The 72,089-nt window shown below is 38.0% G+C and overlaps 5 protein-coding genes across 5 annotated transcripts in view; 2 read left to right on the forward strand and 3 right to left on the reverse strand.

Annotated features, from left to right (window-relative positions):
- Positions 1 to 5,357, forward strand: part of LOC126715252 (aldehyde dehydrogenase family 2 member C4-like) — an 8,675-nt gene extending 3,318 nt beyond the window's left edge. The window contains exons 3-9 of the mRNA XM_050415764.1: positions 2,098 to 2,481; positions 2,746 to 2,835; positions 2,975 to 3,148; positions 3,941 to 4,078; positions 4,288 to 4,425; positions 4,548 to 4,609; positions 4,888 to 5,357. Coding sequence (XP_050271721.1) covers positions 2,098 to 2,481; positions 2,746 to 2,835; positions 2,975 to 3,148; positions 3,941 to 4,078; positions 4,288 to 4,425; positions 4,548 to 4,609; positions 4,888 to 5,161 — 1,260 coding nt within the window. The 3' untranslated portion in view covers positions 5,162 to 5,357. The remainder of the gene's footprint in view (positions 1 to 2,097; positions 2,482 to 2,745; positions 2,836 to 2,974; positions 3,149 to 3,940; positions 4,079 to 4,287; positions 4,426 to 4,547; positions 4,610 to 4,887) is intronic.
- Positions 5,358 to 33,467: 28,110 nt separating this feature from the next.
- Positions 33,468 to 35,034, reverse strand: LOC126704006 (uncharacterized). Its single transcript, XM_050403051.1, has 2 exons — positions 34,155 to 35,034; positions 33,468 to 33,976 (listed from the first exon to the last, which is right to left on the reverse strand). The coding sequence occupies exons 1-2, from the start codon at positions 35,032 to 35,034 to the stop codon at positions 33,468 to 33,470; spliced, it is 1,389 nt and encodes a 462-aa protein (XP_050259008.1).
- A 1,449-nt stretch (positions 35,035 to 36,483) lies between these two features.
- Positions 36,484 to 38,508, reverse strand: LOC126704014 (uncharacterized). Its single transcript, XM_050403060.1, has 2 exons — positions 37,984 to 38,508; positions 36,484 to 36,954 (listed from the first exon to the last, which is right to left on the reverse strand). Exons 1-2 carry the CDS (start codon positions 38,506 to 38,508, stop codon positions 36,484 to 36,486), a joined length of 996 nt encoding a protein of 331 aa, XP_050259017.1.
- A 10,940-nt stretch (positions 38,509 to 49,448) lies between these two features.
- On the forward strand, positions 49,449 to 57,559 carry LOC126715254 (aldehyde dehydrogenase family 2 member C4-like). The gene is made up of 9 exons (XM_050415765.1): positions 49,449 to 49,646; positions 51,369 to 51,511; positions 54,804 to 55,187; positions 55,658 to 55,747; positions 55,881 to 56,054; positions 56,152 to 56,289; positions 56,515 to 56,658; positions 56,763 to 56,824; positions 57,030 to 57,559. Exons 1-9 carry the CDS (start codon positions 49,544 to 49,546, stop codon positions 57,301 to 57,303), a joined length of 1,512 nt encoding a protein of 503 aa, XP_050271722.1. The 5' UTR covers positions 49,449 to 49,543; the 3' UTR covers positions 57,304 to 57,559.
- A 14,017-nt stretch (positions 57,560 to 71,576) lies between these two features.
- The window catches only part of LOC126715256 (multiprotein-bridging factor 1c), an 805-nt gene continuing 292 nt past the window's right edge, over positions 71,577 to 72,089 (reverse strand). Inside the window, exon 1 of the mRNA XM_050415766.1 lies at positions 71,577 to 72,089. This exon is cut by the window's right edge and continues 292 nt beyond it. Coding sequence (XP_050271723.1) covers positions 71,800 to 72,089 — 290 coding nt within the window. The 3' untranslated portion in view covers positions 71,577 to 71,799.

Genomic DNA, 72,089 nt, shown 5'->3' on the forward strand with positions numbered 1-72,089 from the left:
TAAAAACTATAGTCTCTTCAAATGTCTAGAATCTCTAGATGTCTTTGTTGCGTATCATTTTTTCTTGGATGAACTCTTTGGTTGAGTATCATGAAGGTTAATGGTGGACAAAAAGCTATAAATATTTTGGATTTAAGATAGAAATTTATCATAATCTAATTTAGGTATATGTGTGAAGTTGTTTCTCGGAATCCATAATATTCATAACTATCTAACCCATAGTAGAATTGTAAATTTTAAATAAATAAAAAAAATGAAAATTCCCAATTTTTATCAACTACTTGGAACCAATTTTTTCTTCCATTTCTATCATTTTTCAGAGAAAATAATTAAGAAAATTTTTTTTATTAAAAAAAAAAGTGACCATCAAATTTTAGATCCACGATGATGTGATGGCTTGAAGATCACCGCCAAAGCCCCCATTGACTTTTGTGCCCTTAATAACAAAATGGTGGCTTGAAGATCATCATTGACGCCATTTTTGTCGTCTATGGGTGGATTGTGGTCCAAATAAAATGGCAACACTTTTTTACAAAATGACAAGGAGAGAACATTGGAGTTCCGAAAACGAGATAAGTCATTGGGTGTGACATGGTGATGAGAGGCACATCCTTGACTGTGCTGCTCATCTAATGGTCCTATAAAATTTCTCACATGCCCCAAATGTGTTGAAAAAAAAGTTAAATATGACAGAACTTAACGGTTTAATTTTAGTCTAAACTTTAGGGGTCTAAATGTAGAAACTAAAAATTTTTAGACTAAATTATGAAACCACAAGAGGTAAATTGTAATTTACCTTAAACATTAACTATTAGTGTAACGCTTTTTTTTTTTTTTTTGACTGAACTACTAGTGTAACGCTAAACTTGTAAACCTAGCAATATTCATTCTAATTTATTAGATAAAGAATTGTATCGAAAATGTCTATTAAATTTACAGAAAAAATATTTTTGGATAATAGAAGATGTACTGATCAAAGTGTATTTGAATAACCCCCCACAAGATTACCTAAGTGATAGGTTTATTGGTCTAGGGCATAACGTAAACTCAGAAATCTTAAGTTTAATCTACTATACTATCAATTCATGGAGTTTCAAGGGTATTTATGGGTAGAGAGTGGAATAGCCTGATCAAAGACTGAGACATTGCTTCCTTATATTAAAGATTTATTTTTTTTGAACAACTCACTCTATTTATTCTAACCACCACACATGTATGAACTTGGATAAAATATTAGTTATTCCTTTTTCTTTTTCCTTTTCTGGAGGAGAGTTATTTGATTTGTTTAATAATAATGGGTAAGGTATTTAGAAAGGAAAAAACTTTTAAGTGCTGAAAAAATGAGTTTGAATCGGAAACTTGTAGCTTTACTTATTAAACCTGAATCATACATTAACCTGGTTTAAGAGTCGGGTCACTAGTTCAACCAATGGATCGATCGTTGGTTGAATCACAATCTGTAAGGTCAAATAAAAAGACAAATATAAATAAAATTTTGATCAATAAAATTATTTTTTATACATAATTTTATACTACAAAAATTTGAAATTTAAACATTTAATTGATGACATATCTATTGATCTTTGGTTTTCTTGAAATTTTGCAAGCATGAGAGATATAATAAGAACATGCAATCTAATTGTTAGATTTTAAAAATTCATATCCAATAAAGAGATATAAAAAGAGTTTGAAGGGTTTTTCTCCAAACTAGTTTTACGAGAAACATTTTTCAATTAATAATTAGAATTAAGTTTTAAAAAACTAGTTAGCTATTATAATATAAAATTAAGGTTTCGCAAGTAACAACATGAAACATAAAATAAAAGGATGTCATAAAATTGCAGCAAATCTTCGCTAAATAAAACCCTGTTACATGTCTTAAAAACATACCTATATATTTAATTTCTAAATTGACAAATGAACAAATTAATATCTTAGATTGCAGGGTGCAAAATTGTACTGACAAAAATAGGGGCAAAAACGCATAAAACAATAGGATAGGTAAATAAGAACATGACATTGCAATGCAATTTACTTTCTTTTCTTAGTTTATGTGAATTAATGTTAATTTTTTGGACCTTATTAATTTGTTGTCAGGAGAGAGCAAAGAGAATGATGAAATTTGCGGACTTGATTGACCAAAATGTAGAAGAATTAGCTGCCTTGGATACCATTGATGCCGGCAAATTGTTCAGTATGGGCAAGACCGTGGACATTCCACATGCAGCAAGTGTTATCCGCTACTATGCAGGTGCAGCAGATAAAATTCATGGAGAGGTACTGAAAATGTCAAATGCATTTCATGCCTACACTTTGCGCGAGCCAATTGGTGTGGCAGGACTCATTATTCCCTGGAACTTTCCCACCACCTTGTTCTTCTTGAAGGTTGGTCCGGCTTTAGCTGCTGGGTGCACTATGATCGTTAAGCCCGCTGAGCAAACTCCTCTCTCGGCACTCTATTATGCTCATCTTGCTAAGCTGGTAAGTTGAAATTGAATTTGATGATTTATTTGCAGATGGTTAAAGATTAGTTATTTGGTACTGATAATTCTAGGAAATTGTGAATTTAATCTATTAAACTCATGATCTTCTGCTCTAATGCCATGATAAATAACTACTTGTTTTAAAAGATTAATATGATAGGAAATAGTGAATTTAATCTTACATTATTCATAATATGGCTCATATATGGTGGCCTCTTTTGGATTTTATGAGGTCCAACTGATATTGTTTTTCTTGTTAAAGGCTGGTATCCCTGATGGGGTGCTCAATATTATAACTGGATTTGGGGCAACGGCTGGTGCTGCCATTAGCTCTCATATGGACATTGATGCGGTAATTAATTTCCTGATTGTACTTCAATGTTTGTATTATTGGTTTGAATCTTTTAAGAAAATCCCGTGTCCACTTTGTTGCTTACTTTGCAAGATCTATATTGAATTCACTAGCTATATGTTTGCAATTATTTTTTCAGGTGAATTTCACTGGCTCCACAGAAGTAGGCCGCATAGTTATGAAGGCCGCAGCAGAAAGCAATTTGAAAGTGGTTTCACTTGAATTAGGAGGCAAGTCACCCCTCATAATTTTTGATGATGCTGATGTAGATATGGCTGCTCAGCTTGCTCTCATTGGGATCTTACATAATAAGGTGAAGTGTTTTCATTTATTTTGTTACTCAGTCCTACAATGAATGTTCTATGGGGCTAACTCGATATAATTTGAAGTGTAAGATGACAGATTTAAGTGTATTCTTTTATATTTTTAATATTAATTAGATTAGTTTATTTCATACTAATCAAACCAAGGTTAATTTGATGAATTAATAGAAACCAAACCAGGTTTATTTCATATAAAAAATCAAATATAAAAGTTCAAGCATAAATTGTTACAAAGATAAAATAAATTTTATATCTTTCTTAAAAGGAGGTATGATGCAATTTTCAATTTTATATTTTGTTGTTAAGAGAGTGAAATTGTTTAGTGTTTACATATGTGTGAGATTAATTAGGTGACTAATGTTGACAATCTACTTAGTAGTATATTGGTTTATAAAAATTAAAGTCTCAAGCTGTTTAGGAAAATTAATCATCATTGATAATTTAGCACAATTTTTATTTTCAAAATAGTTTAGAGTTTCAATTGGGTTGAGTTTCTGTTGGTTTAAAATTTTGGAGGCTTGTTAGAGATGAGAAAAATAGTAACCAATTTTTTAGTTTTGTTTTGTTTTTACTTTAAAAAAAAAGTATAATTATCTTAAAATTTGAAACCTTTTTATAATAAAGGGAGTGTGGCCTTTGTATAGTGGAGGGCGTCGGCCTTGGGCCTGGTAACTACACTACATCATAAGTCCGGTTTTTAACATCAAGATTGGGACAAATAATTTTTATTAAAAAATGTAGTTTTGATGACATTTTGTTTCCCCTAATTTTATTTTTTGCAGGGAGAAATATGTGTGGCAAGTTCTCGTCTTTATGTTCAAGAAGGAATATATGAGAAACTTGTGGAGAAATTAGTAGAAAAGGCGAAAGCTTGGGTAGTTGGGGATCCTTTTGATCCCAAAGTTCAACACGGACCCCAGGTATGAAATGAGAGAAAAAAAAAAAAATGATTTGTCTTTTTGGTCTTGTGTTACAACTTACAAAAGGGTTTTGGGGGCCAACAGCAATCAACAGAGATTATTTTATTCTAAAGGTGTGAATCCGAATAGATTTGTAAATGGACCAAAAAATAAATAGCAATAGTCTTCTTAGTGGGTTTCCAATGAAAATGCTCATTTTTGACATGCAGGTCGATAAGCAGCAGTTTGAAAAAATTCTTACTTACATTGAGCATGGCAAGAAAGAAGGAGCCACCCTATTAACTGGGGGCAAGCCCTTGGGTGAGAAGGGATACTATATTGAACCTACAATTTTTGCTGAAGTCAAGGTATATATTTCACTTAATTTACAACATGCAACTGGGTATATATCTTGCTTTTTAGTGTAATTAAAAAAATTTAAGTGTTTTTTTCCCCTCCCATCATCTATTGTTATTGATGACTTGAACAGGAAGATATGCTTATAGCAAAGGATGAAATATTTGGACCTGTTCTGGCACTTGCGAAGTTTAAGTGAGTACTAACTATCTTCAATCTCCTTTTCTTCTTTCTCTACCCAAAACTTTACAAGAAAATGCCTTCATTTAGCAATTTATAATTTTTCAAAAGTAATGGATAAAGTAAATGTATTACGGTATAATTGAACAAAATAGTGTTTTAATGGAACGTTACCCATTCAATTGGAAGAGCAAAGTTCTTTTTATTGAAGTTTGATTTCACATATTCCCTTGTAAACTAGTGTTGGTGATAGCAAGCACTTGACTTATTAATGATTCCATGATCAATTACAGAACAATTGATGAGGCAATTAAGAGGGCCAACAGTACTAGATATGGTCTAGCAGCAGGTATCGTGACCAAGGACTTAAATGTGGCTAACACGGTGTCAAGATCAATACGTGCTGGCACCATTTGGATCAATTGCTATTTTGCTTTCGATAATGACTGCCCAATTGGTGGCTATAAAATGAGTGGTTTTGGAAGAGATTTTGGACTTGAAGCACTTCACAAGTATCTTCAAGTTAAGTCGGTTGTTACTCCCCTGTATAATTCTCCTTGGCTTTGAATATGATATCCTTTCTTTGGAATGGCAAATGCGTGTAATGATGTGTGCAATAAATTTCGAAGTCGCTGTGCAGTGCTGTACCATGTGTGGCATCATGGACTGCAAGTTTATGTTCCATAAGATTATTGAGGATATTAACGCTCTGTTTGTTTTGATGTAAAATATTTTCAAGAAAATATTTTCATATTTTACTGTATTTGTTTTAAGGTAAAACATTTGGTCAACAGTAAAATATTTTCAGTCAACTAAAATAACTAAGGCAAAAATTTGTAAAATATTTTACACTTGAAATGTTGGTAAAATATTTTACATTTGCACTCTCTCAGTCCACCCAACACGTCTGCCTCTCTCTCCCTCTCATGCTATCTCAGTTTTGTACCCATAACCCAGTCCACCATTGATCCTTCTCTCCCACTGGCTCCACCCTCTTCAACACCACCTATAATCGGCTCTACCTTTCGCCGGCGCTACCCAACATCGGCTCAACCCTTTGCCAGTGCCACCCATCACCGGCTTCACCTGAGTTCTTGTTATTCTTAAACGTTCATCGGCTCCACCGATTCTTGGCCACCTCCACGGTCGTTTACTCATCCATAGGTTTTATTTTTTATTTTTTTTTGCCGTGTGGTTTGGAGATCTGGGTTTGGATGGTTTATCGGTCATGGGTGGCTGGGTTTCAGGGTGGCGGTAGATGGTTGGGATGGAGACGTGGGTCGACTTTGATGGTAGATGGCAGTTCCGTTTCGTCTTTGCAGGTTGTTTCTACAGTGATTGGTGGCCGAGCCCTCCGATTTGAGTTTTTGGCTAGGTGGGTTTTTGGGTTTTCAATATGGGTTTGTGAATTTATTTTGACTTTCTTTTGGGTGGTTATGGAGTGGTTTGGTCAGATTTGTGGTTTAATGCTCATATGTTGTGGATTGTTGGTGGTTTGTGCTCAGATTTGTGGTTTAACAGTCGGATTTTTAGGTGGTGGCTGTCTTTTTTCTCTTCCAGATTTGGTTTTTGGGGTGGTTGGTGGTGGTTTCATGGTTTATGTTCATTTGGGGGTGGTTGTTGGTGGTTTTTGCTTATAAGGGGTGGCTGGTGGTGGCTTGCATTTTCAAATATTTTCTCATTCCAAACATTTGAAAATATTTTACGATAAAATATTTTACAGTAAAATTTTTACCTGTAAAATATTTTACATTTGAAAATATTTTACATCAAAACAAACAAAGCGTAATACATTTGAGGAAAAAAGAAAAGCAAAAGAAAGATGATATTAATAAAGTAATATCTTTTGCGTGACATCTGGGAAATGGGAATTGTCTCAGCTCAGCTTCTTAAATGGACAATTAATCTTTTTGTGATTTTGTGTACGGCAATTTTGGCTTATATCTCTTCTTTTTCTATCTTTCTCCATTCATGATGTCTAATTTTTTGTTTTGTCTAATTTTTTTTATTGTTAGGACAAGATATCAATTAGCTAGTTTTTTATATGAAAAAGAAAATGATATTTCAACAAAAAAAAAAAAAAATGATATTAATAAAATTAGTCTCATTCTTGCATCTATTGTGTACCATTTATAAACATGCTTACTTGCATCATCTCCGTATTGATTTCTCATTCTAAGAGCATCCAGACCAATCAATGCAAAAAAGCTGTATTTTTTTTTTTTAATCAATTTTCATCTCTCTCTCTCTCTCTCATACCCAACACTAAACCTCCATCATTGTGGTGATGGTTTTTCGGAGTCTTTTTGGCTAAATATTGCTCAAATTAGAGAAAGCAAAGTTTTTTATTTCCCTGTGTTAGGTCCTCCATTCTAAAAGCGATAGAACCCACTATGCTTTAGAGAAGAAGTGTTGGTATAACAACCAACCACTAGACTACAACTCAACTTATGGCTAGTATTGTAAGATAAAATCATATATTCTTAAAAACTTTAAATACTTTTTAAAAAATTATAATTTTTTTAAAAGGAAAGTTTTGCGACAAGAATGTTGGATTTGAACTTTGAACATCTTTGTTGTAAAAAGTTTTAGTTAACATATATATCAATAAAATAAATAAATAAATTAGTTTTTTTAATTTATTTTTAGTCTAGTTAATAAATTTCTAGATTTTTATTGTAATTAGTATTCTCTCAAAATAAATTTTTTTTTTTTGGAAAATTGAAATTATTTGTTTGTTTATGCAATTACTCCATGTACTTAAAGGATTAAATATATTATCTTTTTATAATAAAAAAAACCTCATGTAATATGGTTGAAATTATATAAATAAAGGTTTTAAAAATTTATTTCATTTTTTTGTTTTTAATTAATATTAAATCTTGATTTGAGCTCAAAACCTTAAACATATTTCTTTCACATTTCTTAAAACAACTATTTTTTAATCATTTCTCACAATTAGCATTTACAACAAATAAAGTTATCAATGAATCATATAGAATGAATACAAAACTAACCCAACTTTTCTTTTCTCCCTTAAACTTCAAAAACCAAAATCACCTACCCATACAGGAATTCCAATAAAAATTATAAGATGTGAAAAAAATAAAAGAAATAAAGAGAATGAACTACATAAAAAATTAGGGATTTCTCTCAAGAAAGAGAATGAACTATATAAAAAATCAGAGATTTCTCTCAAGAAAGAGAATGAACTACATGTATTTTAATTTTCTGTATTTTTTTTAATAATTTATGATTTTTATGTAGTTCGTTCTCTTCTCTCTTTCTTTCACTTCTTTTAATTTTTATTGGAATTCTTGTATAGGTATGTAATTTTTGTCTTTGAAATAAAGACAAAAAAAAAAAGTTGGCCATTGATAACTTTATTTTATTTAAATGCTAATTACGAGAAAGGATTAGAAAATAGCTTATCTAAAGAACTGTAAAATAGATATGTTCAAGGTTTTGAAGTGAAATGAAGATTTAATATTAAATAAATACAAAAAATGAAATAAATTTGTAAAACCTTATTTAAAAAGTACCCTCTAAAATTTAAATAATTTTCAAACATAAGTTTTTTTTTTTTTTTTAAGATAATATAGTTAATCCTTTATATACATAGCATAATTGCATAAACAAACAAATAATTTCAAATTTTGAAATATATATATATATAATTTTTTTTTTGAGCGAAGACTAATTACAATAAAAATCTAAAAAATTAATTAGAATAAAAATTAAAATGAAAATTTATTTATTTTATTTATAAATGTTGTAAGGGCACGTTTTGCTCCACAGCCCAAAGATGGATGGACAATGGCTCAATGAGCCCAAAACAATGAATTTGTTAGAGAGTGGGCTTGAGACTGAATGTTCAATGAGTTAGGAATATATTGATCACAATAGGTTAGCTATTAGTGTAATAAACAAACAATTTGAACAAAAAAAACTCTCCTCGGTCAAGTCCGAGGAAGATATGTTCTTATATATTTTTCTTTAACTTATACAAAAATTACAGTTCTTGGCTACACAATGATGTTTCTCTGGTTTTTCTTATGATCCCCTCTATAAGGGAGTTCATCCCTTTTATATTTCTTTCCTTTTTTTCATCTTAGCCCTCCACGTGTAGATCAGACTATCAATCTTCTTGATACTTATCCCATCAGCACCTTCCTAAAATCTTTGGGGGTAGCTGTAAGGTAAAAGTTACTGTTCAGGTATCACTTCCACATTAATGTGGCCAGGGGTTAAATGCAGAGCATTCAATGCGGTGGTAGCAGCTTTTTTCTCAGATATTTCTCAATTCTCTTTTGTCTTATATCTTTCTGACGCTTATCCGTCCAAGCACGATTGCTTGCTACCCAGTACTTGAAGGGTAGTCAGACTTTAGGTCTCTGCATTGTTGGCTGACGTGGTATTGCTCCTCAGACAACATGACCTCTCACCATGACCTGATCTCTTCCTCGGCCCAATATCTATCTGTCTTCATTTGTACTGGTCTGTCCTCGGGCTATTTGATGTTCTCGGGCGTAGCTCACAACTCAATATTCTCATCTAGGCCCTTCATCCCCACAATAGCCCCACAAAACCCTGCTCTTTCTCTCCTCGGGGAAAAGTGTGATTTCAATTTTAGGCAGCCATACTTCCCACACACATATGTTATTTCCTAAAGTGTAGGTGTCTTTTCACCTATAAAGGAGCATGCTCCTTACGCTTCGACATCTAGGACACCTCAACATTTACTCCACATGGCGCCTTGTCCCCCATGTTTTACGGTGTAATGAAGATCCTGCAATAGAGAAATTTTGTGGGGATTTAAGCGGGAACTTTCCTGCTTACTTTTCCCACTCCTATATAAAGTGCTCGAAGACTCTGGATATTCCACTTTTTGAATCTTCAACTCTCAAGAATCAGTCCGAGGAGCCCTTCTATCTTTTCGTAAGTTACCTTTAGCCTTCCTTCTCATTTCCAGTACCCTTTTCTTCCTCAACCCCCTAATTTATACTCTATTCTCCTAACACCCTCCACCCGCGTCACAAATGGGTAGATTCGCTAGCTTAGTAGACACCCCAGAAGGTATAGAGAGTTTTAAAGCCAGTTATAACATACCAGATAGGATTTCGATCAGGCACTGTCTTCAAGGGGAATGGCATGCCATGAGATCGGCAAGGGAGGTAGTAATCCCCATGATCGCCTTTATAGAGGGAGGGATGAGGACCCCTATGGGTAGAGTGACTAAGGACTTTTTGATTGCTCATAGACTCTGCTCAACCTAGTGTGCCCCAAAAATGTTTAGGGTATTAGGTAGCGTAGACGCTCTTAATTAAAAGATGGGTGTAAATCTCACCCATCATGACGTTAATTAGGTGTATAATTGTTAGCACCTTAAAAAACAAGGATACTACCTCAAAACTAGGGTCCCTGAAGTCAGGCTCATATCATGTCTTCCCGACACTAACAAAGGTATGAACCAAGATTTCTTGATTGTCTCAGGGGAATGGCATGATGGACTTCATTGCCCAACATGAGATGGGATACCAGGTGGGGTACTTAGGTTTAGGTTCACTATTCTAACATTGTCCATTTGTCACTAACCAGTTCTTATTCCTTTCTCTGTAGCTTGCAAGTTTATTTTTCTTTATTCAATGATTTATCACTCTAATGATGCTTTTGTTTTTGAAATTTAGTAGAGAAGCACTTTAACACCCCCAATCTCAATCTCGTCAACGAGCCTGACCTAACAAGAATACTCCAGTCCAAGATTTTCATATATACCGACGGGCAATTACGAGCAGCTCATCTCATCCTCGGATACAAGCCCATTTCCACCAATTTCGAAGCCCTTAAGTACATGATAAAGGCTAAGGATCCTCGGCTACACCAGATCAACATCATCGTTCCAGGGTTCCTGACTGGCCCCCCCATCTGAAGGTACCCACCAGGTTTAACTTCCTTCCCAGCGTAATGCCGAGGAAGAAGCTACCTCCTCACGCTTGGCTCACGAAGAGGCAGTTAGAGTAGTTGAAGTTTCAGATTCTGATGAGGATTTTGAAGCTTCTGACCAGCCTCAATCCCCAGAGCCTTCGGGTGCTACTTTCAGCTACCTTCCCCCTGCACAAGTCAGCAGTGTCCAAGAAACCTCTAACATGCCTAACGCAATGGTGCTACAAAGGAAGCCTAAGACTAGCCTGTTCGAGCTCCTTGAGTCCCACGCAGGAGGGGTCCAGACCCGACCTCCCACTCCTCTTCCCATCCACACCTCCTAACCTGAAGACAAGAAAAGAAAGCTGGACAGGAAGGGCAAGGACGTGGTTGAGGAGGGAGAGGTCATCCCCTCCAAGGAGCTCGAGCCCCAAAAATGGGCCAAAATAGCTAAGGGGGCACAGAAGAAGTCCTCAAGCGAAGGGGCAATTGTGGAGAGGGGAGTTGATCGTCGCCCTAGGGTCCAGATCTGGGACCCCCTTTAATGTTGGATGAAGCTCCTCTTCCCCTAGACTCCTCCATTCGGGACTTCCAGAAGGGAAAGGTAGGCTATGTGGCCAATGCCTTGGAGTAGCCACTACTGCTACCTCAAGACATGGTTGACTTGAGGACGCTAAAGAAACATGAAGTGTTTCTAACCCTGAAAAGGGACTTGGCGATGGTAAGCTTCTTTTCTTTTCTTTTCTTTTCTTTTCTTTTCTTTTCTTTTTTTTTCATTTATTTTACTAAGTATTCACATTATTTTATCTTAATTTCTCTCCTTTTTTTTTTAAGGCGATCCAAACAACGCATATCGTCGAGGAGTGGGTAGATAATGCCCACAAGCAGATGAAGGAGGAGGAGGGACGACGTATAGCTGCTGTCGAGGCGTTCACTCTAGCCAAGCAGAGGATCAATGACCTCAACGTTAAGCTGGCTGAGGCAAACAGAGACAAAAAGAGTGCTGAGGTAGCTTAGGAAGATGCTGAGAGGCAGGTAGAGAACCAGCGCCAACAGTTATGTAGAACTGAGGACCAACTTACCACAACCAAAAAGCAAATAGGGCCGAGCAAGAGGGGTATGATTTCGGGGTGAATGAGACCGAGGAGAACCTTAGGGCCCAGGTCAATGGGGTCTATAGAGGCTATTGCCTCTAAGTGTGAAATGAAGCACTAAACCAAGTTGGGGTGGATGCTTCTTCCACACTAAGGAGGGCAGAAAATGCCTTCTATCCCCCAGCCTTCCGAGTAGCAGGTCCCTCGAGCTCTCGAGCTGAGGCTATTCCTAAAGCTCCTGAGCCCAGCAAGGATGCTTCAGCCAGTTGCTCTTCCAGCCTTAACTATCCCTTCCAAAGAGGCTAACTGAGCTGGTGCGGTGGAAAAGGATAAGGAGCCTGCAAAGAGACAGCCCCTAAGCCAACTAAGCTTCCACTTGTGCCCAAGGATTCCTCCAAAAAGAAGAAAGCCTCCAAGGGCCAGTTACTGGTACTAGCCACACTCCCCTTCACTAACAAGGAGGACCCTAAGGGCAAGGGTACAACTCAAGCAACAGTGCCCGAGGTGCCTGCCAAGACTGCAACGAAAGCCAACCCTCCTTCTTCTAAGACCACTTAGGACTCTATTTATACTATGCTGTTTTCCTTTTTCTTTTTTTTAGTGTTCCTTTTATATGTATTTATCATTTTTAAAAAAAATATGTACTTTCTTTGCCTTTTCAAGGCTTTATCTAATGAAAAGTGTTAAGTTCCTTTAGATTTCAGCGTGTTTATATGAAACAAAATGTTATTTCATTCTTGAACATTGTTTAATTGATGTAAGCATAACTTATAACCTCTTCTGATTAAAATATAGCATTTCCCTTAACCTTGACAGATGTCTATACAACTTATAATCTAACCATTACATCTCATGCAATTGGTGACGTAATAAATTAACTTCCACACAACTGACAATTGATAATTTGTAATTTAACTTAGAAACACACTTTGTGTACCTAAGATGTGTGGCTCAAAAGATTATGTGTGATTCAAGACTCCATTCTTAACTCCAAATATATGTGAAGCATTTATCTATCCAAGGCATGCGGTCTGAGGAGACTAACACGTCCAGGGCTTCACTTAACACTTTAAGGAATATGAAATGTTAATTTACCCAATGTATGTGATCCGAGGAGCCAAGCACGACCAAGATTCTATTTAACACTTAAAAGAATAGGAAATGTTAATTTACCCAAGGTATATGGTCCAAGGAGCCAGGCATGACCGATGTTCTGTTTAACACTTAGAGAAATAGACAATGTTAATTTACCCGAGGTATATGATCCAAGGAACCAGACATGACCAAGGTTCTGTTTAACACTTGGAGGAATAGGCAATGTTAATTTACCCGAGGTATGTGGTCTGAGGAACTAGGTATGACCAAGGTTCTATTTAACACTTAGATGAATAGGAAATGTTAATTTACCCAACGTATGTGGTCCGAGAAACTAGGCATGACCATGGTTTTGTTCAACACTTAGATGAATAAGAAGTATTAATTTACCCAAGGTATGTGGTCCAAGAAGCTAGGCATGACCAAAATTCTATTAAATACTTAAATGAATAGAATGCACAACATATAATATTATAAACAAAATGTGGCTCCTTTCATTAATAGTAATACCTTCGTATGTTATTTACATTCCACGGGCGTGGTACAACATTTTCATCTAAGTCTTCTAAAAAGTAAGCACCTATGCCAGCCACTAAGGTGATACGGTATGACCGCTCCCAATTGGGCCCCAATTTTCCCCATGATGGGTTCTTTGCAATACCCACAAATTTTCTCAATACCAAATCACCTAGTGCCAATGGCCTCGCCCTCACACCTGTATCATACCCCTGCTTAAGCTTCTGCTGATAATATGCCAGTTGAACTATGACAGCTTCTCTTCGTTCATCAACCAAATCTAGGCTTTTCTTCAATAACCTATTATTGTTGTCTAGGGTGAATAAGCTCATCCCTAGTGTTGGAAATCCAGTCTCTAGAAGGATCACAGCCTCGAACCCATAAGTCATTGAAAATGGTGTTTTCCTAATTGACTATCGAGGGGTAGTCCAATATGTCTAAAGAACATGTGGTAGCTCTTCCACCCATCTACCCTTTGCCTCGTCCAACCTCTTCTTATGCCCATTTATTATAACTTTGTTGACTGCCTCAGCCTGCCCATTTCCCTGTGGATAAGCCGGAGATAAATATCTATTCCTAATGCCCAATTCACAGTAGTATCTCCTGAAAGCTTTACTATCAAACTGGAGCCCATTATTCGAGATGAAGGTGTGAGGAATCCCAAACCGTGTAATAATGTTTTTCCACACAAACTTTTTTGCATCCAGATCCCTAATATTGGACAATGGCTCAGCCTCCACTTGCTTCGTGAAGTAATCAGTTCTAACTAGAAGCCATCTTCGATTTCCCACAGCCTTAGGAAATGGTCCTACAATGTTCAAGCCCCACTGAGCGAATGGCCATGGACTAGACAGAGGATTGAGTACGCCCCATGGCTGATAAATGTTCGGAGCAAATCTCTGGCACTGATCACACATTTTTACATATTCTTGTGCCTTTTTTTGCATACTTGGCCACCAATACCCTTGAGTAAGGGCTCTATGTGATAACGACCTGCCCCTTGTATTACTTTCATATATTCCCTCATACAACTCTTCCAAAAGTGGCTCCACTGCTTCAGGATGGACACAAAGCAAGTATGGTCTGGAGAAGGAACGTTTGTACAACTTTTGCTCCTCGGAAAACCAGAAGCGAGGAGCTTTCCTCCGTATTTTATCTGTCTCTCCCTTCTCATCAGGCAGAGTACCTTCTTTGAGAAATAGGACCAAAGGATCCATCCATAGGTCCGACCATGATTTGGTGAACTTGGACCTTCTCCTTCTTCTCCTTGGTGGGCTTATGTAGACCCTCAACGAGTATAACCTGAGGTAGGTCTTGTCTAGAAAAAGTTGCCAAAGTTGCCAAAGAATCAGCATGTGTATTTCTACTTCTTAGAATTTGTTGTATGGTGAAAAACTCAAAACTTGACTGCAAACGCCGAGCTTGATTCAAATACCCTTGCATTCTCAAATCTCTAATTCCAACTCTCCCCTTACTTGGCCTACACCAACCTTGAGTCCAAGAACACTTCCACAGTTTTTCCTCCCATCTTTTGAACCATGGCAATCCCTACTAGCAAAGCCTCATACTTGGTTTCATTGTTTGTGGCCAAGAAACCTAACCTTAAAGATTTCTCAATGGTGATCTTGTCTAGTAACACTATGTGAGAGTGCTTTTTTCTTTAGCACACAGGCCCAAGGATCCTGGGCCAAATAGTTGTGTTTTAGTGGACTGGGCTTGGTTCACCACAGCTAAATGGGGGCTGATTACGAACCAAGTTGTGCGCAAGTCACATAAATCTCCTCAAGGCAAAAATGCGATTCCTCCCCGGGCGTATTGTTGTGGGATCCCGGGACGTACTGTCGTGGGATCCCGGGGCGTATTAGGCCTGTAAGAACCCAGAATCTCTGGTTCTGTGCACTATACAATCTTTCTCCATGCTTGTTATGCAATGGAGTTTTGTCCTTTCCTTTTACCTCTATAGGTCCTACACAAGAACAACTATACAATGCACATATCTTCAAATAATTGTTAGTTTCTTAGATTAGGATATATATATATATATATATATATATATATATATATATTAATACATATACATATATGTAAATGAATTTCATAAGGATGATTCAGCCACGAGGATCCTGGCCCCAATTCTCACAGACTTATGCTTTTGCACAAGACTTGTGGGATTTGGAATTTAAGTCTGAGTGGCTTTGCTTGGGCAGGGACTCAGCTTTACAAGCAAGAATATATATGTATTGAGCAGCAAGAAGCAGTAAAGAAATATGCAAAGTAAATTTCATTATTTTTCTTGATTGTGGATTACAAATGTGCTCACTAAGACGTGATACAAGGTTCAAATAAGCTCAAAAATTACAGACTTTGATGGCTATTCAAGCCTCTAAGACTTGCAAAGTTTGAATCCTTTTGAATCCAAGTATGTGCTATAGTGGCTGTTTCTGGGATACCGGGAGACATTCCTCTGTTTTTCTTAAATTTTACAGAGTTCTAATGACTCTGTTATGATATTCTTCCTACTGAAAATCCTCCCCCTTCAACATGGGTTTTCTCTTCCTTTTATAGCGTGTTTTCTAGGGTTCTGAGGTACTAGTGATTTCTCTCTTTTGCCCCTCAGAGCTCGTGCTGTGTCATTTTCTTAGGAGCTGATCTCTTCCCTTTTTTCTCATGGTTTTCATCTTTTAATACTGTTTCTCTAAAAGTCACTTGCTGACTTTCCATTCCGGGGCGTCCTAGCCTTCAATCTCTCTTCCTTCAAGATTTCTCACTTTTCAAACTTAGTTGTCGGTGTTATTTCCTTGTTGTCATTATTCCCAAATAATTGGAATCTTTTACTGTTGGGTTGAAAGTTCTCTTCTAGTTGCTTCTACGTATGATTTTCTCATTCTTGGTTCCTTGTGGTACAGCTCCTTTGTTCATGAATGTTTGCTTTATACTTTATGATTCTTTGCTGCACCAGTGGGTACTTGAGAAGGACATCTCTGTTCTTCATTTCTTGTATTTCGTGGTACCTTTCTTGAGTTGTCTCAATCCTACAGTAGCTGTCCTGCATTACCTGAGAATCCCGGGCGTCTGGCAGCCTCTGGGTATCCCGGCCCTCTGGCAGCCTCTGGGTATCCCGGCCCTCTGGCAGCCTCTAGGCATCCCGGCCCAGTTCTTTCACTGAATTTTGCTGGACTTTTTAATGACCTTTTTGCTGGAAATCTGAACATAAATAGGGCCTTAATATTGATTCTTCTTGCTGCTTGAATTGGGCCTTCTTTACTTTTCATGGAATGTGAAATTTTAGCCTTCAACACACTACAACTAGCCCCACTCCAAATCCTCTTTGATTTGTTGCACCATTAACATATAACTTCCAAGATGAAGACCCTTGTATAGAAATTGCCTTAACTTGCTTTCCTCTTAAGTTATGCTCCTCATCCTTTGTCTCTACTGGAGACTTAGTAAATTCTGCCACCAAATCTGCAAGAACTTGCCCTTTAATGGAGGTCTGAGGCATATATTTGATGTCAAATGCCCCCAAAATCGTTCCTCACTTGGCAATTCTCCCTCTATAATCAGTCTTTCAAAGCAACAACTGCAAAGGGAGTTGAGTGAAAACCACAACTGTATGAGCTTGAAAATAATAGGGGAGTTTCCGTGTAGCATGCACCACGACCAAAATAGCTTTCTTTAAGGGTAAATAACGAACTTCTACTTCATGTAGTGACTTGCACACATAATAGACTGACTGTTGTACTTCATTCTCTACCCTTACTAATACCAGACTAACTGCATAAGGAGCCACACCAATATAGGCAAAAAGGACATCTTCCTCCTTGGGTCTAAACATAATGGGTGGCCAAGAAAGGTAATCCTTTAATTGCTGAAAAGCTAGGACACACTCTTCAGTCCATTTAAACCCATTCCACTTGTGCAACAATTAGAAGAAAGGCCTACATCTATCTGCGGACCAAGAGATAAATCGATTTAAGGCTGCAGTCATTCTTGTCAACTTTTGGACTTCTTTGGGATTCCGAGAAGGTTGTAAATTATTGATTGCCTTAACTTGATCAGGGCTAACTTCAATTCCCCGATGAGTGACCATGTAACCCAAAAATTTGCCCGAACTGACGCCAAAGGAACATTTAGATGCATTAAGGCGTAACTTGTGCTCTCTCAACACCTCAAAAATACTTCCGAGGTCACTCACATGCTCGGACACATGCTCGGACTCTACCTTACTTTTCACCACCATGTCATCTATGTTGACTTCAATATTCTTGCCAAGTTGAGGTTCAAACATTTTAGTCATCATCCTCTGATAAGTTGATCCTGCATTCTTCAATCCAAATGACATCACCTTGTAGTGGTAGTTCCCAGTGAGCGTTACAAAAGCAGTCTTCTCTTGGTCAGCCAGAGCTAATGGTATCTGATGGTACCCCTAAAAGGCATCCAAAAAGTTCATCCAAAGATGACCAACTACTGCATCCACCAATTAGTCTATCCGAGGTATCGGGAAGGGATCCTTGGGGCAAGTTTTGTTTAGATCCGTAAAGTCCACACATACTCGCAATTTCCCATTCTTCTTCTTTACCACTACCGTATTTGTTGAAACTAAAAAGATGTGTCATAAAAAGTGTTATAGGTACATACACCTACATAGCAACACAAATAGAAGTGACACTAATGTTGTGGACTAAATAATAGGATGAGACCAAAAAGTATTTAATATATATATATATGTATAAAAATAAAATAAAAAAGGAGTCCACATGAGGCTAAAAAGCCACCTAACCTGCCATTACCTATAAGAAAGGATTGAGAAGAGAAAATTAAGGAGCTAAAGGAAAACTAGTCTGCCATTATCCCAATAAAGAAGGAGGATAAAAAAGTCCAAATCTTCTATACCACTTTTCCTGCTCCATTATATACTCCACAAATAAAAACATGTCACATGTCCATCTAATTTATTAAATGCTAAATTTATGCCTTCTATTATTTCAATTTCCTAAAATAAATAAATAAATAACCCATCATATTTAGGTAATTGGAATAGAAGAAGACATAAATTTAGTATTTAATAAATTAGATAGACATGTGGCATATTTTTATTTGTGGAGTATATAATGGAGTAGAAAGAGTGTGACAGAAGATTTGGACTTAAGATAAAAAGCTGAAAAGGTGGCCATGGTAGTAAAAAAAAATTAAAAAAAAAAATTGAAAAGTTGAAAAGTGGGTCACGGTTGAACATGAAATTAGGAGTTGTGGAGGAAAAACTGACGAAAACTGCTCATGAATTGATCAGTTAAGAGAAAAATAAGGGAATAGTTTCTTTGGAATCTCTTTATAAATAGAGAGAGGCACGCACAAAAAAAAGAAGGAAAAGGAAGGCGGAAACACAAAACGAGAGCAAGTACACACACACAGCAAAGACATAGAGAGAAGAAAAAAAAAAAAAAAAGGCACGGACAGAGAGAGTAACATCAAGCAGAGGAGGAATACGCATCATAGGTTTGTTATGGGATTTCATCAGTCCTTTTCTTCTCAAAATATCTCTCTCCCTCATTCTCAAATCTAAATTTTTCTTGGTAATGCAAATAGGATCGGGTTTCATGGGGAGTTCCTAACTCCATGCATGAAGCTTTAAATACGAGTCCTTGACTCGTAACTCCTATTTGTATATTACCAAATAAAAATTCTCTCAAGTTGTGGTGTAATGTTCTTTTTAATTGGAATCCTTGATTCTACTAAATTAATGGAGTCCTTGATTCTACCCCATCAATAGAGTCCTTGACTCTACCAAATTAATTGGAGTCCTTAACTCTACCACATCAATGGAGTCCTTGACTCTACCCCATCAATGGAGTCCTTAACTCTACTAAATTTATAGAGTCCTTGACTCCACCATTTTAATGGAGTCTTTGACTCTACCATATTAATGGAGTCCTCGACTCTCTTGAATAAAATGAGAATTCTAATTCCTTCAAATTCCAATATGACTAATTCTTTGGAATTCATAATCTTTTAATCAAGATTGGAATTAATAATTCTCAAAATAAAATGACCATAAAAATTGATTTAAGGAAATTTTCTAATTCCTAATGTTCATAAAAAATAAAATTGCTTCAAAGGAGTTTTCTTTCCCTTAATTAAATTTGGAAACCTAAATCAAAATATCATTAAAATTCCTACAAAGAAGCAAATGAAAGAAAGGGAAAATTGCTGGGAACTTTAACTTCTCAAAAAGAGAATCCTTGATTCAATTTCCATAAAAACATGGTCCTTGACTTATCCTTGAAATTAAAACCAATTATCTCACCCAAAAGCAAAATTAAGTCAATGCTTAATTAAATACAAAGTATTTGACTTAAATGTCCATCATTTGAATTGGGCAAAATCAATTTGAGGATTTTCAATCTAAAACCTCAAATTAAGAACTACGAATTGGCTTGATCCCCGCCAAGGGTACGTAGGCAACCTAAATAAATTATTAGGTGCAACCTCAAATAAATAAAAACACAAATCCCTTTAAACATGAAAATAAATAAACTCATGTACAAAGATGACATGGTTGGAATCAAAGGGTCTTCCCTTGAAACAAGGGGTTGTAATTAAGAGATACATTATCTTAAATGGGCACTACTCACATCAATAAAACTCATATGCCAAAAGGCCTATGGATGAAATTATGTTTGATGAATTAGACATAATTTAACAATTCTTGTTAAACATAATTTGAAAATGTTTGTTAAACATAATTTGACAGTGTTTGTTAAACATAATTTGACAACGTTTATTAAACATAATTTGACAATGTTTGTTAAACATAATCTAACAATTATTGTTAAACATTGGTTAACAATTTTCGTCAACAGTGTTGGCCAACCACTATGGGTAAAACACTTCTTTTATTACCCCTACACACTTGAGCTTCACCACCTCTTCTTTGACAACATCGAAATGTTCCTTAGAAGAGCGTCGAGGTGGTTGTTTCCTAGGGGTGACAGATGGATTAACATTCAGATGATGACAGATGAAATTCGGATCCACCCTGAGAGCTTCATAAGGACTCCATGCAAACACATCAACATTCTTTTTGATAAAAGCATCCAGCTCTTCCTTCTCCCGAGGAGGCAGTTGAACTCCCACTTGAAAATACCTTTCATCATCATTATTAATAGTGATTTTTTCTAACTCTTCGCACTTTGCCCCTTCTGCCACATCATCCGAAGACATGACTGCTTTCTTTGGTTGCTATAAATCCCTTTCTGTAAAGGCCGATGATTCACCCTCAGACTGATGTCTAATTTCTACCACTAAACACTGTGTGGCCATAGCCTAATTTCCAATCAGCTCCTCAACCTGGCCCCCTGAGGGATATTTCACTTTCAATTGCAAAGTGGAAGAAACAACCCCCATGGAATGAAGCCAAGATCTTGCCATGATAGCAGTGTAAGGGGAATATGCGTCCACCACAATAAAATCCACTTCCACAACCTCTGACCCTACCTGAACAGGCAGTCTGATTTGGCCCCTTGGGATAACTGTCTTCTCAGCAAACCCCACTAGAAGGGAATCATAGTTGACCAAATCCTTGGGTTTCAGCTTAAGCCCCCTATATAGGCCAGGGTACATGATCTCTGCACCGCTGCCTGGATTCACCAAAACTCTCTTTACATTATACCTCCCTATCTGGAGGGTCACCACCAAGGCATCATCATGTGGCTGAAAAGTTCCCACTTTGTCCTCCTCAAAGAAGCTTAGAGCTGGTTGGACTTCCATTCTCCCCCTCTTAGAATCAGGGCTCAAATCCTCATCCTGTGGCATTGCTATGGACATAACCCTTGATGGATATGAACCAGTCCGACCTGGGGTAGCAAGAATAACACTAATCGTCCCCAAGGGTGGTCTTGAGGAAGCATCCCTCTGATGTGTCGATTCGGCCTGGCTCCCTTGCCCAATGGACTGATACAGTAATTACTTCAGCTTCCTAATTTTGATCAGCTATTCCAGGTGATCACGTAAAGTCCTACACTCTTTTGTAGTGTGTCCTCGGTCCTGATGATACTAGCAAAGAAGACTTTGATTACACTTCATGGGATCTCCCCCCATCTTATTTGGCCACTTAAAGTATAGCTCGTTCTTTATCTTCTCCAGGATTTGGTGTACAGGCTCCCTAAACACCATGTTGACTACCTGGGCAGTAGTAGACCCAGTATGTCCAGCAAAATCTCTCCTAGGTTGATTGTTGTTATACCTTTCTAGTCTAAAATCTCTTTAGTCCTAAGGAATTACCTTCGCCTTCCCCTTTCCTTGCTTCTGATCCTTTTCTACCCGTTTATACTCATCAATTCGGTCCATTAGCTGACGCACACTTCGAGCAGGCTTTATAGTCAAGGACTTCCTCAAATCATGCTCAGCAGGCAAGCCAACCTTAAACGTCCTTATTGCTACATCATCAAAATTTCCATTTATCTCGTTAAACATCTCCCTATACCTATCTGAGTATGTCTTCAAGGTCTCTCCCTCTCATATAGCCATAGACAATAAAGAATCCAAGGGACGAGGAACCTTGCTACAAGTGACAGATCGGGCCCTAAAGGCCCTAGTAAGCTCTTGACTCTTGAAAGGACCTAATTAATCCCCAACCCATCAAACCATCTCATCGCCACTAGTCCTAAACTAGATGGGAATACCTTGCACATTAAGGCCTCATTCTTCAAGTAGACAACCATCCTTTGGTTAAAATGGTTAACGTGCTCCATTGGATCCGTCCTACCATTATACATGGTAAATGTTGGCTAGGTAAACTATCGAGGAAGTTTTCCCCCTTCAATTCTCCGTGTGAATGGTGATTTTGATATTTGGCGCAAGGCTCTGCTCATAGCATCATTTCCCAAGCCCATATGGGCCGGGCTTCTACTTTTTTGTCTATGATAGCGATCTTCATCATAAGAGAAAGACTTACTGGGGGGAGTCCTTAACCTGAGTCTATAATTGTCATCCTCATCAAACTAAGACTCCGAGCTTGAAGGAGTCCCCCTCCTTTGCTTACGGCGTAGCTTTCTCTGTAAATGATTTATCTCCACTTGCATGTTTTTGGTGTCTTTTCCATGAGACATATGACTGCTACCTCTAGAATGACTCCTACTGGTATGAGTGGTGTGTACACTAATTTCACGATCTCTCCTTCGTTCAAGATTAAGGAAATGATCTTGACATTGGGATCCTACAGATTCTTCATGGTTTGGCCCTGAACCCACCATGATTGAACAAGCTCAAGAATGTTCAATTTCTCACAAACGGCATCAATTGTAAGGGCACGTTTTGCTCCACAGCCCAAAGATGGATGGACAATGGCCCAATGAGGTCAAAACAATGAATTTGTTAGAAAGTAGGCTTGAGACTGAATGTTCAATGAGTTAGGAATATATTGATCACAATAGGTTAGCTATTAATGTAATGAACAAACAATTTGAACAAGAAAAACTCTCCTCGGTCAAGTCTGAGGAAGATATGTTCTTATATATTTCTCTGACTTATACAGAAATTACAGTTTTTGGTTATACAGTGATATTTCTCTAGTTTTTCTCATGATTCCCTCTGTAAGGGAGTTCATCCCTTTTATATTTCCTTCCTTTATTTCATCTTTGTTAGGACATATTTGATTCACTTGTTAAGAACATATATCACTATTTTTTGTAATTGGCTAATCTTTTGACAAAACGCACTTTACTTGTATTTGGGTAGATCTAGGATGTGTTTAATACTTCAAGAAACCTTGTTTCAAGTTCAAGTGTTAAAGCCATGCAAGTCTGTCCAAGAATCAAGCGAGAAAGTGCTGAATTTTAAAGCTCGATAGTTGCTTGACACTTCTCGACACCTGGCTTATCTGTCGAGCTCTTCAATTGCTTCTTATCACAATCTCAACACCTCTTGATAGCTAGTTCGATCAATTGAGAAAATTTCTGTCCCCTCGACACCTGCTTGACACCTCCTCGATTGATCGAGAATTACGAAATTCAAATTTCCAGATCTGATTTTCGGCCCATGCTGACATGTATGTGTAGGGTTTCTTTTCTCACAACCCTAGACATATATAAGGCTTATTTCAGAGGCCGTCACATTAGAGAATACAAGGAGAACAAATGCAAAAGGTGACTGAAGCCTTATTCTCTCTGAAAGAAGCTACTGCGTCTTTTGCGCCTTAGGGTTTTGTAACCAAGTGCTTCTTGATCTTCATTGTTGATGAAGTGAAGAACTTTGCAGCCAACATTCTTCTTCCTCAAGTTGGTGAGTGAGTCACGTACTGGGATTCGTGCATCATTGGTTAGTCACGTATTGGGATCCGTGCATCAAAAAGGGCGGCGTTCATATATTAAAGAGTTCAGAGGTTCTGAAGCGGTAGAAGGTTTCTACTGTGAGTTCATCTACGGGGATTGTAAAGTCTAGAGACAAAGGTTTTGTACTAGATCTGAAACTTTTCTTTACTATAGTGGATTGCTTTTCGGGAAGGTTTCCCCCCAAGTTTTTTATTGTGAAACTAGTTTGTTTTATTGGTTTTCCTAGGTCATCATATCTTGTCTTATTTATTTTTCTGTTGCATGATTTTGACATGATATTGATGTTTGTTTGTTTTAACAAGTTTTATTCATAATAAATCTAATTAACAACTTAGGTTTAAAACTTGTTAATTCTATCAACTGGGGTCTAAAATTCCCAACAATCTTAGCCCTCCATGTGTAAATCAGACTATTAATCTTCTCGATACTTGTCCTATCAACACCTTCCTAAAGTCTTTGGGGGTAGTTGTAAGGCTGAAAGTTACTATTCAGGCATCACTTCTACATTAATGCGGCAAGGGGGTTAGATGCAGAGAATTCAATGCGGTGGTAACATCTTTCTTCTCAGATATTTCTCAATTCTCTTTTGTCTTATATCTTTCTGACGCTTATTCGTCCAAGCATGATTGCCTGCTGCCTAGTACTTGATGGGTAGTCAGACTTTAGGCCTCCGCACTATTGGCCGAGGTGGTATTGCTCCTTGGACAACATCACCTACTCACCATGACCTGATCTCTTCCTTGGCCCAATATCTATTTGTCTTCATTTGTACTGGTCTGTCCTCGAGCTATTTGATGTCCTTGGGCACGGCCACGGCCCAATATTCTCATCTGGGCCCTTCATCCCCATAAATGTTAATTGGAACTTTTTAATGTTTTCAATAGAAATAACTAAAGTTCAAATCCAATATCTCTACTGTCTTAACTTTCCTTTAAAAAAAAAAAAATTTAAATATCTAAAGTTTTTAAGAATAAACAATTATATCTTACAATAATAAGGTGAGTGGTAGTCTAGTGGTTGGTTGCCATACTCGTCAAAGCAAGGTGTTTTGATCCCTTTTGGCCGTACCTTATGCTCTGTTTATTTCGACACTAACATTTTTTGGAAAATAAATCAATTTCCAAAAAGTATTTTCTAGAAAACTATCTTATTTTCTTATATTTGGTAGCAACATTAAAATGGGTTAGAAAATAATCTCTTAACTTCCCTTATTTAGTATCGTGTGAGATATAGTTATTTTCTTTATTTAACTTCACGTGAGACAGAGTTGTTTTCCAGATTTTTTTAGTGGATAACAACTTTATCTCATGCCAAGTTAAATAAGGGAAGTTAAGAGATAGTTTTCATCTGATCCATTTTTTATGATACTATCAAACACATAAAAATATAAAATAAAATAAAACAGCAAATTCTGCACAAGTAGGGCATCATGGGTTTAGTATAAGATTTGTTGAAAATTTTGTTCAGTTTTAGGTTTTGAAATTTTAGAAGCTGGGTTTTTTGTAAGATTTTTTGGAAATTTTTGTGTAATATTTGATTTTTGAGAATATGGTTTTGGGTTTGCTGGAAATTTTGGTTGAGGGGGTGGTGCGTGTAATCTTTTAATGAAATGTAGTATAAAATAAATAATCTGATGTGGGATATTTTGAAAAGCGGTTGTGTAAAATAAATAAATAAATAAGTTTTTTTTTACTAAAATAGACCAAAAAAAAGTTTGCATGAGTTAATTCCAATGCTCTAAGTTTCTAACAACCCAAAATTGAAAATTAAAGATAGTTTCAGATCTACTATTCATAGTTCATGCTTGCACAACAAAAAAAAAATAAAAATAAAAATAAAAAGTAGAATTACATGCGTTAAAAAGAGAAAACATAGAACCAAACATTTCTTTATTGTTGGCCTAGCTATGATGTGGGGGTGGTGATGACAAGTCGTGATGGTTCTTCCATTAGCCTATAACAAATACACAAGTGGTGAACTCTTCTAAGAGAGTTTCAACCAATGGCGCCAAAAAATGCAGTTTCAATTTAGCCGGTGGCATGAAATATTTCAGTATTAGATGATACTTGTATACCGTTTTGGGATTACCATAATGTGTGTGTGTGTGTGTTTATATTTATTTATTTAAGTATGAATTTATGAATTTTTATGTTTATCCGCATAAAATTTAAAATATACATATATTATAGGCCTAAATATTAGCCTAAGTATATTAATCAATATGTTAACTCTAAATAACAAGTTTAAAAAAAAATCAAAATTTTAATATTTTTTATTGTTCCTACCAAAACACCCTAAAATATGCTTGATACAAGCTAGTACAACCCAATATTTTTTTTTTGGGTATATTTTAGAGGAGTACAAGTACAAGTTTAATGGCCAGTATGGAATATTTCTCTAGTACAGCTAGTAGGCCCAATATAGATACAATATTAACTTCCTTGAATAAAGTTCTATTGTTTATTTACCCATAAAAAAATAAGTTCTATCGTTTAGCTCAAAAAAAGGAAAAGAAAAGAGAAATCAACAAATCATTGAAATTCATCTCTAATTGGCATATTTCCACATCTTTCAACAAACTAATTTCTTCATCCTCGTCAAAGTTTTGTAGCTTAACTAATGCCTTATGGAGTTTTCAATAAAAACATCCAAAGTTCAAATCCATTGTATCCATCACAAACTAAAAGTACTAAAAAGTCTAAAATAACACAGACATTCTTTTTAGTTTCTAAATGTCGTATGATTGTTAAAATTTACAGCCAATTGAATGGTGGAGTGTAAATTGTTAACTTTGTTCAAATTGGGTGTTAATTGCACGTCTTTATAATTTGAAGTATAAAATGCAGGCAACCCTGTGATTTAGGATGGATTTGTGAAATTTACCCCTATTTCTTAGATAGAATGATATCATTTGCTTAAACTGGCCATGCATTTATAAATTTATTAAATTGAAAAATAAAGAACGTATCATTTTCGGGTAGGAGTGGGATGCTAAAATATCATTTGATTTGCGTTGTTATAGATGGAATGACTATTTTGCATATCCACTAAATAAATGACAATTCATCATGTGGCTAGTTGTACTCCTAGGATATTTTATAAGAAAATTAGTCTCATAAGTATGAGGTGTCAACCAGTTAAGATAAAAGACTTTTTGCTATTGAAATGATATCATTTGCTTAAACTGGTCATGCATTTTTAAATCCATTTAATTGAGCATTATTTGTAAATCTATTTAATTGAAAAATAAAGAACCTATTATATATTTTCGAGTGGGAGTGAGATGTTAAAATATCATTTGATTTACATTGTTCTAGATAGAATGACTATCTTGCATATTAATCAATAAATGACAATTCATCACGTGGTTAGTTGTACTCATAGCATTTTTTATATGAAAATTAGTCTTATAGTTAAAAGGTGTCAATTAGTTAAGGTAGAAGACTTTTGGCTATTGAAATCACTTCAATAAAATAAAAAATAAAAATTTGAATTATTTTTTGTGATTCAGCATCAAATCACAAGAATTGTATAATAAAATTTACAGGGAAATGCTAACGGATGCCCTTAAGGCAATGGTTAATAATCCATTTAAAGAAAATTTTTATGGGAAAAGAAAAAAAAAACAATTAATATTTTGACAATTTTTTCAATTTCCCATAAAAGTGGTGTCAAAACTTTTCTAAAATGAGTTTGGCTTACTTCCAATATTTTGTTAACTAGACATTTCCTTTTGTTTTAAGGGTCATGCTAACGAGTGCCCTTAGGGTACTCACTCATTAACAATCCATTCTAAGAAAATTTTGATATCACTTTTATGAGAAATGAAAAAAACTGTCAAAATATTAAATTTTTTTTTTCCCATAAAAATTTTCTTTAACTGGATTCTTAATAAGTGCCCTAAGGGCACTCATTAGCATTTCCCTTGTTTTGAAAATACAATGGCAAATGGTAGTAAGTTTTAATCTCCATATTTTATTTAATTAGTGGATGATGTAACAATTTCTCATTAAAATAAAAGTAGATTCCAGTTAAAAAAGTACTAGAAGTAAGCCAAACCTCCTAAAATAGATTGTTAACCATTGTCCTAAGGGCACTTGTTAGCATGACCAGTAGTGGTTCTAGGAATTTTGTTCAGAGAAGCCATTAAGATATTTAAACCAAAAAAAATTTAATAAAAAAAAGAATTTGAATATATTGAGTTATAAGAAAAAGGCAAATATATGAAGTTTTATAATTTTTTTCAGAGTTTTCATATTTTAAAATCATTACAAGATAATTTATTATCAATTGTTATTATTTATTGTCAATGTTAGTAAGTGTAACCATTTTATTTTATTAAGTTTGTATAACATTTTTAATTTTTATGAATTTGTCATTATCTATTTGTCATTTTTTTATAAAAAATATTTTAAATTAAATGACAAAACTCAACCCATTGTCACTCTATTAAATTGGCCCACATAGTCATACTCATCCATACATAAATAATACACTAATAAGTATCTATATAACTAATAAAATGCTTAAACAATTACTAATTTTACTAATTTTGGTTCTTGAATCACTAACTTTATAACAAAAAATTATTATAACATGATAATTATAGGGTCACAATTTGGAGCCCAGGCCTAACAGGTATGGGGTTCTGGTCCAAGGAGCTTAGAAACAATGAATTTGTAGAAAGTGGGCTATAAAACTAGACCTTAATGAAGTATATTCTAGCTAAAGATAAAAAATTCCCTTTACGTCAATAGATTCTGGTCCGAGAAGACGTATGGAATGAACACAGGTCACTGTTCACAGACTATGGCTCTTACACCGTTCTTCTGTTCTCACTTTCTTTTTTCTCCGTCCCCCTCTTCATGGGGACTCCCTTTTCTTATATAATCTTCTTGAAGTCATCAGGGCCTTACACTTGTTGATCATCTGGACCCTCACTTGAGTGCCTATCCCATCGGACATCCCCCCCCATCTTTCTGTGAGTTGTGGTAGTCAAGGCAGTACTGTTCACAGGTCATCTCCACATTAATACGGCCAGAAAAGTAGCTGCAATGCATTTAATGTGGCAGCTGCAGCCTCTCCTTGGACACCCAATGTTTCCTTCCTTCACACGGGCCCGTGGGACTCATCCTTGTTACTAATGCCCGTTGGGGAGGTCCTTCTAGCAGGCAGAGTGCATGTCTATGCCATATTTGTTATCCGATGAGACATTTCTCCTCGAACCACCTTCTAAACATCTTTAGGCCCACAGGAACTGGGCTGGGAACTCTTTTGGCACCTACGTCTTCTCCTCGGACGTGGTCGAATTTCCCATACGGGGCCCAAGGCCCATTGTATGATCTTGGGCCTTTGTCCCTACAATAGCCCTTCAAAATTCCGGTTTTTCCTTCTTATCAGAGGAGAAAATGTGGGATTTTGATACTTATGGAATAACTTATTATAATTTCTTGACTCACACGTGTGGAAGTACAGCCTCACATGCCTCATTATTGCTATTGGCGTTTCGTAGCCCACGAGGCGTTATTAATTGCGCCAGGCGGCTTGATGTCCCCCGCATCCAACGGTGGAGCGCTTAATCAACGGTTGGTATTTCCCCAATTCTTTGGGCGGGAGTAATCCCATTCAGTTTCTCCTTGCTATATAAGGCTTCTGAGGGGAATTACTTTCTCGTTTTAGAAAAAGCACTCAAATGTTCCAGAGCACTTCAATATTTCCTCTTGCAAAACACCCAAGAGTCCATAGCCACTTCCTTAAGGATTTCCGGCGAGTTCTTTGAAAGCTCGAGAGGTTTAGGATCTGCGCTCCCGTAAGTGTTCATTTCCCCATATTCCTTAGCTTTTTCCTCTCTGTTGCTCTTCTCGGCTTCCTTCCATTAGTAAACCTTCTTCGCACCACCTAGGGTTAGTAGGATAGGGAAATTTCAGAAATTGGTAGATTCTTCGGCCAGTATGGAAGGTTTCAGGGCCAAATACCGTATCCTGCCTAGGTCTAGAATACTACTCCTTGGACCAGATCTTAACCAAGAGAGAGACGGGACAGGTCGTCATTCCAATGATAGTTTTCATAGAAGAAGGAATGACGATTCCCATAGGGAGGATAACTAGGGATTATTTGTGTGGTCATAGGCTGGCCCTCCACCAGTGCGCCGCTAACATGTTCTGGATCCTAGGGTGCATAGACGCTCTAAACGAACAGATGAACCTCGACCTCTCATGGTATGATGTAGTTCACTTGTACGAGTGTCATTGCCTCAATGAGTCATATTACCTGAAATCCAGGTCCGACGAGGTGAGGCTGGTATCCTACCTTCCCAAGTCCAATAAAGGCTTGAAGTACGACCATTTGATTGTCTCCGGAGCATGGCACGACGGTTTTCACTGCCCAGTAAGGGTGGGAACACCAGGTGGGGCACTATAGGGTCAGATCCCCTGTTGGGGATCTTAGTTCTGAGCTTTCCTTTCACTTATTTCGGTTTTGGTTTTAATTATTTGCCTTCTCGGACTGACATAACCCTCCCTTTGGGTATTTTGCAGACAAAGAACAAACAACTCCAAGGATAAGTTTGGTCAACGTCCAAGCCCTCAACTATCTTCTAAGGTCCAAGATCTTTGTGAGTGAGGACGGGCAACTGCGTGCCGCTCCCCTTATCTTGGACTACGAGCACCTTTCCCGCGCTTTTATGGACGTGGGTCAAGCTATAAGGGCTGGAAGTCCCCGATTAGCCCGTATTGATGTCTCCAAACCAGGCTTCCTTGCTCGGAGAGACCTACCACCAGGCCAACTGCCCCTTCAGTGCGTTCTCCAAGAGGTAGTCACCCTAGGAGAAGGAGTTGACTCCTCGCATTCATCTCTCGAGGCTGAAATCGACCAATTCCGCTTCACCGAGGAGGGCGAGGTGCCAACAAGGCCCGTAGAGCTCTCGGATTCCGGCTCAGATATTGATCATTTCTCGACAGCTCACTCTCCTGGCTTGGTAATCGCTCAGATTGACACGAGCCAAGAAGTAGAAGAGGAGGATATGGACTTGAAGCCGAGGTTCGGTCTGAGGGGATTCTTATCCAATAGGAATAAGGGGTAGTCTTCCAAGGATGCCCCCAAGGAGCAGGTTCCAGCTAAGCTTCCCCCTCTTCTTCCTCCTTCCACTGACCCCGTGCTACAACCCCTTCCCAATTTGAGGCGGAAGAGGCTAGTGGAAGAATTGGAAGAAGGTGAGGTCGGCCCTGAAAAGGCCAAACAATAGAAGAAGGGCAAAGTGCCCAAGGACAAGAGGATAAGGTCCATTGATAGCTGAGAGGAGGCGGCTATTAGGAGGGAGCAGCGCACCTAGCCCCCCCGCCTAGAGCTGGAAGGCGCCCCTATTTCGTGGGACGCGACTCCTTGGGAGTCCTAATCGGGGCAGGCGTCTTATTTCGCCGAGGCCCTACAACAACCCCTCCTTCTACCTCATGACATGGAGGGGCTCCGAGCTACCCGGCAACCGGATCTCTTCATGTCACTAAAGAGAGATCTGGCCATGGTAAAACGAAGACTCTTCCTTGTTTAGTTCCTTTATTCCATGCTTGTCTATTCGTCATTTTCCTTTTAATGATTCTTCCGTTACTCCTATGCAGGTCACCTAACAAATCTTCGTGGCTGAGGAATGGGCAAAGAAATCTCGAGAAGAGCTGAACACTGAGGTTCAGTCCCGCCTTGCCGTGGAGAAAGCTGTGGGTGCTCTTAGGCTGGAAAAAGAGCGCTTGAGCAAGGAGATAAAAGAGGCATTTAAGGCCCGAGACAGTGCCGAGGCGGGTCTTAAGACTACAACGAAGCAGGCCGAGGACACGTGCCAGCAGCTCTATCTATCAGAAATAAACCTTGCGATCGAGAAGCAAATGGTCTCGAACCTCAAGGCACAGCTGCTACAGGAAAAAAAGGTGGCTAAGGCTGTAGTGGCAACCTCCTATGAGCGCGGAGTGGCGGATACTGAGGCTAGGCTGACTGAGGAGGTGGCTGCGGTTTGTAGGGACTACATCACCATGTCCTGGGGGGTAGCCTTGGACCGAGCGGCAGTTCCTGCGGACTCTGACCTCAGGAAGATTGAGAATATCTTATTCCCTGAGGATATTCGTGAGATTCCGTGTTCTGTTCCTCCTGAGGAGCCCCCTTCTGCCCCGACCACTGCTCTAGATTCCCTCATACCTGAAGAAAAAGAGGGGAACAAGGAGGTACAGCCACCAGCCAAGGACAAGTCACCTGAGGACGCCCTCACTATAAGGGATGTTGTTGCGTAAGCCAAGGAGGCTGGACCCAAGCCCACGATAGGAGGTGATCACCCCGAGACAGAGGTCCCTGCTAAGAGCTCAGCCCAAGATAAAGCGTAGGACATTAGTGTAGGGCTTTTCTTGTAGTTGTTTTGCTTTGTCTTTTATTTCCTTAGCTTTTGTTGACGCTTGTAAGATGACACATCTTGGAACTTAATGAATGATATAATTTCTTTTTGAATTTTGTTTTACTGCTTCCATTTTTGCCTTCATTATGAATGAACCTCGACTATGTTACTAGCTTTCTGAGGACAAACCATTACTCGTAGTTTAAGCAATATGACTAAGTATGAATGAAAGAATGGTAGTTAATTTCCCCCAAGCTTGTGGTCCAAGGAGACACGCAGGACTTGGGTTCTGTTTAACACTTAGATGAAAACTACGGAGTGGTTAATTTCCCCCAAGCCTATTGTCCGAGGAGCCATGCAGGACTTGAGTTCTGTTTAACACTTAGATGAAAATTGAGTAGTGGTTAATTTCCCCTAAGCATGTGGTCCGAGGAGCCACGCAGGACTTGGGTTCTGTTTAACACTTAGATGAAAATTGAGTAGTGGTTAATTTCCCCCAAGCCTGTGGTCCGAGGAGTCACGCAGGACTTGGGTTCTGTTTAACACTTAGATGAAAATTGAGTAGTGGTTAATTTCCCCCAAACCTGTGATCCGAGAAGCCACGCAGGACTTGGGTTCTGTTTAACACTTAGATGAAAATTGAGTAGTGGTTAATTTCCCCCAAACCTGTGATCCGAGAAGCCACGCAGGACTTGGGTTCTGTTTAACACTTAGATGAAAATTACGTAGTGGTTAATTTCCCCCAAGCCTGTGATCCGAAGAGCCACGCAGGACTTGGGTTCTGTTTAACACTTAGATGAAAATTGCATAGTGGTTAATTTCCCCCAAGCCTGTGATCTGAGGAGCCACGCAGGATTTGGGTTCTGTTTAACACTTAGATGAAAATTGAGTAGTGGTTAATTTCCCCCAAACCTGTGATCCGAGAAGCCACGCAGGACTTGGGTTCTGTTTAACACTTAGATGAAAATTGCATAGTGGTTAATTTCCCCCAAGCCTGTGATACGAGGAGCCACGCAGGACTTGGGTTCTATTTAACACTTAGATGAAAATTGAGTAGTGGTTAATTTCCTCCAAGCCTGTGGTTCGAGGAGTCACGCAGGACTTGAGTTCTATTTAACACTTAGATGAAAATTGCATAGTGGTTAATTTCCCCCAAGCCTGTGGTCCGAGGAGCCACGTAGGACTTGGGTTCTGTTTAACACTTAGATAAAAATGCATAATGGGTAGTACCATGAATACGAACTTTCATTAATAATAGTACCTTTTTAGGTTATTTATATTCTAAGGACGTGACACTACATGTTCATCCAAATTTTCTAAAAAGTAGGCCCCTATGCCGGCCACCGAGGTGATACGATATGGCTCTTCCCAATTTGGTCCGAGCTTTCCCCACGCGGGATTTCTTGCAATGCCCAGGACTTTTCTTAATACCAGGTCCCCAAGTGCTAGTGGTCTCAGCTTCACCTTGGCATCATAACCTTGTTTAAGTTTATGTTGGTAGTAGGCGAGTTGGACCATTGCTCTTTCCCTTCTTTCCTCGATGAGGTCTAAGCTTTTTTCCAGCAGCCTGTTGTTAACATTAGGACAGAATTGCTGGTCTTTAGCGTTGGAAAGTTTGTTTCTAGAGGGATGACAGCCTCAGCTCCATAGGTCATCAAAAATGGGGTCTCCCCTGTGGATCTGCGTGGCGTGGTGCGATATGTCCACAGGACATGGGGCAATTCTTCTACCCATCTCCCTTTCGCGTCATCTAACCTTTTCTTCAACCCATTTACTATGACTTTGTTGACAGCTTCAGCCTGCCCATTCCCCTGTGGGTAAGCCGGTGTGGAGTATTTATTTGCAATTCCCAATTCGCTGCAATACCTTTTGAAAGCCTTACTATCGAACTGGAGACCGTTGTCCAAGATTAGGGTGTGAGGGACTCCGAACCTGGTGACGATGTTCTTCCAAATAAATTTCTTAGCATCTACGTCTCTAATGTTTGCCAGTGGCTCGGCTTCGACCCATTTTGTGAAATAATCAGTGCCGACGAGAAGGAACCTTTTGTTCCCCACTGCTTTAGGAAATGGTCCTCAGATATCCAGGCCCCATTACGCGAACGGCCAAGGGCTGGACAGCGGATTGAGGGTCCTGCCTGATTGATTGATGTATATTTGGGGCGAACCTCTGGCATTGGTCGCACTTCTTCACGTATTCGTGCGCCTCTTTCTATATGATCGGCCATCAATAACCTTGGGTTATGGCCTTATGGGACATGGACCAACCCCCGGTATGGCTCCTACAAATTCCTTCATGCAATTCCTCTAAGATAAGTTCTGTGGCATCTGGGTGTACGCATAGCAAGTACGGTCCTGAAAATGAGCGCTTATACAGTTTCAAGTCCTCGGACAGCCAGAATCGAGAAGCCTTTCTTCTAATCTTGTCGGCCTCGCTCTTCTCTTCGGATAAGATATCCTTCTTTAAAAACAGTATTAAAGGATCCATCCGGCTAGGCCCTGCCCTGACGTTGTGAACATGCATCATCCCGGCTTTTACCACCGAGGGCCTGTGTAGATCTTCCACGAGTATAACTCGAGGTAGGCATTGCACCGAGGAGGTGGCTAGCGTGGCAAGAGAATCAGCATGGGTGTTTCCGCTCTTGGATACATGTATTAGGCTGAAAAAGTTAAAACGCGCCCGCAAGCGCTTAGCTTGGACTAGGTACTCTTGCATTCTTTCATCCCTTGCCTCCAATTCCCCATTTACTTGTCCTACAACAAGTCTTGAGTCCGAGAACATGTTTATGGATTTCTCACCCAGTTTCTCGACCATAGACTTTCCTTCCAACAGGGCCTTATATTCTGCCTCGTTATTCATGGCCAAGAAGCCCAGTCTTAGCGATTTTTCGATGGTAATCCCCTCGAGGGAAATTAGGGCGAGCCCCACCCTAGAGCCCCTTTGATTGGCCGCGCCGTCAACGTATGCTTTCCAACAAGTGGGCTTTTGCTGAGAGACTGTGCCAACCAGTTTTTCGTCTGTGCTCGGTACCCCTCCCCCTTCTTCTGGTGAGGGTTCGAAAAACTCAGCTACCAGATCTGCGAGGACTTGGCCCTTCACAGCAGTGCGGGGCATGTACCTAATGTCGAAGGCGCCAAGAATGGTCCCCCACTTAGCTATTCTCCCCCACTCCGAAGTATTGACCTGAGCGGGAGTTGGGTTAATACAACAACGGTGTGTGCTTGGAAATAGTGGGGGAGCTTTCGCGTGGCTTGTATGATTGCCAGGACGGCCTTTTCCAGGGGGAGGTAACGGATCTCTACTTCATGCAACGACTTGCTCACATAGTAGACAGGTCGTTGTATGCCATTGTCCTCCCGGATCAGCACTAGGCTCACTGCGTGAGGGACCATAGCAATGTAGGCGAATAGAACCTCGTCGGCTTCAGGATTGGACATGATCGGTGGCCGAAACAGATACTCCTTAAGCTGCTGGAAGGCTAAGGCGCATTCTTCAGTCAACTCGAACCCTTTCCACTTGTTTAATAAGAGGAAGAAAGGCCTACACCTATCCACCGAGCGAGAGATAAAACAGTTCAAGGCGGCAATCATGCCGGTGAGCTTCTGGACTTCCTTGGGGTTCCGAGGAGGCTGCATGCTGTGGATAGCTCTAATCTGGTCGGGGCTGACTTCAATACCTCTATGGGTCACCATATAACCCCAAGAATTTCCCTGATCCAACTCCGAACAAACATTTGGACGTGTTTAGGCGCAGCCTGTATTTTCTCAGAATTTCAAAGATATCACCGAGGTCTCTCACGTGATCGGACACTAACTTACTTTTCACCACCATGTCGTCTATATAAACTTCGATGCTCTTGCCCATTTGTAGTTCAAACATCCTGGTCATCATCCTTTGGTAGGTTGACTCGGCGTTCTTCAAGCCAAAGGGCATCACCTTATAGTGGTAGTTTCCAACGGGGGTGACAAAAGCCGTTTTTTCTTGGTCGTCGGTAGCCAGGGGTATTTGATGGTATCCTTGAAAGGCGTCTAAGAAGCTCATTCGAGGGTGTCCCACGGTCGAATCCACCAATCGATCTATCCGAGGCATAGGGAAAGGATCCTTCAGGCAGGCCTTATTCAGGTCTGTGAAGTCCACATAAACTCGCCACTTCCCACTCTTCTTCTTCACCACAACTGTATTGGCTAGCCACTCGGGGTAAAAAACTTCTTTGATAGCCCCTACTTTCTTTAATTTCATCACTTCCTCCCTTACCGCATCTGCATGCTCTTTCGACGGTCGCCGAGGAGGTTGTTTCTTAGGTGTCACGGCCAGACTAACGTTAAGATGGTGGCAAATGAAATTCAAATCGACCCCCGGAGCCTCGTAGGCATCCCATGCAAACACGTCCACATTTTTTCTGAGAAAATCAATCAGCTTTTCCTTCTCTTGGGGCGGCAGTTCCGAGCCTACCTGAAAAAATCTTTCCAGATCGGAGCCCACAAGAACTTTTTCCAAATCCTCACAACTCGCCTCCTCGACAGGTCCCCCACCACCCGAGGTTAGGGCTGGGGTTGTTAATTGCTATAAGCCATTCTCGGCAGAGGTAGAGGGCTCAGTACTCGGTCGTCGCGAGATGGCGGACACCATGCATTGCTGGGCCATGGCTTGGTCCCCTATCACTTCTTTGACCTGACCCTCCGACGGGTACTTCACCTTTTGATGTAGGGTTAATGATACAACTCCTAGGGCATGAAGCCACGGTCTGGCTACAATGGCGGTGTAGGGCGAATATGCGTCCAACACTATGAAGTCCACCTCCACTATGTCCGAGCCTGTTTGTATAGGCAGCCTAATCTGGCCTTTCGAAGTAACAGTTTTTTCTTCGAAACTCACCAAAAGGGAGTCATATGCTGTCAGGTCTTCTGGTCGCAACTTCAGCCCCTTATACAAGTCAGGGTACATTACCTCCATGGCACTGCCCTGATTGACTAGCACCCTCCTTACGTCATATCCCCCAATCCCAAGTATGACGACTAGAGCATCGTCGTGAGGCTAGATGGTTCCAACTTTATCCTCATCCGAGAATTCGAGTATGGGCGAGGCCATCCCTTTAGCCCTCTTAGACTCCCGGTCATCAGCTTCAACGGGGAGTCGAGCCACCGACATCACTTTGAAAGGATGGTAGCCGGTTCTTCCTGGAGTGGCAAGAATGACATTTATCGTGCCAATGGGCGGTCTTAAGGTGCTTTGCCTTGCCTCGACGCTCGTCTGCTCTTGTCGTCCAACAGGATGCTGTAAGAGGTGCCTCAGCTTTCCCTCTTAGACCAGCCGGTCCAGGTGGTTTTTCAGGTTTCTGTAGTCATCGGTGGTGTGGCCCGATTCTTGGTGGTATTCGCAATATAGGTTCTGGTTACGCTTCGCAGGGTCGCCTGCCATCCTACTTGGCCATTGAAAGAACGATTTATTCTTGACTTTCTCTAAGATCTTGTGTAATGGTTCTCGGAACACAACATGGACTGCCTGTGCCCCGGTGGATCCAGACTGCCCCAAGTAATCCCTTTTCGGCCGGTTACTGTTGTTAAATCGGTCCGACCTGAAGTCCCTCCTCTCCTAAGGGACAACCTTCGTTTTGCCATTTCCCGTCTATTGGTCCTCTTTGACTCTCTTGTACTTATCGATTCGGTCCATGAGCTGGCGCACGCTGGTGACTGGTTTCCTAGTCAGGGACTTCCTTAAATCGTGCTCGGTCGGTAGGCCTCTCTTGAATGTGCTGATGGCGACGTCATCGTAATTTCCCTCTATCTCGTTATACATCTCTCAATACCTATCTGAGTAGGCCTTCAGGGTCTCTCCTTCTCGCATGGATAAGGACAGAAGGGAATCTAAGGGCTGAGGAACCCTGCTGCTCGTTATGAAGCGAGAACTGAAAGCCTGTGTTAGCTACTTAAAAGAATTTATGGAGTTTGGCTTGAGGCTGTCAAACCATCTCATCGCCATAGGTCCTAAACTGGACGGAAACACTTTGCACATCAATGCCTCGTCTCTGGAATGGACGGCCATCCTTTGGTTAAACTAGCTTACGTGCTCTACGGGGTCCGTCCGACCATTATATATGGCGAAAGTGGGTTGGTGAAACCGCCGAGAAAGCTCAGCCCCTTCTATCCTGCGCGTGAAGGGTGACTGAGAGATGCGATCCAAGGCCTTACTCATGGCGTCGTTTGCTAGGCCCTTATAAGACGGACTTTTGTGGCCGCGTTTGTGAGGTTGCTCTTCCTCATAGGAGAAGGTTTTACTTGACGGGGTTCTCGACCTTTGCTTGTACTCATTGTCCTCCTCATCGCTGGTGTCCGAACTGGGGGAAGGACGCCTTCGCTGCGCTCGGCGCAACTTCTTCTTCAAGTCGTCGATTTCTTGTTGTAGAGCCCTATTATTGTCTCGCTTTTGGGATGCATGACCTTTTCCTTTCAAGCGACTTCTGCTCGTGTGGGAGGTATTTATGCTACCTTCTCGTCGCTTGTCTTGATCTCTTTCCCGTTCGAGGTTCAGAAAGTTGTCCTGCCGTTGGGAGTATGCGTGTCCCGTTTGGCGCAGACCTGATCCCTCCATCTCTAACGGTCTCACTTGCTAAGGCACAAGTTCTCCCCACAGACGGCGCCAATTGTAGGGTTACAATTTGGAGCCCAAGCCCAACAGGTATGGGGTTCTGGTCCAAGGAGCCCAAAAACAATGAATTTGTAGAGAGTGGGCTATAGAACTAGGCCTTAACGAAGTATATTCTAGCTAAAGATAAACAAATTCCCTTCACGTCAATAGATTTCTGGTCCAAGAAGACGCATGGAATGAACACGAGTCACTGTTCACAGACTATGGCTCTTGCACCGTTCTTCTGTTCTCACTTTCTTTTTTCTCCGTCCCCCTCTTCATGGGGACTCCCATTTCTTATGTAATCTTCTTGAAGTCATCAGGGCCTTACACTTGTTGATCATCTGGACCCTCGCTTGAGTGCCTGTCCCATCGGACATCCCCCCCATCTTTCTGTGAGTTGTGGTAGCCAAGGCAGCACTGTTCACAGGTCCTCTCCACATTAATGCGGCCAGAAAAGTAGCTGCAATGCATTTAATGTGGCAACTGCAGCCTATCCTTGGACACCCAATGTTTCCTTCCTTTACACAGGCCCGTGGGACTCATCCTTGTTACTAATGCCCGTTGGGGAGGTCCTTCTAGCAAGCAGAGTGCATGCCTGTGCCATATTTGTTACGTCCGAGGAGACATTTCTCCTCGAACCACCTTCTAAACATCTTTAGGCCCACAAGAACTGGGTCGGGAACCCTTTTGGCACCCACATCTTCTCCTCGGACGTGGTCAAATTTCCCATACGGGGTCCAAGGCCCATTGTATGATCTTGGGCCCTTGCCCCTACAATAATAATACACACACATGTAACAAACCCTCCATATTTTCTAATTATTAAATTATATAAAGTTATATTATATTTGTAGTACACAACACACATTCACATATATCCCAATTCACACAAATAACATAATAAAAAATAAAAATAACACACACAATTAGTATTAGACACATATTCACACACATATAATATAAATTTATAATAAAGAGAGACACTTACGACTTACAAACATTCTCTTTTTACTCTTAGAGAGACCTGTGATCTATATTGTTGTTTGATTTTGGACTGGACTGATATATAGTTAGAGTGTGCAAGATTTAAGGCAAAGTGTACAAACATATCTTCAGGGTAAATTATACTAATAAAAAAAATTATAAATATAAAAATTTAAAAAAAATTTCAAGTGACGTCACCTATGAGCACGACCCAAATTTATAATATCCCTAACATTATTCTAAACTAATTATTGCATTTTTCATGTGACTGCATAAAGCTTCACTAAACTAATTATTGCCTTTTCTTATGCATAAAGACTTTCGTTGATAGCGCTATCTTAAATATTCAACTGTAAGCATTCATTCCTCTGATACTATCCAAAAAAAGAAAAAAAAAACTGTAAGTACCTTGTTTGTTTGTGGGTCATTTTCAATATAACCCCACCTGATTCGCAAAGTATAATTCTGTTGTTATTTTGGAATTAAAACATATAAATAAATGAATAAAGTTTAAGCATAAAGCTACAACTTTACTTAATAAAATAAATATTACTATATATTTTGAAAATCTAACCGTTGAATTATATGTTTTTTACGCTCTTAATACAGATGTCAAATTTTGTGTCAATAGGATATTATTTATTGTACGATTTATAAGCTTATATTTTATGTATAATTTTAAACTGCAAAAATTTGCAATTTAAACAATTTATTAATAATATAGCTATTGATCTTTAATTTTTTAGAAAATTTGCAAGCATGTAGAATACAAGAAGAAAAAGTGATTTAATGGTGAATTTGTCAAAATTTACCTTCAATAAAAAGATATCAAATATGATTGTAATCTAAAATTATAATTAATTTTGTAACTAAACTTTATCCTAAACTAGTATGTAACACGTGCTACCGTACGGGAATGGATATAATTAAATAAGACAATGAAAAAAAAAATTGCATTTTATTAGTTAAGTGTTACTATTGGTTTTTTTTTTATTATTATTAATTATGAGTTTATTCATGTTTAAAAGGTTTAGTTAAGTCTAAATTCATATTATTAACTAGAAAATTTTATTAACAAAACTTAGCATTATGTAATTTTTTTACAATTTCAGTTGAGCAGACCAGCAAAGCTTATATGATATGGCTTATCAACTGGGGTTTTACTTGTAATTGCTTATAAATAATTGGCATAAGAGTGGTTTGTGTGTATAGGTGGATTGTACATTGGGTGTATATGAAATGATGTTTGTACTGTCTATCTTCTAGCTTAGATGAGTATAGTTTGATAGAATTCGTATAATTGATTTCTGGGAGGTATGCGATGTGTGATCAGTGGATGGTTTACTTTTATTTTATTATTATTATTGTGTGGTTCCACATGAGTATGGTTCAGTGTCATCACAGTGACAAAAAATATGCTTTGGACAAGAAAGATTGTGCTTTATTATTTAGTAGGTATTGTTTGGTAGATTAGATGTATAAATTCGGAGATTTTAAGTTACAAATGATGGTTCTAATTTATGATTTAGCAAACTTTATTAGAAAATGCAGATGATTCAAATTTTATGGTTCTAGCCTATAACCCCATGCATATGCATGGATATACTTAAAAAATACACATTGAGGTGCATAGTATAATTCCTATATATATAATTTAAATACTATTGATATATAGTTATTCTTATTTTTTGTTAACTCTTTAAAAAATCTTGTAAGAATATTATTAGGTAGAAAATGGAAATTGTCCATATTGTTTTTTTTTTTTTAAATTTATTAATTCTTAATTTTTGATATTGTGAAGCATTTTTTTTTTTCTTGCTTATTTAAAAAGAAAGGAAAACGTTTACTCACCTTTTCTTAGGAGTGTGTTATTTGTTTTGTTAACGGAGACTCTGCTTTTTTGATCTTCATCATACCACTAAAAAAAAAAAACGATTGCACAAATTGTAGCCTAAATTGGGGAAAACATAAGAATATGAAAGCAAGGGAGATAGAGAGAAACTACCTTCAATGCCTTTAAAAACTCAGAGAAAAGATTATGCATTTGAGAAATAGACGAAAGTTAAATGTGAAGATCTATGCAAGAGTGAAAGTTTGTGTTAGTTTTAACTTTTAAGTGGTGAAGGCGTAGGAATGTTTTTTTTTTGTGTGGAAAATGTGGCTGAATGTTTCTGGAAGGTTGTATGTTTATGCTTATATGAACGATGAATGGGATGGTAGGGATTTTTATAGTGTGCAAGTTAAATGTTTTTGCTTAGGTGAATGAACTTGATTATTGTCATTTTCTAACTTCCGTGTTAGGTGTTAATGCATGCACAAAAATTTAAAATTTTAGATAAGATACATGATGCAAAATTAACTATCCAATTTAAAATTTAAATTATATTTTCTCTCAGCTTTGATTTTATAAATATATATATATACTCCTTTGGCACAAAAATTTAGAAAGGATTTTAGAGTGATTGGGACTGATATAAAAAAAAAAAAAAAAAAAAAACAACAACAACAACAACGTGAAGAGCCAAGAGACAGAGAGAGTCATTAAAGACTCCTACGTGATTTGAGGAAATTTGTATATTTATGTATGGTGTGGTCTTCACTTGACACCTAAATTTAGAAAAATATATTGGGACACATGGCTTAAAATTAGAACTCTAATTTGGAATTCTATATTTGAATTTAATTGAAAAATCTAATGTAATGTACTTAAGATATTGTACATAAATTTTACCCTATTTAAAAATATTTTAAAAAATCCTTACCATCATCTAATTGATGAAAAATGTTGACATATATAGTAAATGAAATTCATGAAGCCAAGGTCACTTTGACGACTGAAAGTATGAAGAAATATTTTACTGTATAAGAATGGGTTTGAAATAAGAGTAAAGGTGGAAGACCAAATTTTTAATTTTTTAGCATGGAACTAATGGCTTCCTTTTTACTATTAAGTACAAACGAAAAATTGCATTTTATTGCTCAGTGACAATAGTTGTATGTGTATTGTTACTAATTAATTGCTTGTATTGTTATTTTAAGTATTCAAACAAAAGTACCAAACATAAGTTCTAAGGCATACCATGTTTGTGAAGGACTCCCTTCTGGGGTAAGAAATGAGACCCAATATTGCCCAATACTTTGTCCATTAACCCAAGCTTCCCCTTTTCCCATAGAACCAAGGTTTAATGCAACAGGGTCATTTCCTTTGGGTGCATCAAATTGAGTCTATAAAGACAATCCATGAAGATAAGGTTAGTGTTGATTAAGTATACAGAAATAGTTCAGGCAAGAATAATTAGCATGACAAAGCATTAGCAAAATTTATACCTTGTACCATGTGAGTCTTTGATGATTAGAGTTTCCAAACCTTCTTCATTGAATATTACTTGACCCTTGTTCTGTGTGAATATTTAATTTCTCTACTGACAGCCCAACCTCCATGAAATTATTGCATGGAATTAGCTAGTTTGAGATCATAATCTCATTAGTTATAAACTTTGTAGATGAAAAATGGGTTATGACAATCTTTGAGTGAGCACTTGATATGAAAGAATAATATGAAAATATAATTTGTGGATAAATAAAGCATTACAGATTGAAAATACAAATATAGATATAAGAAATGAACCTGGTATCCCCATGTATAGTCTGTGAAATCTTCGGCATCATTTTTGTTTAGTATCCTTACTCTACGTAATCCAGTAACTCTTCTCTCAAGAAATGATCCTGAGTCCTTCATGCCACAAATAAAAAGTAACTCAATACAATTTTTGAACTCGAAAGCATATATATAAGATAAATGTTACAGAGTATACACTGATGGGGATGAAACAATAAAGGCATGACTGGATGCAATTTTCTGAAAAAATGGAATCTAACGAAAACTTAATTCTCCTTATTCATGTGGCTGAATGTTTCTGGAAGGTTGTATGTTTATGCTTTTATGAACAACTAGTCGCGGACCCGCGCGTTGCGCGTGGTTATTTTTTTGATGATCGTGTTATATATGTATAAACAATATACTATAGGATTCATGATAGAAGGTATTGTCTTGGAATTAGATGTGGAAAGGATAGAACTATAGTTGGCCTTGTAGTCAATCAAGAGTTGATCATCCGTCTTCCCAAGTTAGGAAATTTTAATTAACTTAAAATTAGATAGAAAGAATTTTATAAATTCAAAGTTAGCGTCATGGTAGGTGAAAACTTTAGAGGACTGTAATTAAGTTGTTTCAAGTGTTTTTAATTAAATTTTAATAATAAAAAAAGATCTATTCGTTTAAAGATAGAGATTAGTATTATAAATAGGATGGGGAAATTTTATTGTATTATGGTTTTTGGAAACATAATTTCTACCAAACTCGGTTGGTTAATTTGTACATTTCCAAGTCAATTGAGCACATTTTGCATGTTACATGTAATTCTTCATTTCCATATGGGTAAGGGCATTCATGATCCCAATGACCCACTCTATTTTTCTTGCATGCTTGGTTTTTTGGGATGCGAAATGATTTTGTTCCAAAAACTGTATATCGAAGGATTTGTCGATAGTTTTGCAGCAATTGTTTTCCATCTGGTTTGTTTAGAATTGATAATAGTATTTGTATTCCTTCATCATTTGATTCGCATAACAACGCAATTGCCAATCCATACTTTGCATTTTTGTCTCCTTCTATGTTTGATTGAAGAAGGATTTGTTTTCCCAATTTAGATTGATCTTGTACAAAATATTTGTGAGCTCCGACCCAAAATAGTGCTTGTTTGTTTCCAGCCCTAAAGCATTGATGAATGAGTTTTTCTTCATCGTTTCGAAGGAATAATGGATTTTGGAGTAGTCCAGTTAGATTGATGTGCTGAAGAACTTTTTTCCTTTTGGTTAGGCGATTGAATCGCTTGCAGCTGTTTTAAAAAAAAATGAAAAGACATATTAAGAAACTAATGCGCTAGAAAAAATGAACTGGTGACAAAACATGACAATAATCATATACTAAGAATTATACTTGAACATTATTATTATCACAATTGCAATATTTTATTGAAGTTAAAAATATTTTTTCTTTTAGAAATAGAACAATGTCTATAGAATTGCGCAATACTTCACAGTAAAAAGTTAAAAAAAAAGAGGAAATTTGAAGTTGTGATATACGGACCAACATTGTTATGAGAAAGAAAATATATGTATATATATATATATAGATATATACATTGCAATGAGGAAGAAAATATATCTATATATATATATATATATGTAACATCATTCATGTCATGATTTTGGAATACACCATCTATGTAACGTAGGGAAGTTTAATGTGAAGGGCCATAGTCATAAAGAAAAACTCTGCATCTATTCAACCCGTAGGGAGTGTATATTTTTTAATTATTTTGTAATTGCAATATTTGATTGATGAAGCTATAAATATTTTACGTTTTAGAAATATAACGATGACTATAGAATTGCGCACAATGTCATAGTAAAAAGTTAATAAAAAGAGGAAATATAAGATTTCAATATTTTGTGGCACAATTATGGATGTGATTGATTGTGATTAGTAGTGAAAAAGTGGCGAGTTCATATGAAAGTAACAAACATGAGATTTGAATTTAAAGTTGTGTACCTGATTTTGATGTTGCCTAAAAATCAACAAAAAACACAAAACCCAATCAAAAGACCCAAACTCACACTAACAACAAAACCATAGCCACACTTAAGCAGCTCAACCCAATCGATGCGGCATGGTCCAAGCTAAGCATAGTGGAATCAAGGGAGTCAATTTCGTATTAGGGGCAGTTTTGGTTTGGCTAGTAGAACGGAATATTTCGGTACCAGTTGATACTGATGTACCGTTTTGAGAAAACCGCTATTTACATATTTCTATACATAAATATATGTTTATTAATTTTTATGTTTATGTTTATCAATATTAGCTTAAATGACATGTTTTTTAATATTCTTTTTCAATTTTTTTTATTTTTGTTATTGTACCAGCCAAAATACCAATATTGGCTAAAACACTCAAAAAATCTCAAGTACAATTGGTACAACTTGGTATTTTTCCGGTATATTTTGAAACATAGTTGATATCAGTTTAAAGGCCAGTTGGTATACTTTTCCAATATGGCTGGTACCGGTACGGTATTGACTTCCCTGGGTAGAATAGTTCGTGGTGGTGTTGTTGGTACTTGGTTCATGTCCGGTACAAATGAGGATGAGCTATTACTACAAAGGGTTTTGTGGCAATAATTTATTGCTGCAACGATTTTGTAGTAATAAATTGTCTTTTTTGTTATATATTTTTTAAATTTTTTTTACACTAACATGTTTAACTATATAAACACTACATTTCAGATTTACATATACTTTAACCTGTCTAAAAACATATATACATAATACTTCATCTAAGGTTAGATAGAAGTAGTTGAAGTTAACCCACATAAAATTCATTAGTCTTTAAAATTTCCCCACGTAAGTTTAGATCTTAATATATACAATTAGTTGAATTTGTAAGTCTAAATAAGCATTCCCTTTACTTAAAAACATTCTTCATACTTCCAAAAAACAAAAGGACAAAATTTGGCACTAAACTTAATTGTAGCCTGAGACTACCACTCCACTTAATTTTTTTTTTATTAGATGTGAATTTTGACAAATGCACTATTGGATTACATATTCTTCATAAATTCTCCATGCTTTTAAATGTTCTAGAAGATCAAAGATCAGTAACTATATCATCAATCATATGTTTAAATTTCAAGGTTTCGTAGTTTAAAATTATGCATAAAATATAAGTTTATGATTTGAATAGTAAATAATATTCTATTGGCACAAAATTTGACATGCGTGTTAAGAATATAAAGAACATGCAATCTAACAATTAAATTTTAAAAATATATAACAATAATAATTTTTTGAGTGAGTTGTAGCCTTAAAGTTAAACTACAACCAAGTTCTGTAGGGAAACTTTTTGTCAAAAAAATAATCAATTTCCTTTGACTTCCAAAAAAGTGCTGCTATTCATGCCTTAATCACAAACCACTTTATTAGTTGTCAACTTCAAAAAAATTTCTAAGAAGTCATATTATACAAGCGTGTAAATATTGTGCATACTTACTAAAATAATTAGTATAACGATCAGAAATATGTGTGACAACATAATAAGTGACACAAACACCCACAAAAAATTTTGTATAAAACTTTCTTTTACTAATATGTGGGATTTGTAACGGTTCTTATTAAAAACTCATGCTTATCCATAAAAGAAAATCATAGCAACTTCCTTTATTCTTTCGATATAAAGGTTTGTTTGGGATCTACTTATTTTGCTAAAATTGAAAACTTTTTATTGAAAGTATTTCTAGCCACAAACCTGTGCGTTGCGCATGATAATTATTTTTATGGTAGTTTTATTAAAAATTTTTTATACAATTTAAGCTAATTTAATAAAGAGTAATGTATTTTGTAATTATATTTTTATTCATTATAAGAATAATCATAAATGTAATATAGAAACAATCATAAATCATAAATTTAATAATTTTTGTCTTACTAAAATGAAAAAAAAATACAATTTTTCTCAAAAATTCAAAAGGCAATTTAACGAAAATATTTATTTTTTAATAAAAGTTATTTATAACATTTTGTGAATCATTAAAAAGAAAAGAAAATTTAGAAATTATTTTTTTAGTTTTAAACAAACTTTCTCAAACTTATTTTTTCTGCCTACAATCCAAAACACTGAAAAAAGTAACTAAAAAAATTAATAAAACTTAACTATGATTAATTGGACCAATTAGGAAAAAAAATGTTATTTATAATCTACTAAGGTTATTTTCTTTGCGGAAATTGTAATTTCGTCCACCCAAAACATATTATCAAATAATCAATTATTAGCAAAATCTAAGAATTAAATTTCTATATATGCATTGTTATAAAATAATAATAATTAAAGTAAAATTGCGAAAGATAAAATTTGTCTCTCATCCAATAACTTTTGTTTAGCCAACCTTTGCTTTTCTCTAAATAAATTGCATTATAGAGTACTTTTAATACTATTAAGAGTACTTTGTCCACCACAAAGGATTAAAAAATAAACAAAAATGATTAAAGTCTCATAGTTTAATATCTAAATTGAGCACTATAAAAATCATGCTATCAAATTACAGTAACTACCAAATTAAATTATCCAAATCATGCAATGTATTAGAATAATATTATATTTTTATATTTAATCCTTTATAACGCAATAGGATAACATTTAACAATCAAAGAGAGAGAGAGAGAGAGAGAGAGAGAGAGAGAAAACTGAATCACATTAACCTAAAGTAGATTAAAGAATATAAAAAATTATCAACCTAAAGCAAAGATACAAGAAAAATAAAAAATAAAAATCCACTCAAAAATTGTGTGTGAGAGAGAGAGAGAGAGAGAGAGAGAGAGAGAGAGAGAGAACCTTTTTTTTGTAAGGGAAAACTATGCATGGAATGAATGAGATAGTGACAAATTTATAGTAAGAGAGTGTGAATAAGAAGAGACAAAAATAGAGGAAGATGAAGGAAAAGATGAAGAATGATATTAATGTAGAGAGTAGTGGGGAGATGAGAAGGTGGGAGAATGAGAGAAGGAGAAAGGTTAGAGAAGTAGTGGGGAGATGAAAAGGTAAGGGAGGGAGAAAGGTTGGAGAAGTGTAAATATGAAATAAAAAAAATTATAAATAATTATAAGAAAATGAAAAAAAAGAAAAGAAAAAAGATGATGATGTGGACGTTGACGTGGCTCAACGTGAGCGTAGCAGCATTAAACGCTACGCTTCAGCTTTTAGTAATATATTGATTGATGATTGATGAATGGGATGGTAGGGATTTTTATAGTGTGCAAGTTAAATGTTTTTGCTTAGGTGAATGAACTTGATTATGGTGGTTTTCTAACTTCCGTGTTAGGTGTTAATGCATGCACAAAAATTTAAAATTTTAAATAAGATACATGATGCAAAATTAATTATCCAATTTAGAATTTAAATTATATTTTCTCTCAGCTTTGGTTTTATAAATATATATATATTTATATATATAATTCCTTTGGCACAAAAATTAAGAAAGGATTTTAGAGTGATTGGGATTGATGTGAAAAAAAAAAAAAAAAAAAAAAAAAAAAAAAAAAAAAAACAAACAAACAAACGTGAAAAGCCAAGAGACGAGAGAGTCATTAAAGACTCCTACATGATTTGAGGAAATTTGTATATGTATGTATAGTGTAGTCTTCACTTGACACCTAAATTTAGAAAAATATATTGGGACACATGGGTCAAAATTAGACTCTAATTTCATATTGAAATTGATGTGATCCTCACATGAATCTAGACACATGTCACACAATTAGAGTTCTAATTTGGAATTGCAATCTGGACACATGGCAAAAAATTAGAGTTCTAATTTTTTTTTTGAAACAGAGTTCTAATTTGAAATTGCAATTTGAGTTTCTCTCTGCTTCATCTATTATTTTATATATATAGATAAATTCTAAGATCACCAAAAACGCAAAAAGAAAAGAAAAAAAAGAAGGGAATTAAAATATTAATTACTTAAGGTTCGCCCGTTATCAACGGATTTATGAATATACAATACAATAATACAAACAATGACGCAAACCAAGAAACGGACGAGAAAAAGCAAAAATCATAAATATCCGTGGTAGTCGTTTTCTGTTTGTTATACTCCCAAGTTCCATGTTGCAACCTGGTAACTATATAAAAAATATTTTTTACCGTCTTATGCTTTTTGGACGCGTATATCCCTTTGTTGACTTCGCTTGCTATTCTGGTGAGTTTTTTTTTTTTTTTTGGGTTGAGAATGAGCAATACTAGTGAGTTTGTATTTAAAAAAATATGAAAACAACCCTTACGTGCCTCTATATAATGTAATGTCCATTACATATTAGTTATTACTAAGAGCACCGAATAAAAGAAAGGTGGTCTCCTTCACAAACGAGAGAGACAGACAGACAGAGAAGAGATCGAGACATGGGAAGTCATGCTAATGACAGCTTGGATTCTTCTGACAAGATCCCGACCATTAAGTTCACCAAGCTCTTCATCAATGGAGAATTTGTTGATTCCATTTCAGGTTTTAATCTCTCTCTGTGATCGATCGATTTTCCTTCTGGTTTGCTTCATATTTTTAGAATAGTTTCAGATCATATTTTAACTCTTCCTTCTATGTTTTTTTCCCCGACTCGTAGTTTATGATTAAATAAAATATTAGATTACTATATGATAAGCAGTTTATGATACGGTCAAAACAGAGAAAAGAAATATTGGAAAATTCATATATACCTTGTAATGTTGTAGAGTTGTGTGGATTTACACGCCCGATTTTTTTTAATTTATTTATTAAATATATATATTTTTTCATTTTACATTGAAACTGCAACCATTTTTTTTTTTCTAACTTATAACAACATATATATTTAAAATTAATAAAAACAATATATATAGATATATATATATATATATATATCTTAACTCCTAACCATGAAATCAACATTTATTATTTCTTCTAAAAGGGGGAAAACTTTTCTATATCTTTAGTTTTCTAAAATGAAAAATTTTTAAAATAAAGAATTTTTTATTCAAAAGATTTACTTATATATTTCTAGGATATGCTATTATGATATATAAGAGTCATTAGAGGAAAGAAACAATGAATTTTCATATTTCTAATTTCCAAAATTAAAAATTAAAAAAATAAATAATGTTTTTGTTAAAAAAAAAAATGTACCTATATATTTATGGGATATACTGTTATGGTATAAGAGTAATCAGAAGAAAGAGACAGTGCCTTTTCATATCTCTAATTTTCTAAATTTAAAACTAAAAATATTAAAAATATTTTTATTAAAAGATATACTTATATATTTCTAGGATATGTTATTATAGTGTAAGAGTAATTGTGTTATAAATAAAAATTTATCTAAATAAATGTGTTATATATTTTTGGTTGTTTTCCAGTGAAATCAAAATCCTTATCTTGATTCCCATTATAAAAATAAATAAATAATCCTTATCTTGATTCTTAAAAATAAAATAAATCTAATAGAGGAATCCTTAGAAATAAAACTTGTTCATAATTACTATTAAAATCCACTTGCTCTCTACCCCTCACCAAGGAACATACGAGAAGAAAATAAAAAAGTCGATACAAACTAATATTCATTTATCTATGGCTAATTTGCATTTTAAGTTTTTTTTTTTTTTTGACCTGATGGTCCCTTTTGTAACTAGCCATCTATTTGATATGGTTCCTGGACAGATATATTAGCTCCTAAGTCTATATAATTAAATCACTTTTTTCACCCAAAAAAAAAAAAAATCAGACCTTATATATTAATATAATTATTTCAAAGTGAAAATTTTGTGAAATACAGTCTATATTACAGATAGAGTTGATATAGTGATGAATACCATGCTTGCTGGATTAGAAATAAGTCTAAGTCAATTGTATCCTTGACAATATATTTTTTTGTTTAAAAGAGTTCCTGAGCAAATGGTATTTATTTGAAGAAAAACAATATATTTAATAGAATAGTGCAAGTTTCTTTTTCTTTTTTTTTTGAGAAGAATAGAATAGTGCATGTTGGCATGTTGGCTTCAATCTTATTTCATCAGCAAGGCAAGAAATGATGGAAGTTTTTATTTTTATTTTTTTCAGCCGACTAAGGTAATTAATACATGGAAAGTTGACTATGTATTTTGTTGTCATTGCTTACGGACTGTGATACAAACATTTTAATTAATATTATATATATTTTTCGTGTCCGAAATCTGAAAAAACTAAAAATGAAAATAGGTAAAACATTCGAGACGATAGATCCAAGAACAGGGGAGGTAATAGCGAGGATTGCAGAAGGAGATAAGGAAGATGTTGATTTGGCTGTAAATGCTGCACGTCATGCTTTCGATGATGGTCCCTGGCCTCGCTTGCCCGGCTCCGTATGTAACTCTTTCTGGAATTAATGCTCTTGTTTTCTGCCCTATTAATCTATTATACTGCACCTTCAGAGTACCCTAAATTTGTGCATTTGTTTTAGGACAAAGTTTTCTTCAAAACTAATTTAAAAGAATTTTCACCACTACTCACTTTTAATGTGATGGCCGTTCTATAAGTACAAAATTTTTGTAGAGTGAGAGTGACAAGAATTGGGATTTAGGTATCCAAAAAAGAGTTTAAATTGGAGTAAAATTTCTATCTTGTATTAAAAAAAAAAAAAAATTCTCCATTTCATTAGATTGTGATTTATAAGATTATTTTAAAAATTTTACTCAAAAAAAAAAAAGATTATTTAAAATTTAAAAGGTCACATAATTAAAAGTATACTCTTTTTTTTAAGAAAATCAACTGAAAGTGCACGTGATGGTGATCTCTTTGAGTATTTTCCAAACTAGTTTGATCTTTGGAGATAAATTCTGTTGATTTTTTTTTAATGTTCCATAACGAGCCGCAAACCCGCTCGGTCGCACCCTGTGTAGGTAGCATTTTAGCATTAATTGAATAAGAATCTACTAGAAATCCAAAGCCATACATCATCAGATCTTCTAAGTCAAATTGTATTTTTATATATGGATAAGTCTAAAAATTGATACTTGGAGGAGATCGCCCAATTTTTTTTATATATAATAATATAATATAATGTATATAACAAATTGTAGACGTCTTTTTGCGTTGATAATTGATACTTACAACAAACTTGACGGGCATACGTTTCACTATCAACAAATGAAAGGTGATCCAACCTAAAAAAATACTACATTTATTAATAGGAAAACTAATAGATTGTCGGTTCAAGGATATATCAGAAGATTTATATAAGTCAACCTTCTGATTCGTCAGTTCCATCGTGCAAAATGAAAATTCTTTAGTTATTTTGCCTGGACCTTTCAAACCAAATATATATATATATATATATATATATATATATTATTTTAATTTTTACAACTAGTTTGGCTCAACCCAATTCATCATATATAAATTTATTTCATTATTCTTATTTTAACATTTTATTTTGGTATTTTAAGAATAATTTTGTTGAATTTAGAATTTTTTTAATATAATTTAAGTATATTATGTGAATTATAATTAATTGAAAAAAAGAGATTAAATAGTTTAAGAGAGTTCAAATTTTTATAAGATATGAAACATGTAACTATAACTCTCCAACTCAATCCAATTTGTGGAATTGAGTTGAGTTGGCTTTTACACATGTGATAGGTTAGGTTGAGTTGAGTTGGGTATCTCTCAATTCGACAAAGTCAATCAGGTTGAATTGAATAAACCCTCCAACTTAATACAACCCGATCCATGCACATTTTTAATTCTCTATCAAAATAAAAAACCATTTATGTAACAAAATTCTTGCTTTATATATATATATATATATATATATAAACTATAAGTGATATATTGGTATTAGATCGTTTTGACTTTTTATATATTCAAATGACTGTATGTGGATTATTTATTTTTTATTATTATTATTATCCAGTTGGCTATGAGTTTGGCACTTTGGCTATTGTTTTTTTTTTTTGGAACCTATAATTAAAAGATTGGAATTTTGGGATCTAATTCATGCCGATATGAATCTACATAAACAATTTATTTGAGGTTTTCTAAATTAAAAAAAAAAAAAAAAAAAAAAAAAAAAAAAAAACTTTGGCAATACATTAGAATTTAGAAGAATATGGCATATTATAGACCACAATTTTGTGTGCCTGAGATTAAGTATTTAATTTGTTTAGCCATGAAAATTATTAAAACTATGTTTCACATTAAAATGGAAGATTATTTTCTAATGGATTCATTAATTTGGAGACTAAATGGGAAATTGCGCTTTGAAATATAGTACATAATCAAGAGTAATTTACAAATCTTAAAAGAATTAATGTGAAGTTCCATTTTAAGACGTCATGACAATTCTATAGTCCATAATTTTGCTCGACGTGCTAAATATGTCACATATTTTTCAATGTTGATGAAAGATATTTCCAGCTCTCACCTAAATGTTGTAATATTAGTTGATTTGGCTACTCTTTCTTAATGATATTGAGGCTTCTTCTAAAAAAAAAAAAAGAGGTTGAAATATATTAAGAAAAAATTATTTTGGGTATTTATTTATTTTTATATTATGTTGATTAGTTTTATTTTTATTTTTATATTAACCTAGTTTTAAATCTTATTATATTTCTAATGTTGCATGGTAGGTTGTTCTTTTTTTTTTTTGACAAAGATAAAATCTTGGTTCGGTCATAAAAGAAAAATGTAACAGGATAATACATAATTTACATCAAGCTTATATAATCTCTGTCTTTCAATTTTGTTTGAACACACAATATTAATTCCAAGAACTATATATTAAATTTAAATAAAATTTGAACTACTTCTTGTTGTAGGAGTAATTTGAATTTAAGTTCTAAAACAATAACGTAATTTAAAAAGGAAACTTGTCACACCCTTCATGAGAGTAGGGTTGACCTGATATAGTTTGAGGCATAGGTGAAGAATTTAAGTAAGGCCTTTTTTTATATTTTAAATACCAATTATATAATATTTTTTTAAATTTTTATATATATTATAATTTTTTAATTTAAAAACCATTTTTCAAAATGAAAAATTATTAATTTCTTTTTAAAATGATAATAACTAATTTATTACATTTTAAAATTTGAGGATTTAAATTCTTTTTTAATCTTAGGGTTTTATTAGTTACACCAATTAATTATAAGGTTTAGACTTTAGAATGTAATTTGCTGCCTTTATTTGGGTAAAACAGTTTTGGGACTCTTCTTGGAAATGGTAGAAAGAGTCTCTCATTCAGCTAGTCTCACACCGTCACACCTTCACATTTATATAGACAAATAGTACAACTTTTGGGGCTTTTGTACAATGGGAGAGCCTTAGGCGGAAAATGCTAGGACCACAATTTTTGTTACAACTTACTCATGTAATAAGTTTTAAGTAGTGAAATAAAAGTAGCAAGTTTACAACTCTGCCACTCACTACTTGTGAGGTGAACAAATTGCGGAAAAAATTGTGAGAAAAGTTGTGATCTTAGCATTACTCCATTAGACATCAAGTGGAGAGAGTTTTCTTATTATATTTAAATCTTAACTACTTCTTTAGTAAATTTTAACCTACTCTATCTAATGGTGGGTAGTAGTAGATCAGTAGTATTAGCTGCCATTAATTCTTAAAAACTCATGCTTTTGGGTGACCCTTATTTGTTGTCAGGAGAGAGCAAAGAGAATGATGAAATTTGCGGACTTGATTGACCAAAATGTGGAAGAATTAGCTGCCTTGGATACCCTTGACGCTGGCAAATTGTTCAGTATGGGCAAGGCTGTGGACATTCCTTCTTCAGCAGATACTCTCCGCTACTATGCAGGTGCAGCAGATAAAATTCATGGAGATGTACTTAAAATGTCACGTGAATTTCATGCATACACATTGCACGAGCCAATTGGTGTGGTTGGACACATTATACCCTGGAACTTTCCCACCACCTTGTTCTTCTTGAAGGTTAGCCCTGCTTTAGCTGCTGGGTGCACCATGATCGTTAAGCCCGCTGAGCAAACTCCTCTCTCGGCTCTTTATTATGCTCATCTTGCTAAGCTTGTAAGTTGCATCACAATTCGATTATTTACTGTTTTGCAAAAGCTTAAGGGCTAATTAATTCGCACACTATTCATATTCCCAACATTTTTAAATTTTTTTTTTTTTTTTGTTCTTATAATAAGTGGGAAACATGGAATTTAAATAAGGTTTTGTGGCAGAAATAATAGTGTTCCACTGTTCTTAGATTTTCTCTTTGAGTTAATAAACTCGTTGCACACACTTTATTTTATACAGATTTACACATACATGAAAAAACAAATAAAATCGTGATTTCAAGTCATAATTTCCAACTCAAGTTACGATTAAGTTGTTTTTTGCGTTTGTAAAATTTTGTATTATAACTTGTGTGTAATAAACATTGTTGTTTCCCTTTTGACGTTCATATTGCCACCATGGCTCATAAACTGGCCTGCTTTCGATTTTATGAGTTCTAACTGTTTTGATCTCATTTTGTTTTTTTTTTTTTAAAGGCTGGTATTCCGGATGGGGTGCTCAATGTGGTGACAGGATTTGGACCAACGGCTGGTGCTGCCATTTGCTCTCATATGGACATTGATGCGGTAATTTCTAGTTTTAACTACAATATATGTTTGTCTTATATGTGAATCTTTTCAAGAAAATTATTTAGCTATAAATTTGTTCTCGTTTTCTCTTCTTTTCTTTTTTTTTTTTTTTTTTTTTTTTTTTTTTCAGGTGAGTTTCACTGGCTCCACAGAAGTAGGCCGTATAGTTATGAAGGCCGCAGCAGAAAGCAATTTGAAAGTGGTTTCACTTGAATTAGGAGGCAAGTCACCCCTCATAATTTTTGATGATGCTGATGTTGATATGGCTGCTCAGCTTGCTCTCATCGGCATCTTATATAATAAGGTGAAGTGTTTCTACTCATTTTTTCATCAAGTTGCATTTTAGAAAACTAATGATTAAAACATGTACATCAATGACATTTTTTTTTTTTTTTTTTCAGGGAGAAATATGTGTGGCAAGTTCTCGTGTCTATGTTCAAGAAGGGATATATGACAAACTTGTGAAGAAATTAGTGGAAAAGGCAAAAGCATGGGTAGTTGGGGATCCTTTTGATCCTAAAGTTCAACAAGGACCCCAGGTATGATCATGATGTGAGAGGATTCAAGATTTTGTTCTTGTTTGGAAACCAAACATGGGGCTTTAGGGAGCAACATACAACAGAGTTCTTAATCCACTTATAAATTATAGCCTATAATCTGAATAAAATTGCAATCTATACTGAAGTAGTAGTACTAAGCTAACAATTTTCCCCTAGTAGGTTTCCAATGAAAAACAACATTTTTACTTCTTTTTTGATTTGCAGGTCGATAAGGAGCAGTTTGAAAAAATTCTGACCTACATTGAGCATGGCAAGAGAGAAGGGGCCACCCTATTAACCGGTGGCAAGCCCCTGGCCTTGGGTGGGAAGGGATACTACGTTGAACCCACAATTTTCGCCGAAGTGAAGGTTTATATATTTTTCCACTTTACAACATGCATCTGGGGATCTTAATTTCTAAAGTCCGTTTATCTTTCCCTCCCTTGATATATTTCTATTGATGACTTGATCAGGAAGATATGCTTATAGCAAAGGATGAAATATTTGGACCTGTTCTGGCACTCGCAAAGTTCAAGTGAGTACATTCTTCATTAATCCTCTTATTTCTTTGATCAAAACTTTAGAATAAAATTCTTTCATTTATCAATTTATGTTTTTAGAAAGTAAAATATGGAGCAAGTGTATTATAAATTATAATGAACACAATAGTGCAAAATAGTGTTGGGGATTTATATATATAAGCGCTTGACTATGTTGGCTTATCTCATGAACAATTACAGAACAATTGATGAGGCGATTAAGAGGGCCAACAATACTAGATATGGACTAGCAGCAGGCATCGTTACAAAGGACTTGAATGTGGCTAACACTGTCTCAAGATCACTCCGTGCCGGCACCATTTGGATCAATTGCTATTTTGCTTTCGGCAATGACTGCCCTTTTGGTGGGTATAAGATGAGTGGGTTTGGAAGAGATTCTGGACTAGAAGCCCTTCACAAGTATCTTCAAGTCAAGTCGGTTGTCACTCCCCTTTATAATTCTCCTTGGCTTTGAATTTTATATCCCTTCAGGCCTGGCAAAAGGATAATTCACCCTTTAATATAATAACGTGTGCAATAAAGTTCCTAGTTTCTAGGCCTATTGTACTACCGTGTGTGACATACACCACTAATCTGTGTTCCAAAAAATAATTTAAGATATCAATGAAGTTATAGATCCTTTTGTGAAAATTGGGGATTGTCTAACCTTGTTAAATGAACACTTATTTGTATGTGTTGGAGTTGTGACTTATTTTGTTTCCTTCTCATGATATTGAATTTCAGTCATTCAAAAATTAAATAATTACACCGTCATTTTGGTAGAAGTTGATACAGTATCTGCACGTAGTATAAGTATATAAATATAAATCTCAAGAACGCTTGCATTGTAAACGTCCATAACCTTTCTATGTGCCTGAGGTTTAGTGAAACAGATATTCTAGGACCACAACAAAATTTACAATTTGTCCGCATAACAAGTTGTGGACCCACAATGAAAACTTGGAGCACCAATGCCAACTTTTTGCATCACGATTCTATTTGAGTCTATCATTTGCCTATAGTATGTTTAGATCATCATGCTCTTCTTTTTTTGGTAAACCATGCTCTTCTTGTTTAATGGCAAAGGCCCCAATTTTTAGCATTTAAGCTAAAATATATATATATATATATATAACAAAATAAAAAATAAAAAAAACAAAACAAAACGTATTCATTTGGAAGAAAAATGGATTTATATGGAAACAGTGACTCATTATTATTTTCACGTGGATCCAACTTTTTTTCAATACTCACAATTACTCACATAAGAGGTATTAAGAAAGAGTGTGGTCCTATCATTATTCTTTTTCAACATCTGACTTTGTGTGATTTTAATTTTTACCCATTGCACAAGCAAACCGTTGGACTTTTGTGTACTAAGTCTACAGACCACGGAGTACAAACTATGAATCTATGATCACTCTAATTCGCGTGAAGGACAAGGTTCGAGGGGTAAGAAATTCGTGACTAGAAATGTGTTAAATTGGTAACCTGTTTTTCGCTCAAAGAAATATTGGTAACCTGTTTTGTTTGAAAAAAAAAAAAAGCTCCCACATAAATAACTAACCTTGAATCATTTTTGTTTCTTTCAAAATTTTATAGTTGCAACCATGGGCGAAAGAATTTGAATCTTAAATTGAGATTTCTTAGCTACTACTTGACATGCACTTGGAACCAAAATAGAGAAATATGTGCAGCCTGGCGTGCGCACATTCATCTCCTCCATTAAGATCGATATCTCATTCTAATAGACCAAGATTGAAAATTGGAGACAATATCAGATTTAGAGGTCAGGCACAGATTTTGTTTCCCCTTAAAAAAACGAAATTAACAAAAAATACGCATAAAGAAGGAAAAAGAAAGTCATGAAACTCCAATGACATTCATATTTTCTTACAACCTAATTACTTCCCATATCAGTTTTTACTTTTATTTACCATTGTCCTTTACTCAAGAGAGTCCATCTCATACCGAAGGTTGTACTCGTTTGACTAGTGAAATGATATATTTCGATACTAGTTAATACCGACGTACCGTTTTGGATTTACTGTTATTTTTTATATTTATATACATATATTTATATATATATATATATGTGTGTAATAATAAATATAAAAGTTTATAATAAAACATTACCTCAATTCAAAACAAATTATTCATGGTTTTAGATTTTAGCATCAATTAAAAGATATATATATGTGGGGCCCGGCCCAAAAACAATGGGCTATTCCAAATTCAGGCCCATCCGAGGAGCGTCCTGTCCGAAGAAAAACCACATATGAAGCATTACTCGATCCCACTAACGCCAAGGAAACCTGTCCGAGGAGTAACTCCTCCTCGGACATCACGAAGCCCAGACGAGGAACTCTCCCCAGCCATTTCAGTTCATCCTCCCAACATATAAAATGAATAAAATCCAAAATATCTCATGGAAAGCTACCACCACATTAATTGCGTCCCAACCACCCTCTTGGCCGCATTAATGAGGAAAAGACCCCTGAACAGTACCACCTTGGCCTCTGCAACTCACAAAGGGACTGATGAGGGCGTCTGATGGGACAGGTGCTCAAGTAGATGCTTAGATGATCAACAGGTGTAAGGTTGAGATGAGAGGAAGAGAACTATATAATGTAGTGGAGTCCCTCAAAGAAGGGGACGGAAAAACTGTATTGGGAACTGAAGAAATAGAATCATACAGGAGAGATCCATTCTTGTGTCTTTATTTTTTTTGCAAACAATACTGTCTATGTATCAGACCGAATAGGTTCACTGAGGCTAAGTTCTTTGACCCATCCTCTACAAATATTTATTGTGGGTTGCGCTTTGGGCCAAGGCCTGATCAATAGAAGTTGGGCCAGGAAAATCGTGCAACTACAATTGGCGCCGTCTGTGGGAAGAACTAAGGCATCAGCTAGTGCAAACGGTCGAGCATGGCAGAACTAGGTCCGCACCAGGAGGATCCTCACCAAGCTAACTCCCAACGGACACAACCCGCCGAGTCCCAGAGGCAAAATAACCCAACCAACCCAGGCGGCAGGGGGAATCGTGAGGGAAGTGTGCATACTATCCGGACGAGCCAGAGTCACACTCAGATAGGAAGTCACGTGTCTCAGAGGCGAAATAGTCACCAGGCCATGCAGCGAGAGATAGATGACCTAAAAAGGAAGTTACGACGTGTGCAGCGAAGACGATCTCCCTCTGACTCAGGCGAGTCTTCTAATGCGGAGGACGTGAGTTACAGACAAAGGTCAAGGACCCCCCCAAGTGAAACCTTCTCTTACGAAAAGGAACCACGCCCTGTACGGAAGTATGAGAACCCATCCAGCAAAGGTTCGGGGAACGACGCCATGAAGAAGGCGCTGGATCAGGTCTCGAGGTCACCCTTCACGAATAGAATCGAAGGGGCTAAGCTGCCAAGACGCTTCAACCAACCGGTGTTCGCCATCTATAACGGCAGTGCAGACCCGGTAGAGCACGTGAGTCAGTTTAACCAAAAAATGGCGATTTATTCGCAAAACGAAGCCCTAATGTGCAAAATCTTCCTATCCAGCTTGGGATCGATGGCAATGAGGTGGTTCAACAGCCTGAAGACAAACTTCGTAGGCTCCTACAAGCAGCTCACTCAAGCTTTTTGCTCCCGTTTTATCACAAACACCAGAGTCCCTCGACCTCTCAGTTCGCTACTATCCTTATCCATGCACGAAGGAGAAACCCTGAAAGCGTACTCGGATAGGTATTGGGAGGTGTATAACGATTTAGATGACAACCATGATAATGTTGCTATCAGCACGTTCAAAAGCGGTCTCCCCACCGATCATGGCTTAAGGAAATCCCTCACCGGAAAACCAGTTACTGATGTCCAACAGCTAATGGATAGGATCGACAAGTACAAAAGAGTAGAGGAAGATCAGCTGCAAGGGAAGGGAAAGGAGAAGATTATCCCCCCCAAAGCAAATGATTTCAGGTCGGAACGTCACAATCCTGGTCAGCCGAGGAGAGATTTTCCGCGACAGGCTGGGCAGAGCAACCCGCAAACAGTGAATGCCGTATTCAGAGAGCCAGTACAACAGGTACTGGAGAAAGTAAGGGATGAACCCTATTTCAGATGGTCGGGAAAGATGGCTGGAGACCCTTCCAAACGTAACCAGAACCTGTACTGCCACTATCATCGGGACCATGGGCATACTACTGAGGACTGCAGGAATCTGTGGAATCACCTAGATCAATTGGTCCGAGAAGGAAAGTTACGTCACCTGCTGCACCCATCGAGCGGCCATCCCGGCCAAGCAGCACAAGAGCCTCGAAGGGACGTGTCTTTAAGACCCCCCACCGGGACGATACACGTCATCCTCGCTGCACCAAGAAGAACCGGGCCACCCATCCCCAGGGTATTAGCTGTTGATCGGCTCCCCTCCGAGGGCAGGCAAAGGGAGCCCAAAAGGCCAAAAAAGGGAAGCTCCTTGATACTGGAATTCTCGGATGAGGATAAGAGAGGAACTGTTCAACCTCACGATGATGCCTTGGTGGTCACATTGCAGATTGGGGGCTTCGATGTGAAAAGGGTGTTAGTAGACTCGGGAAGTGCGGTGGAGATAATGTACCCTGACCTATACAAGGGGCTGAACTTGAAACCGGAAGATTTGACAGCTTATGACTCCCCCCTTCTCAGCTTCGAGGGAAGGATTGTTACGCTAAAAGGGCAAATCCGACTACCCGTACAGACTGGGGCGGAAGTGGTGGAGGTGAATTTTATCGTGGTCGACGCTTATTCACCCTACACCGTGATAGTTGCAAGGCCATGGATCCACTCCCTAGGGGCCGTGACCTCCACACTTCACCAAAAAGTAAAATACCCATCCAGAGGACAAGTGGAAGAGATCCGAGGAGATCAGGTCGTGGCCAGGAAGTGTATGGTGGCCGCCATTTTACATCGGCCCTTAGTCGAGTCCTCGGTCCCAGAGAGCTTATAGCAACCAGCCTCCTCGGCAAGGCAAGACGATGGGCTGGCCGAGGTGATAAGGTGTGAAGGTTTAGATAAGATTGTTGTCAACGATGACCCGGAGAAGTTCTTTCAGGTCGGCTCTAAATTGCCCTCTCAAGAAAAGGAGGAACTGGTCAGATTTCTCAGAGAAAATGTCGACGTATTCGCATGGGACGCCTACGATGCCCCGGGAGTTGATCCTAGCCTCATTTGTCACCACCTGAACGTCAACCCCTCTTCCACTCCAAGGAAGCAGCCACCCCGACGCCCTTCAAAGGAACACGCTAGTGCCGTAAGAGACGAAGTGGCAAAATTGAAAAGAGCAGGGGCTATCAAAGAGGTCTTTTATCCCGAATGGTTGGCGAACACAGTGGTGGTAAGGAAGAAGACGGGGAAGTGGAGGGTCTGCGTGGACTTCACGGACCTGAACAAGGCGTGCCCCAAGGACCCATTCCCCCTACCCAAAATCGATCGATTGGTGGATGCAACCGTGGGGCACCCTCGAATGAGCTTCCTGGACGCCTTCCAGGGCTATCATCAGATACCCCTTGCGCTAGAGGACCAAGAGAAAACGGCTTTCATGACGCCCATCGGAAATTATCATTATAAGGTGATGCCGTTCGGGCTAAAGAACGCGGGCTCAACCTACCAAAGGATGATGACTCGGATGTTCGAGCCACAACTGGGCAAGATCATTGAAGTTTATATAGACGATATGGTTGTGAAGAGTAAAAGGGTGTCCGAGCACGTGAAAGACCTCGGAATAGTCTTCGCTATCTTAAGGGAGCACCGGTTTCGGCTGAATGCCTCCAAATGTTCATTCGGGGTCGGGTCTGGGAAATTCCTAGGGTACATGGTCACCCACAGGGGAATAGAAGTAAGTCCCGACCAAATCAAAGCCATTAACAGCCTACAGACTCCTCGGAACCCGAAGGAGGTGCAGAAGCTCACTGGCATGATTGCGGCATTAAACCGGTTCATATCGCGATCGGCGGATCGATGTCGGCCTTTTTACCTCCTGATAAACAAGTGGAAAGAGTTCGAATGGTCGGAGGATTGCGTTCAGGCTTTCCAGCAGCTTAAGGACTACCTGTCCCGACCACCCATCATGTCCAGTCTTGAGGCAGATGAGGTGCTGTTTGCCTACATCACCGTAGCTCCCCACGCTGTAAGCCTGGTACTAATACGGAATGATAATGGGGTGCAGCGACCGGTGTACTATGTGAGCAAATCACTACATGAGGCCGAGGTGCGATACCTACCTTTAGAAAAGGCAATTCTGGCGATAGTGCACGCAACCCGGAAGCTTCCTCATTACTTTCAGGCGCCTACGGTCATCGTTCTAACTCAGCTTCCCCTTTGAGCCGTGCTTCGAAGCGCTGACTACACAGGAAGGATCGCCATGTGGAGTGCTCTTTTGGGGGCCTTTGATATTAAATATATGCCCAGACCCTCCGTCAAAGGACAGGTCCTCGCAGACTTGGTAGCGGAGTTTGCTGAGCCCTCTATAGAAACAATGACCGAGAAGAAAGACCTGGGTGGAAAATTGGTCGGCGCAATTTCAGCAGGGGGGACCATGCATTGGAAGGTCTACGTGGATGGCGCGGCCAACCAGAGAGGATCAGGAGTTGGGATAGTTTTAATATCGCCGGACGGCGTTGCCATTGAAAAATCGTTAAGACTCGGATTCTCGGCTACGAACAATGAAGCCGAATACGAAGCCTTACTTCAGGGGATGGCGATGGTTCAAAGATTGAGTGGAAGAATAATAGAAGCATTCTCGGACTCCAGATTAGTGGTCGGACAAGTGATGGGCGAGCTTGAAGCTCGAGATACTAGGATGCAAGAGTATCTGGGACAAGTCAAATGGCTACAGACGAGTTTTGAATCCTTTAGTCTGACGCACATTTCCAGGAGCGTAAACACCCATGCAGACTCGCTGGCCACTCTCGCCACGTCCTCGGCGCATAATCTGCCGCGAATGATCCTTGTTGAAGATCTATCACAGGCAAGTCCCATCCGCGGAGACCCGGCTCAAGTCCATCAGATCAGAAAAAGTCCCAGCTGGATGGATCCCATAAAGAGCTTCCTCCAAAGCGACATCTTACCGGAGGAAAAACTGGAAGCCGAGAAGATACACAGGAATGCTCCTCGGTTCTGGCTATCAGAGGACCACAAACTATATCGACGCTCTTACTCTGGACCGTACCTACTCTGCATACATCCAGAAGAGTCCGAATCTTTACTTGAGGAGTTACACGAGGGGATTTGCGAAAGCCACACCGGAGGAAGGTCGCTGGCGCACAGGGCACTCACCCAAGGGTACTGGTGGCCGAACATGCAAAGAGAGGCCCAAGAATACGCTAAGAAGTGCGACCAGTGCCAAAGATTCGCCCCGAATATCCACCAACCCGGAGGGGTCCTCAACCCCCTCTCTAGCCCATGGCCGTTCGCACAATGGGGCATTGATATAGTCGGACCTTTCCCCAAAGCTACGGGGAACAAACGATACATAATAGTCGGAACTGATTACTTCACTAAATGGGTGGAAGCTGAGCCCTTGGCCAACATTAGGGACGTGGACGCCCAAAAATTCATCTGGAAGAACATCATCACCCGCTTCGGGACTCCGCGTACACTCATTTCCGACAATGGTCTGCAGTTCGACAGTAGGAACTTTAGGGAGTATTGCCGCGAGTTTGGAATCATTAACCGATATTCCACCCCCGCCTACCCTCAAGGAAATGGGCAGGTCGAGGCCGTGAACAAGGTCATAGTGAACGGACTGAAGAAGAGACTGGACGAGGCAAAGGGGAGATGGGTAAAAGAACTCCCCCACGTCTTATAGACTTATCGGACGACGCCACGACGATCGACCGGTGAGACCCCCTTCTCGATGACTTATGGGGCTGAGGCCGCGCTCCCGATCGAGAACAACTTTCCCACACTAAGGTCTAGATCGTTTACCCCAAACGATAACGACGAGTTATTGGAACGGAGTCTGGACCTAGCTGAAGAAAGAAGGGAAAAAGCGATGATTCATATGGCCTATTATCACCAGAAGCTGAGACAAGGGTATGATGCTAACGTCAAACTGCGGCCTCTGGGTCCAGGTGATCTCGTGATGAGGAAGATTCTTGGCAGCGCAAAGAACCCCTCTTGGGGCAAGTTGGGGCCCAATTGGGAGGGACCATACCGTGTCACATCCGTGGCCGGAATAGGCGCCTACTACCTAGAAGATTTGGATGAAAAAGCTGTACCTCGACCATGGAATGTAAATAACCTTAGAAGATATTATTATTAATGAGAATGGCTTAGCATACGTTTTCTTTCATGACTATCCGCTGCTTGCTGATCTACTGACAACTATTCATAAGTTTTAAACAGAACCTAAGTCCTGCATGGCTCCTCGGACCACAGACTTAGGGGAAATTATTACTTAAGGCAACTACTCAAAAAGTTTTGGACAGAACCAAGGCCTTGCATGGTCCTCGAACTCAAGCCTATGGGGAAACCAAGTATCCAAAATAAGTTTTAAACAGAACCTAAGTCCTGCATGGCTCCTCGGACCACAGACTTAGGGGAAATTAATACTTAGGGCATCTATTCATAAGTTTTAAACAGAACCTAAGTCCTGCATGGCTCCTCGGACCACAGACTTAGGGGAAATTATTACTTAAGGCAACTACTCAAAAAGTTTTGGACAGAACCAAGGCCTTGCATGGTCCTCGGACTCAAGCCTATGGGGAAACCAAGTATCCAAAATAAGTTTTAAACAGAACCTAAGTCCTGCATGGCTCCTCGGACCACAGACTTAGGGGAAATTAATACTTAGGGCAACTATTCATAAGTTTTAAACAGAACCTAAGTCCTGCATGGCTCCTCGGACCACAGACTTAGGGGAAATTATTACTTAAGGCAACTACTCAAAAAGTTTTGGACAAAACCAAGGCCTTGCATGGTCCTCGGACTCAAGCCTATGAGGAAACCAAGTATCCAAAATAAGTTTTAAACAGAACCTAAGTCCTGCATGGCTCCTCGGACCACAGACTTAGGGGAAATTAATACTTAGGACAACTATTCATAAGTTTTAAACAGAACCTAAGTCCTGCATGGTTCCTTGGACCACAGACTTAAGGGAAATTATTACTTATGATAGATTGGGAGATTATTACTTAAAGGAAATCATTTTAATGCATGCGCACAGTCTAGCACCATCGCAACCCTCAAATGCGCAGCCCAAAAACCCATTTATTTTGATTGTTTACCTGTATCTACATCGTTGCAAATGTTTAAAAAAGAACGCTACTGACATACATCCATAGTATACAAAACGAACATTTTATATTAATATTCCAAGTACATTAGAAAGAGAGGTCCTTACAAAAGAATGGAAAAATAAGACGACTCTCATTCAAAAAAAAAAAAAAAAGAGTACAAAGATCAAAAGCCTAAAAGGCTAAGCCTTAGCAGGAGGATCTTCTTTCTGCTCGGGCTGAGGAGGAGGAACCTCGATGGTAGAGTCTGCGGCGGGATCCTTCGCCATATCAGGCATAGGGACGGCATCTGGCACCGTCAGATCCTGCTCAGTCGCTGCCTGGGCGCCGTCAGGATTCTCTCGGATCTCCGGAGGGAAGAAGATGTTCTCAGGCAGCCTTAATGCCGAATCTGCAGGAACTCCTGCAGCATCAAGGGCGTAAGCCCATGAGGTGCTGCAGTAATCACTGCACACCTCAGGGATCTCCTCGGAGAGCCTGGCCTCCATTTCTTGGACCCCAAGCTGGCGAGCAGCATTCTTTTCAGCCTCCACAGACTCCCGGATCAGCTGAGCCTCCTCTCTAACCCGCCGCAGCTCATCATCGATTTTTTGCAGAGCAGTCTTAAGTTCCAGCACTGCCTGCTTTTCGGTGGCGAGGTTGATCTGGGTCAAATGTAGCTCCTTGCGCTGATCTTCCGCCTGGGTCTCGGCACTCTTCAAACCAGCCTCAGCGCTTTTACGCTTTTTCTCCGACTCCTTGAACTTCTCAGTAAGTTCAAGATGTTCCTGCTTCAGGGATCCCAAGGTCTTCTCCATCTCCGTCCGGGATTGGACCTTAACCTCAGCCCGACTTCGATTATACCGACAAAATTCCTCAGCCACAAATACCTGTTGAGTAATCTGTAAACGAAACAAAGTCAATTCAGAATTTGACAGGGTTAAATAAGTCAATAAATCAGTAAAAGAATTACTCACTAGCGCAAGATCCCTTTTAAGGGATAGGAAAAGCTCAGGCTGAGAGAACCGCCTATAGGCCTCCATATCCCGAGGAAGCAGTAAGGGTTGCTCTAAGGCCTCCGCCACATACCCTGCTCGGCCCCGATTGTACTCTCGGATCGACGAGTTGTAGGGAATAGCAACCCCCTCCAACTCCAGCTTAGGACTCCACGTGCGCGGGGCAGCACGCACCTCAGCGCGGTTCTCCCCATCCCTACTTTCAGAGGAGTTTGCCCTCTTGCTCCTCTGCCCCTTGGCAGCCTTTTGCTGCTTAGCAGGCCGGGTAACCAACTCACCCTCCTCAGAAATGTCAACCTGCCTCTTCTTCTTCAGGTCGGGGATCGCTTTGAGGCCAGGATCAGTAGGGACCTGAGGGGCAATAGGAGGCGGGTCCTGGGTTTGCGCTTTGGCAGGCGCCTTCGAGGACTGGCCCTTGCCTCGGCTGGACATCAACTCTCTCAGAGACTTTCCCTTTCCTGCCATGGGCTCTGCCTCTTCGTCTGAAGTATCGTCTGAGCAGATAACGATTGAGGGAACACCGACTGCGGAATGTTGGTCCTGCTCTGCTTCGGGATTAGAAAGCTCCACCAAGGGGTTTTGCTGAATTTCCTCCTCGAAGTAAAACTTGTCTATCTCTTCCTCAAGGGAAAGACGAGATGATTCAGCTTCTTCTTCAACCAAAACAGCAGCGCCAGGCTCGTTTACCAGAGGTAGCTGCTCTGTTAAATAGGGATTTCTGACACCAGGCAACACAACTGGTGGCAGATCGTGTTGAGCTAGGAACCCGTCCTTGGACACGTCAATCCTAGCCAGCCTCGGACTGCCAGCCCTTATAGCGTGACCGATTGCCTGGAAAGCGCTGCTTAGAGGTTGATAGCCCAGAACCAGATGGGTCGCACGCAACTGTCCGTCCTCAGAAACGTAAATCTCCGACCTAAGAAGATAGTTCAACGCTGGCACGTTCACAAAGTTTATCTGAGGAGCAATGTGAACTTTGTCTGCAAACAACCAAGAAAAGTGGGGTTAGTCCATGAAATTTTCCAATTACAAAGAAAGCAAGAAAAATAACCCCTCAATACTAAATCCTTTCCCAGAAAGGACCGATCCTAAAAGCGCCGCACCTGGGTTTCTTGCCCGAGTTGGACAATGAATACCGTCGAACCACTCCCCAGAAGCAATGAGGAAGTCATTCTTCACGGTCTTATTGGATACTGGGAGACAAGAGATCAACCTAACGTCCTCGTTCCGGGATTTAAGATAATACCCATCATCCCCGAGGCGGTGACATTCGTACAGATGAGCCACATCGTGCCAAGTAAGGCCTAGATTCATCCGCCCGTCTAAGACATCTACACAGCCTAGTATCTTGAACATATTCGAGGCACACTGATACGGCGTCAACCTATGGTTGAACAGGTATTCCCTTCTAATCCTACGCATGGGAAGTGTCATCCCTCCCTCTATGAAAGCAATCATGGGGATAACGACTTCTCCCTCACTTCTATCTGTCAATACTCCTTCAAGAGGACAGTACCGCAGCCCAACCCCCGAGGGAATGTGGTATTTAGCCCTAAAGGCCTCCATAGCGGCGGGAGTTTTTACTAATTTTTCGAATCTACCCATCTGAACTGAACTGGGGAAATGAAAGTAAAGACTGAGAAGAAAAGTAGAGTCCGAGGAGGGAATTGAAACAGCGAGAAGAACGAAATATACTGGTACCTTCACAAAACGCCCAATGGGACGCCTGGAAATCTCTCTTGGACGAAACGCTTCACAAAAAACGGTTTCGGTGGCGCAACGGACGCAAGTGTTCGTGTATCTCTGGGATTCGATGGAGTTCTCTGGAGTCCTTTGAGGTCTATGAAATACAGATAAAAAGAAGGAACTGAACCCCTCTGACGTCTTATATAGCCGAGAGGAGAGAGAAATGGTCACTCTTGCCTAAAAATACGAGAAAAAACGATGGCCGTTCGATCCACGCCACGCCGTTGGATGAAGGGAACATAACGCCTCCAGAAGTTAATGGCCGCGCCTCGTAAATTGTAGCGCGTCAAAAGTAACGATCCGCACGCGCGCCACACGATCTCCTTATTTCCATCCTCTCACAAACATCAAAACCCCGCTTTTCTCCTCGGAAGGAGATAAAAACCGGAGTTTTGAGGGGCTATTGTGGGGCCCGGCCCAAAAACAATGGGCTATTCCAAATTCAGGCCCATCCGAGGAGCGTCCTGTCCGAAAAAAAACCACATATGAAGCATTACTCGATCCCACTAACGCCAAGGAAACCTATCCGAGGAGTAACTCCTCCTCGGACATCACGAAGCCCAGACGAGGAACTCTCCCCAGCCATTTCAGTTCATCCTTCCAACATATAAAATGAATAAAATCCAAAATATCTCATGGAAAGCTACCATCACATTAATTGCGTCCCAACCACCCTCTTGGCCGCATTAATGAGGAAAAGACCCCTGAATAGTACCACCTTGGCCTCTGCAACTCACAAAGGGACTGATGAGGGCGTCTGATGGGACAGGTGCTCAAGTAGATGCTTAGATGATCAACAGGTGTAAGGTTGAGATGAGAGGAAGAGAACTATATAATGTAGTGGAGTCCCTCAAAGAAGGGGATGGAAAAACTGTATTGGGAACTGAAGAAATAGAATCATACAGGAGAGATCCATTCTTGTGTCTTTATTTTTTCTGCAAACAATACTGTCCATGTATCAGACCGAATAGGTTCACTGAGGCTAAGTTCTTTGACCCATCCTCTACAAATATTTATTGTGGGTTGCGCTTTGGGCCAAGGCCTGATCAATAGAAGTTGGGCCAGGAAAATCGTGCAACTACAATATATATATATATATATATATATAAATAGAAAGCTTAATTGTTCATTAATGCAAGTAAGTTACCATTTTGCCCTAAGAAAAATTCAAAAATTACAAAACTAAAATAAATAAATAAAAGCTTTTTTCTGTACTGACCGGTACGTCCAATACTGACCGGTAATATTAGAAATCGGCCGGTATGGTCGGTACATGACCGGTATTTAAACCAGTACGAAATGTTAGCATTTCGATACTAGTATATGTACTGATACGGTATATATCATCAACCACCTCGCCTTTACCAACTACCAACCCAAAAACAAAAACCCTAGAAACCAAACACATATGTTGTGATTTAAAAAAAATAAATGTATCCATATTGTTTTTTCTTCAATTTTGTATTTTTCTACCAAATTTTTGACACATAATTTCTTGAAAGATGTTGAATTTTATGAACTATGATCTAAAAGACTATAACGTCGGCAATGGACAAACTAAACTTTGACCTTAAATAAATGTCTTGGATAATATTATGCGTAATTAGAGTCATATTATGTTTTAGTGAATATAATTCCATCTCAAGAGGAGAGATTCATCAAGATGATCCTTTCCTCCTTATAAGTTGAGTAAATCCATATGGTGATGTTTTTTTTTTTGAGAAAGTAACTAACCCAGCTGTACTTTCTAAAAAGTGACAGAAACTATTTTTATATAATTTTTTTCTTATCCTAAGTTGTTTTTTAATGAAATATTAGAGCCGTTTGGTAACCCTACTCAACATACATTTTTTACATTTTAAACATACTTACACAATTACACACATTTCAATACACATTTTCACCCACACATATATTAAAAATACTCAAAATACCTTACTCAAACTTAAACTTACTCAAACTTAAACTTAGTTACCTAAGCCGCTTCCATACCTAAATTTACACCTTACTTACATGTCAATTTATGATTAGTATAAGTTTTTTTTGGAGATGAAGTGGTGTATAAGTTGACACATGTCAGTGTCACACAACATGCATCTTAATCATTCTAATTTCTTTAAAATTTTTCTTTATCATTTTGGTTTTTCACAAAAACGGCCTTGGCAAGCTAAACACATCCATAGTTTTCAACTTCCCCTGCACCCCCACGTAGCGACTTGTGTGATTTTACCCCCTGCACAAGCAAACCGTTGGACTGTTGTGTACAGACCATAGTAGACTGTGATCACTCTGATTCGCCTGAAGGGCAAGGTTCGCAGGTGACGACATTCGCCTGATCGACCAATGACCATAATGTGTTCAAATGGGTAACCTGTTTACGAAATTTTTCTTATTTGAAAAAAATAATACACCCACATAAATAATTGTAACCTTGAATCATTATTTCATTAAAAGTTCGAGTTCATCAAAAAAATTTCATTCAAAATTCGATTGTCGCTACTAGCAAGGATATTATGTAATTAATTGGTATCCAAATATATATAAATAAAGTTACGTACTCTAGGATCCAACTTAGAAAAATATGTGCGCATCCTGGCGTGCGCACATTCATCACCTCCGTTAAAATCGATATCTCATTCTAACAGACCAAGATAGAAAATTAGATAATTTCAGATTCAAAGGTCAGACACAATTAAAAAAGAAAAAACGAAATTAACCAAAAATACGCATAAAGATGAAAAAAAAGAAAGAAGAAAAGTCATGAAACTCGATTGATATTCGTATTTTTTTACAACCTAGTTTTCTTCCCAGATCAGTTTCTACTTTTATTTACCATCACCCTTTAACAGTTATCAAACCACAAACAGAAACCCTAGAAACATCCAAAAACCAAACACCTATATATGTTATGTTCATGATCCACACCGCCAAAACACTAAACAGACACTACTACGTCGTTTTGAAACATCCCATCACTTTCCAATCTTTCCCCTCAGCTTCACACCAAGAACCCTCTCCATCTTCGCCAACACAGCCTGGTTCGGCACAGCCTTCCCATTCTCATACTCCTGTACCACCTGAGGCCGCTCGTTGATCTGCTTGGCCAGCTCAGCCTGGCTCATCTTCTTCTCCAGCCGCGCCTTCTGTATCAACTGCTTCACCTCCGTCGACACCCGGTCCAGCGCCGCCGGCTCAGCCGCCTCGTCAAGCTTCTTCGCGTTCATAACCGGAGCCGCCTTCTTGTTCGAACCGGCTTCCGCCT

Source organism: Quercus robur, chromosome 2 (genome assembly GCF_932294415.1).
Source record: "Quercus robur chromosome 2, dhQueRobu3.1, whole genome shotgun sequence".
Classification (NCBI taxonomy): Eukaryota; Viridiplantae; Streptophyta; class Magnoliopsida; order Fagales; family Fagaceae; genus Quercus; species Quercus robur.

Bases quoted from the DNA above. Each gene is read 5' to 3' on its own strand.
- LOC126704006 (XM_050403051.1), bottom strand. From the start codon at position 35,034: ATGCCCCGCACTGCTGTGAAGGGCCAAGTCCTCGCAGATCTGGTAGCT. The intron at 33,977-34,154 runs GTTATTGATGGC...TTCCTAAAGCAG, and splicing joins CCATAAGGCCATAACCCAAG to TGGGGAACAAAAGGTTCCTT.
- LOC126704014 (XM_050403060.1), bottom strand. From the start codon at position 38,508: ATGGAGGGATCAGGTCTGCGCCAAACGGGACACGCATACTCCCAACGG. The intron at 36,955-37,983 runs GTAAGCTAGTTT...GGAACCATCTAG, and splicing joins GGACGGACCCCGTAGAGCAC to CCTCACGACGATGCTCTAGT.
- LOC126715254 (XM_050415765.1), top strand. From the start codon at position 49,544: ATGGGAAGTCATGCTAATGACAGCTTGGATTCTTCTGACAAGATCCCG. The intron at 56,055-56,151 runs GTGAAGTGTTTC...TTTTTTTTTCAG, and splicing joins TCGGCATCTTATATAATAAG to GGAGAAATATGTGTGGCAAG. The intron at 56,290-56,514 runs GTATGATCATGA...TTTGATTTGCAG, and splicing joins AAGTTCAACAAGGACCCCAG to GTCGATAAGGAGCAGTTTGA.